The following is a 72089-nucleotide window of genomic DNA, read 5'->3' as shown; positions in this document are numbered from 1 at the left end:
AAGTATGGTAGATAAAACTTATCGAGTTTTAGAATTTGGACAAAATACAAGAGATTACATGCTTTTTTTGGATAGATTTTCTTCATCTTCCACTTGTTTACTCATGACCACTTGAAAAGCACCGCTCATTTTGTTCATGAAATAGGAGCATAAAGTGAGTCCATTTTTCGGTATCTAATACCTTATAAAATGCTTATTTTCAAGTGTCATGATGAGACCTGAGATTGAGGCTTTCTTTCCTCTTGCCTCATCTTCCAGATACTCGCTACATTCTCTTTTATAGTGGCCTTGCTTACTACAATAGAAGCAGCGCATCTTAGCCTTGTTTTTGAACTCCTTCTCCTTGAGCCTTAGAGCAAACTTAGCCAGCTTCAAAGAATAGGTTTTCTTGAGCTCTTGGACAACTTCCTTGTAGGATAGTTTGTTCCGATTGTTGGTAAGTTGCATCTTAATTGCAACGTACCCCGAGTGGAGTGAGCTTAAAAGCATATAAGTTGCTTGCTCATCCTCCACTAGTCTACCAATCAGTTCCAAATTGTTGAATAACCTTGTCATCTTTTGCACATGGGCTAGAAGTGGCATCCCGGGTCTAAGTCTTGCACTATACACCCTAGCCCATACTTCTTGCCTCTCTTTGCTGAGACACCCATCTTGTAGTGGCTTGATCCTCATGTTAGACAATGACCTAGTCACTTGTTCCACAAGTCCATCATAGTTTCCCTTATCGCTCTTTGTTACCCTCAGATTAACCACATATTCTAGATCCTTGAGAAGTACATCCGGAAGGTAGTTGAAGAATTTCTTCTTCTAGTGTTCCGGAATGGAGTTTGCTATCAGTCGAGAGACTCTCTTGCAATCATTACTCCACTCCTCATGAGCCTCATCGCTCATAACCCCTTTTGAGTAGAAACTCGGGATGGGTGTATCCAAGATATGCTCCAGGTAGCAATTGCGGAGGGTCTAATGGAGTTCCTCTTCCCATTCCTTGAAGTTTACCAAATTCAAGCTAAATGGTAACTTCTCGGGAAGTTCTGGGAATATTAGATTGTTGTCGATACTTGAAAACATGATTATTCTATTGAAAGAATTTTAAATGAAAAACCATTCAATATACTTAAATAAGATTGAATTTCATTCATTCATATTTCATTGCTTATTTAACGTCTTATTTACACATAAAATTGTCCCCATTTTGTGAAAATAAAGCTATTCCAAGATACAAGGGATCAAAAAGTATTTTAGGCATGCTTTGGCTTGTCCTAACACTTGTTATCCCAAGGTAAGCATTACCTTGCTAATAGCTCCAAGCCATTCTTGGTTAGGTAATCGTCGCATCCGATGCATCTTGACGATATATCTCTTTTGCCACGACATGTGAGGACTCCTCACTCATACCGATGAGTTCAACCAAAATCATCTTGCACACCCAGTGTGCCTCACCAACCTCAAAGTAGTAATGGTGCCTCGCTTTGGCGTAGCCCACCATTACACTCATTTGGTTGCAAGTGTTGTTTCTGAAAGGCAAGTTTTAACTCAATAATATTAGGGACATAGGATTTCTATGCTGTTTGATTTAAGTGAGCTTAACTAATCATCACAACATATTGAAAACCTACACATGCATCTAACATATCATTCATATATAAGCACAAGCATAAATATATAAAGCATAAGTATAAGATGCATGTTGGCAACTAGCATGACCCCTTGAATTCTTCAAGTCTTCAAAAGTTCTTCTCTTGTATCTTCATGGCTTTGTCTTCCAAGAACCTTCATCTTCAAGACTTAACCAAATTATGCAACTACTAGTATCAATGACTAGGATTAACCTAAATATTAAGGTCAAAAAATACTCAACGGTACGTAGACCATATTTAGATTTACAAAAATACATCACGACACGTATTCCGTATTTTCTATCCTAATCGGGTCCCACTAGTTGCCATTTCATAAAACCTATGAGAGAATATACATTCCATTAATCCATTCACTATATGTGAATGGCCCATGCATTTTACAACAAAAAACAAGTAATAATGCATTAAACACACGCGTGCACTAGTAACTAATCTAGGTGGTTAATCCAATTAACACGCCTAATTAAAACTAGTCAAAATTGTTTAACCGATTATGTAATTGACGTAATTAATAAGTGAAGCTCCCACTAAATTCCGCAACCAACTTAATTAATCCAATTAATTAAGCCGGTAGAACCTAAAATTGTCAAAATAAATTTTGCCTATGCTGCTCAAAACCGAGGCCTAGCCTCCAAAGTTTTAATTAAAGTAAACAAAATTAATTAGAATAATAAAACGACAAAATTGCAAAATATCATTGCCAAAGTACATGTTCTAAATACGGGGTGGTGTGCATGGCCGTGACTCATGCCAAACGTCACACCCATAGCTTAGAATACAGCATACGCTTTGACTCTTCTACGGGGCGTGCAAGAACGTGAGCCACGGGGCCACAGAAGCTTGCTAGCCATGCGCACCATACCGCAAGCACCACGGCATAGCCCCCGCACATGACGGCTGCACCAAGCCCACGTACATGATTCTCGTGCATCACTGCCGCACTAAGGCCGCACCATAGCTCGGCTGTGTGCTGCGCTACGCACGCACACACACACGCACGCAGCATTGCCGCAGCGTGCTGCTGCTTGGCTGGTGTTGCTGTTGTGTTGCTGTTGTGGCTCTGCGCACCAGCCACGCTCATGGATGCACGCAACATCGTGGAAGCCCCCTTGGCGGCCACATGCGGGCTTCTATGCAGTCTGGCTGGTCAAGGGTGGTTTTGCCTTGATTTGCGTGCCATAGCCTCGGGATTTTGATCCCAAATTTCGCGTGACATTATAATTAATTCTAAATTAATTTTATAACTAATTCAATGAGAAAAAATGAAAATTTAAACAAGTCTAACTTAAATAAAATTATCAAAGTGCATCCATTCAAAATAATTTCCAAGAACCATTCTTTAATTAAATTTGTTTAGCTTGGTGCAACAACATAAATAAGGCAATTTTTCACTAATAATTTAGTCAATTTAAATTAATCTTGAGATTTGGACAAAGTAAGAGGGAGTTGGAAAAATATGAACATTAATATTCAAATGAAAAAATCCATTTACTAACACTTGTGAATTCTTGAAAAATTATATCTTCCAATATGAAGATAAACAAATTTCTATCACAAAGTTTGAAACTTTATGTTTCCAATCAACCAAAAATGATTAAAACAACAAAGTTCAACATAAAATTCATGGAATTTAGTAGCTTTTAAAGTTTCAATCACTTAACATAATTAAAGATTGAATCTTTAGCACTTTAGAAGCCTCAAAAACAAAAATTTCACACTTAATGCAATTAATTTGCAATTATGTGAAAAAAGAAAACCAAGCTTTCAAACACAAATTACCACCAAGTAATCATGACTAAAGAGATTTAAAATTGCATATAAAATATGTATTGACCAATTACATAACAACCATAATATGCAATTAATTTTAAAGGTTAGAAAGACTTAAAAATTTTCGTAAAAATGAAAAAACCCTCGAAAAATGCATTTTTGGTCGTTTTTTGGCTAAAAACCGAGTTTTGAAAGGGTAAAACCATTTCTAGAACGACTTTTCCACCCAAAATTCACTATTTTTGGGTCAAAATCTTGGTTTGGGAGCTGAAGTCAGCTCTAATACAAAGTTAAAATGGATAAAATGAGCTACTAATCTAATTAGCCACTTATAACCAGAAAAATTAAGCCTTAAAAATACCTTGAAAATATGATAATAAAAAATAAACGAGCGGGGATCCGATACCGCTGTTAGGGTTTGATGAGTCCCACTCACCGTGGAAAAAAACCTGAGCCAAGGATCACGCTCACAATAAATAATATCACTAATGCATAAAATAAACACAAAAGGGCAAAATAGGAAATAAACCTTTGTCGCGTTCTTCGCCCGAAAAATTGGGCTCTTACTTGAAAGGTTAGCCCCGAAAACACGAGAGCCTCCGACGGAGATCCACCCGCAAAAATAACTACCGACTTTTAGGTGCGTTACCTCGAGGTTAGCGAGGTCCGACCAAAACCCGAGTATTATATGAGTTTAAGAGTTTTTGCAAATGCAATGCTCTATTGAACTCCTACTCAAGCACTCTTCCCAAAAACCCAAGGTGGATATTTATAGGGAAGAGTGAGAGTGGGAATTTTTATCTCATCAATGTGGGATCATGAAATTCCACAATTTATTTTAAAGTTAAAATAAAATAAATAATCAAACTAATAATAAATCTACAAGTGTCATTAATACTTGTAAAGGGAAGTGAGGACCACTTGGAGAGTAGGGGACCATACTTCCTCCCCACTCCATACTATCCTTGTGCCACATGTCCCTCACCCCACATGCCTCCCATATGCTTGGCTCTAGCTACCCACGCCTAAGCCTAGTCACGGCCCAGCCCCGCACTTGGAGTTGCGGGCTGCTGCTGCTGCTAGCAAGCCACGCACTCCAAGTGCGGGCTGCTGCTAGCATGTCGCGCACACCATGTGCGGGCTGCTAGCAACTGCTGCTAGCCATGGTGCGCTAGCACGTACCAGCCAGCCAGCCTTGGCTCGGCATGGTGTGCATGCTAGCCACCTAAGCTAGCACATTATGCCCATAGCACTCAGATGCTCGGGGAATTCCGATGATAGGGGAATTTTGGGAATATTGTTGATTTATTATTATTTGCGCGTCTCGTCATTTAATATTTTTTACTCGACTTCCTACGCTCGATTTCGACGCTCTAAGCTTGAATTTCCGACGTCTAAATATTTAATACTCAGGCGACTCATTAATGTCATCCGAATTAATTCATCGAGTCGATTTGTTAATTGCTTGGGTGTGACCCAAAGGGTTCAGTCAAGATTAAGCTGTAATATTAATTATATATTAATATTACTGATTGGAAGCGGCCTCCACCTAGGCATTCTAATCACTTGACCTTACTAAATATACTAGTTTTCTAATGAGTGGCATTTATGCCACGATTAAGGTTCATTTTGATGGTCATTTTCCCACATTTGCGGCTTGTTTGCATCCTTTTCTTTGCACTTAGTTCCATTTCCCTTTATGCATCTTCTTTCCTAGATTTTGCCCATTTTCTTACTCTTTACTTTGATTTTTATTCTTATTCTTTGTAGGAACCGGGGTCTTCAAGAGGAGGAAGCTAAAGTTCAAGGAAAGCTGAAGATAAGCAAGGTTAAGGAGAGGTTCGGCCGAACCCCCTGAAGGTGCGGTCGAACAAGGGTGTGGCCGAACCTGCTCCACTGTCCGGCCGAACGCAGAGGCAGAGTCAAGTTGCATTTTAGCGATTTTGTAGGAGTGGTCAAACTTCAGAAGTTCGACCAGACTAGGATCAGGGGAGTTCGATCGAACCTACCCATGGTTCGGCCGAACCTACCCTGCAGTCCGGCCGAACCTTCCCAGTGTTCGGTCGGACCACTCCCTTACTTCAGCTAGCTGTGTACGGACTATATAAGTCCCATTTGAGAACGTTTTGATGTAATTAGATTAACTTAGTTTTAATTTTCTGCATTTTTAGCTTAATCTAGAGAGAGAAACAATATTAGTCTTCATTTGGTAGAGAGAGAAAGTGTGGATTTTTTCATTGATGAACTTGGATTTTGAAGAAGAAGCTTGTTTAATCTTTTGTAGATCTTCAACTTCAATTAATGAGCAATCTCTTACTCTTTCTATTTACTTTTGCATTTAATTTTGTTTGTTTACTTTGATTTTCCTTCTTTGTTTATTAATCATGTTGATGCTTATTGATTTGGTGATTGATATTGTTTTCAACATGATTTGTGAGTAGTCACTTAGCCAAGGGTGTGGGGATGGTGTAGTTGCTAATTGTTCATGCTTATAATATTGGGATTAAGTTAATTGTGATTAAAATCTTTGCATGCTTGATATTCTTTGATCTTCTTGCAAGTGCATATTGTTGGTTGATTAAAGGTGAATCTTTTCTAACAAGGAACGGAAGTTTACTTAGTTAAGGTTCATTACTATCGATTGTTCTTTGATTGCACCTCCCAATATATGGTTCTAGTGTAGAAACATAGAGGCTATGTTAGGAGAAACCGATTAACCCCAGAAGGCGGTTTGATTGGACCTTATTTCGATATTCATGCATGTTTAGTTCACTATTGATTTGCTTTTATGTTATTGCATGATAAAGCGGCATATACATCTACCCATTTCCCTTGGTGTTTAGTTATATTAATTTTAACTCGTTTTACCTTTAGTTTAATCTCTTAGTCATTCCTCTTCTTTGTCCCGAGATAGCTTAAAGTCTAGTGATGAATGCGGTGTTTATGTGCTTCTCCTTGTGGTTCGATCCCTCTTCTTGCCATATACTTGTATTAGGATAAGTCGAGTGTTATAAATTATATTTAATTTAGTTGTCGGTTTCTAACGACTCGATTATTCCTCTATCACTTTCTAATAATTCTGAACCCACTATCAGAATAATACACTTGTTCGAAGGACACCATTCCTTTCACAATTTACAGCCCACATTCGAGGACAAGTGAACCAACTACATCCCACATCCGGGGACAAGCGGACCATCTACAGCCCACGTTCGGGGACAAGCAAACAATTTACAACCCACTTTCGAGGACAAGCGAACGATTTACAGCTCACTTTCTGGGACAAGCGAACCATCTACATCCCACGTTCGGGGAAAAGCGAACCATCTATAGCCCACGTTTGGGAAAAGCGAACTATCATCATTTTAGCGATCATCTGCCAAGCGAAGACGATTCCACATCGCAAGGTTCTCGATACCCAGAGACTTGCAATCTTATCATCAGACTAGTTTTTCCTCAAGCATGGAAAATTGTAGATCGTAGCCACCTCTCCAGGCGAAGAAGTCAGCGATTATATCATCTATCGACTTTCCTCAAGCATGGAAAGTATCTCAACAAACATCATCTGGTGGACTTCTTCAAGCATAGAAAACTACCAAATTCATCTGTCGACTTTCCTCAAGCATGGGAAGTATTTGAATAAACATCATCCGGTGGATTTCTTCAAGCATAGAAAACTACCAAATTCATCTGTTGACTTTTCTCAAGCATGTAAAATATCTCAACATTATCCGGTATATTTCTTCAAGCATAGACAACTACCAAACTCATTTTCACCGATACACTAGTGTTAGATACCATCACAAATACGTCACCAATACACTGGTGTCAAATACGTATTCTATCTCTTTACTCTTTTATCTGTGGAACTAACATTCTTCTGCAGGTATCGGCGTATAAAGAGTGATTTAGGATCACAAAACGTCTTAAATCATTCTCCGTCCCTATCGACTATTTTAATTATCTTTTTCATAACTGATGTTTCAACAAACTCACTCAAAGTGGGGGCTTTTGTTGACACCTAAAAATGTCTCCCCAAAACTAAACCCGATGTTGATCAACCTTTCACCGCCATTGTTGGTCGAGTTCAGTATTTAACCTTTGGAGTGTTTAAATACATGTATTCCGTTCAATACATTTCATAAACCAATCCAATTCCTAGCTCATTTCCCTAAACCATAGCTTACTTTCCATTTTTCGTGTCCACATCACAAAACCGAGAAAAACTGATTTTGAAGCCCAATAATTTTGATCTAATTATTATTGGGTTGGATAGACCTTTTAATAATATTTCCAAAAATATATCATAGGCCCAATTCTAATTTATAACGAAGAAGATATAAGCAAAATACTAAACTCGACCAAAAATCGACACCCTTTCACTAAAATGGGCATATCGTAAAATCTACAAATGATTTCGACCTGATTCTAATAGAGTTGCAAACTAGACTTGATAATCTATCCAATTATATATTATATGCCTTATTCCAAGTGATTTTTAAAAATGCATAAAAAACTTGAATTACCGCGCAGCAGCTAAAATGACGCGACGCGGCAAAGGCTGACGTGGCACGGTGCATATTGTTGTGATACGAAACCGTGTCACGGTGCTTTTTTTGCTGCATTTCGAAAAAAAAGTTGATCGCTGGTAAAAAGTAAGTTGTTGGTATACTACCCTAATCAAATTAATCATTTATAATACCTAAACTTGCACCAAACTAGTTAGTGGCAAGTAAAGGGTCAAACCACTAGGGAAGCACACTAATTCAACATCAATATTTACTAATGCAAGAGTAAAAAGGGGATCGTTTTTGTTGGTTTTTTAGTAAAGAGCACTAAAACTACAAATAAGCAAGGACAATGATGATTAAAATCAAGGGAAAATAACGCTAGGGATACGGGGGTGTCAAATATGATTAGAAAGAGAGGAATAATGATGATTATCATGAAGAACATGCCAAAGAACACAAGATTCTACCTAAACAATTTATTCTCATGCAATAGTCTAGGTAAATCAATGAAAGAGGTCTATACTAATAAGGATCATTCTCATGCATCCTATTAGTTATAATCAAATCAAGAGAATAAAGAAGCATAATCCATAAAACTCCACTTTAATAACTCATTCTCATGCAATCATTAAAATAAAGATGATCTTAATCTAGTTCAAATCACTTTCATGTATTTAAACTAGAAAACATCAAATAAAGTGTAACAATAATCTAAAGCTATCAAAAATCATCTCTCTCATCAATTAAGGCATGAGTTCAATCCAACCATCATCATTCATCCAATATCAACACATATATTCCACCCTCTTCCCCTAGCTAAGAAATTAGCTATCAAAAATTAGACTATATATATGTGGCTCCCCAAACGAAAGAAACTTGGGCAACAAGACACAAAGAAATCAGAAAAGCAGCGGTGCACGCCAGCACACAAATTATGCGCGCCCACGCAGTAGCAATATGCGCCCTCTCATAATCTTGCGCGGCCGCAACTTTGAGGGTACGGGGAAACGAGGCGCCCCTGCACGGAGACCGCACAGTAAGTCGCGCAAACACTCTAGTTTGGCTCTAATTCTAGAGCTTGGCTGCGCAAGTTCTGACAAGGCTGCGCTCCCGCACAACCAAGGATGCGCGCCCGTGCAGTTGCCGTGCAGTGGTCGCGCAGAATAGCTTACTTGGCTCCTTGAAGTCCTCCCTCTTTCGGCATATGATACCTAAAAAACACAAGCATGGAAATCAAAATAAAGAGTAGGCAAAAATCTAGGAAAAAGGAAGATAAAAGAGAAGGGAATGGAGAAAACAAAACTAAGGTAAAATGCTTAGAAAAGGGCCAAACAAGTGCAAATGAGGGGAGAATCCTTAGAGAAAAAAGGATGAAAGAGTGGCAAAAATGCTGAAACGAATGGTGTCCTTCGAACAAGTGTACTATTCCGTTAGTGGGTTCAGAATTATTAGAAAGCTAATATATTATGATCAGTAATATTAAGGAAAATTTTTCAGGAACTACACGCTTAATAGGGGTATTTGTAAACAACTACCCACTAAAAAATTTTATCAAAACAACTACCCCTTAAATTTAAAAAGTTAGAGTAGCACTACCCATTTGCATTTTCCGACGAGAATATTCGGCATATGGGCCCACTTTTTCAATTTTTCTCTGAAAAGACACGATACAATGACAAATTGGACCTTAATTCATAACCCTAAGATAACAAATTTGAATTAAAAGCAACAAATTAAACCAATTTCAAATTATCCCTAATTTCTAAGAACCCTAATTTTTCTAATTGTTACACCCTAACATCAAAATTCATAATTAATGGATTAAAAGAGAAGAATTACCTATGAATTGCATATCCTACTTGTTCTCACTTCTCAATTAGGAATTTTCAGAAGAAAAATTGAAAAAGTGGGCCCCACACGCCGGACTTTCTCGCCGGAAAATGCAAATGGGTAGTGCTACTCTAACTTTTTAAATTTTAGGGGTAGTTTTTTGACAAAATTTTTAAGTGGGTAGTTGTTTCCAAATACCCCTATTAAGCGTGTAGGACTGACAATTTTTCCTAATATTAATGCATAATTAATATTACAGCTTAATCTTGACTGAACCCTTCTGGTCACACCCTTTGCAATAAATGAACCGACTCGACGAATTAATTCGGAAGAAATTAATTTGTTGCCCGAGTATTAAATATTTAGACGTCGGAAATTCGAGCTTAGAGCGTCGAAACCGAGCGTCGAAAGTCGAGTCAAAAATAATAAATGACGAGACGCTCAAATAATAATAAATCGCCAATATTTCCCAAAATACTCCTAGCATCGGAATGCCCCGAGCATCCAAGTGCTAGGGGCAAAAATGTCCTAGCATAGGTGGCTAGAAAGCGCACCAAGCCGAGCCATGCACGGTCGGCTGGTGCATGCTAGCGCACCACAGCTAGCAGCGTGCTAGTAGCCGCAAGCATCGCGTGCTAGCAGCAGCTAGCTGCCGCAAGCCGTGCATGCTAGCAGCGCACGCACGGGCTGGGCTCTCGGCGGGCTGTGGCTGGGCCATAGGGTCGTGTACTAGGGGAGCAAGTGGGAGCATATGGAAAGCAAGTGGGGTGAGGGACATGTGGCACAAGGAGAGTATTGAGTGGGGAACAAGTATGGTCCCCTATTCTCCATTTGGTCCTCACCACCCTTTACATATGATAGTGCCACTTGTAGATTTATTATTAGTTTTCTTATTTATTTTAATTTAGCTTTAAAATAAATTGTGGAATTTTATGACTCCCACATTGATGGGATAGAAATTCCCACTCTCCCTCTTGCCTATAAGTACCTATCTTGGGTTTTTGGGAAGAGTGTTTGAGTAGGAGTTCAATAGAGCATTGCATTAGCAAAAACTCTTAAACTCACATAATACTCGGGTTTTGGTCGGACCTCGCTAACCTCGAGGTAACGGACCTAAAAGTCGCTAGTAGTTTTTGCGGATGGACTTTCGTTGGAGGCTCTCGTGTTAGCGGGGCTAAGCTTTCAAGTGAGAGCCCGACTTTGAGGGCGAAACACGCGTCAAAGGTAAATTCCGATTTTATCCTTTTATGTTTATTTGTTATGATTTATGGTTTTATTAATTGCGAGTGGTTCTTTGGGTCGGGGTTGTTTCCGCGATAAGTTGGACTTACCAAACCTCAACAACGGTATCGGAGCCACGCTCGTTTATTTTTAAAATCATAATATTTGTTCAAGGTTTTTTTATGGCTTTATTTTCTGGTCTTGAAGTGCTAATTAGATTAGTAACTCGTTTTATTTATTTTAACCTCGTATTAAAGCTATCTAAAGCCTCAAACCCAGATTTCGACCCAAAAATAGTGAATTTTGGGTGGAAAATGTGTTCTGGAAATGGGTTATCCTTTTAGGAAGCGGATTTTAGCCATAAAAACGACCAGAACTGCAATTTTCGAGGTTCGTTTTTACAAAAAAAATTTAAGTCTTTTAAACCTTTAAAATTAATTGCATATTTATGGTGGTTATGTAATTGGTTCAATACATATTTTATATGCAATTTTAAACCTCTTTAGGCATGATTACTTTGTAGTAATTTGTGCTTGAAATCTTGGTTTTATTTTTCACATAATTGCAAACTAATTGCATTAAGTGTGAAATTTTTTGTCATTGAGGCTTCCAAGTATTAAAGATTAATTATGTTAAGTGATTGAAACTTTATATTACTAAATTTCATGAATTTTTGTTAAACTTTGTTGATTTAATCATTTTTTAGTTGATTGGAATCATAAAGTTTGAATCTTTGTGATAGAAAACTGTTTATCTTCATATTGGAAGATATAATTTTTCAAGGATTCACAAGTATTAAAGTTGGAATCTTTATTGAACTTATGTTCATTTTTCCAACTCCCTCTTATTTTGTCAAAAACTCAAGATTAATTTAAATTAATTAAATTAATAGTGAGTAATTGCCTTCTTATTTTGTTGCACCAAGTTAAACCAATTTAATTAAAGTATGGTTCTTGGGAATTATTTTGGTTACATGCACTTTAAAAATATTATTTAAGTTAGACTCGTTTAAATTTTTTATTTTGCTCAAATGAATTAGTTCTAAAATTGATTTAGAATTAATAATTATGTCACGCAAAATTGGGATCAAAATCCCGAGGCTATGGCATGCAAAACGAGGCAAGAACATCACTTGGCTAGCCAGGCTGCATAGCAGCCCGCATGTGGCTGCCAAGGATGGTGCCTTGTGCTTGCGCGCAAGCCTATGCATGGCTGCTGCTTGCTGCCAGCAAGAACCAAGCAACAGCACGGCGCACCGGCAGCATGGTACTGTGCGCGCTGTGCGTGCTGCCTTGCTTGGCTGGCCGTGGCTGGTGCAATCACGAGCACATTTGTGCATAGCTTGGGACTTGGTCCATACGTCGTGTAATTGGGGATATGCGTAGACGTTTCTTGCGAAGCAATGTAGTGCAATGAGTTTGTTCAACATGGCCATCAAGGGCCACGTTATTGATGTGTGAAAGTTTGTTGATGTGGGCGGTGTAACGCTTAGCGACATCGGGCCCACTCCCACATTCATTAAGCATCAAAGGGTTGTGCGAAATGTGAGCACTCCATGTCTTAGTGCTAGGCACTTAGACATTTTGGACTACGTAATTTTTCTTTAATTGTCGTTTTAATTATTTTATTAATCTAATTTATTTTTAATTATTTTAATATATTTTGGAGGCTAGGCCTCAGTTTTGAGCGGCATTGGCAAAATTTATTTTGACAATTTTTGGGTTTTATCGGCTTAATTAATTGGATTAATTAAGTTGGATGCTGAATTTTTTAGGAGCTTCAAATGTTAATTGCGCTTATTTACATAACCGATTTAAACAACTTTGACTAATTTTAATTAGGCGTGTTAATTGGATTAACCACCTAGATTAGTTACTAGTTCACGCGTGTTTATACATTGTTACTTGTTTATCGTTGTAAAAAGCATGGGCCAATCACAAATAGTGAATGGATGAATGGAATTTATATTCTCTCACAGGTTTTATGAAATGGCAACTAGTGGGGCCCGATTAGGATAGAAAATACGGACTGCGATCCGTGATGTATTTTTGTAAATCTAAATACGGTCTGCATACCGTTGAGTATTTTTGTACCCTAATATTTAGATTAGTCCTAATCGTAGATACTAGTAGTTGCATTTAATTATGGTCAAGTCTTGAAGATGGAGGTTCTTGGAAGACGTAGCCATGAAGTTGCAAATGAAGACCTTTTGAAGATTTGAAGATCTCAAGGGGTCATGCTAGTTGTGATGATTAATTAAGTTCACTTGAATTAACCAACATAGAAACCCTAGGTCCCTAAATATTGAGTAAAACTTGTCATTCCAAAACAACACTTACCGACCGAACGAGGGTAGTGATGGGCTACGCTAAAGCGAGGCATCACTACCTCTCCTAGGAGCGTAAGGCATACCGGGTATGCAAGTTGATTTTGGTTCTACTCAACGATATGAGTGATGGAGTCCTAACATGTCGTGGCAAAGTGAATAAATTGTTGAGAGAGCATTAGATGCGACGATGTCTTCAACCAAGAGTAGCTTGGAGCCATTAGCAAAGCGTTGCTTACCTTAGGAGATTGAGTGTTAAGACAAGCCAAAGCATGCTTAACCACTCTTTGTTTCTTCGGATCTTGGAATTGACTTATTCTCGCCAAATGGGAACAATTTTAATGCGTGGATAAGACGTTTATTAAGATTTAAGATTTGCATGAATACCTTTTAATTTTCAAACTTATTATGTTATTTACTTGATAAATGGTTATACTTTGCACTTATATTTGTAGAATTCCAAATCAAACTGTATTATTTTCCATGATTGGTAAAGGAAATCTTTGAGAATGGTTCTCAAAAGAAAATTAAAGCATTTCTAAAATACAATTCTCATAAATGACTTTTATAAAGTCCAAAAGGACGGTTGGACATCATGTATTCAAAATACTAGGTAGTTTTGATAAAACATGAAGTATTGAGTTGCAAACTCAAATTGTCAATATTGACAACCAACATATCTTTTCGCTTAATACATAGATGAGTAGGACTCATTGATGTAGTAGTTCAAGTGTGAATTAAAGGAAAAGATGAAACTTTGTTTTACGGGGCATTAGATGCTTAATTATGCCTAACAAAGTATAAAAGTCAAAGACTCTTAAAGAAATGGTTCTTAAAAGATTATGAGATAAAGTATGATAAAAAATATAGGAAACGAGGAATGAAGAAAAGGAATAAGGAATAAGAAAAGGAATAAGATTATGAGATAAAGTATGATAAAAAAAATATAGGACATCATGTTATTGTAGTTAAGTTAGCAATTCATTATCTTCACAAGTATCGGATACTTCTTGAGTGTTCCACTTTGAAAGTGACCTCAAACTATTGAAGATAAGCTAAGTTATTGACTTACATGCTAAGAATGAAACAAGTGGTGCTACATCAGTTGTAAGGACGTATATTTTGTTTAAAGACCTTTAAGCTAAGGCTGGAACAAATAAATGGTTATTGTGTTCGATAATCAGCAATTAATCCGTTTATACACGGAAAGACTCACATTCAAAGTAATGAGCAATAGTTGCAAATTTATTTGAATGGCATGGTTATCTAAACCATGAGTCAAGAATGCTTGATTATAAACAAACATTTTCTTAATATGATAAACTGGCAAAAGCTCAAAGTCATGGGCATGATTTGCGTTCCAAATATCTTTAGCAATGTCACGTCGATAAGAACGTACTCAAGGCTCTATTAGATAGGCTCTTGATAGTTGATCGATTCAGAATCGTTCTAAGACAAGCAAGTCTTACTTGTTGAAACCGACAAAGTAAAGAGCTATTGTTCTTGGTATAGACAATTAACTCCGAAAGCTAAAGAGGATTCATTAACTTCAACGTTTCACAAAGAATTTGAAAGAATATGGCTATATTCATCAAATGTGAACAAACTTGACCTTGAATAGTTCAAGAGTTCAGTGAAGTACAGAATCGACTTGGAAAGATATCAAAACATCTAGATTAGATCGAGAGATGTTTGCTTGAGCCAAGCGTGACCATCACAAAGTTATAAAATTGAAATTTTCTTAAATAACTCCACAAAGAACATAGTGTGACTTTACGGAGACCTCGATGCCATTTAAAAATGACTCGAACAATGATGGATCACATCCCTTCCTATAAAGTTCTTAAGATTTGCATGAAGGACTAATGTTACACTAAAGAAAATGTGGAAGATAAGAAAGGACGCCATATTCAATTATGGATAGAATTATCTTCTAAATGTCTTTTCAAGTATATGTCTAAAACTCTTAGCCACAGTGGGAGTTCACTGGCTCAGTGGGAGCTAAGTGACTCAGTGGGAGCTCGCCGGCTTAGCAAGAGCTAGGTGGTTGAGTGGAAGCTTAAAGGCTCATTAAAGGCTAAGATAGCTCAAGTGGGAGCTAACTGTTTGTTTTATAACGAACTTTTACCCAAATATAATATACATGTCTCTTTGTAAGCATTCAAGTGAGACCATGGGCATTACCTCCACAACCTAATTGATAACATAGTGTTTGTAGCTCTAAGTGGTGTCTTTCTGGAAAGTAACACGTTTCCAAAACGAAAAGTGGGAGGAAAATGAATTCGATGACAATCGAGCTTAGCAACAAACAAGAACTGAGAATCTCGGAAGACCTTAAAAGGGCTTCGTGAGAATGCTTGATCAAGAATACTTAAAAGAAATTTACGAGTGCCTTAAAAGAGAATTCATTACTCACAAAACATCAGAAATGTTGGAGTAAGATCAACATAATAAAAGGGCTTTGGAAGCGCCTTGAAACTCAGTGGTTGATGTAATTGCCCCGTATAGGTATAGAATTCACCAAAGGCTTGGATTGAATAATATAAATTTCTATTAAGTTAGAAATAAACCTAAGAATTACAAGCATACTATTTACCATTAGATAGTAAAGGAATAATGTCATGTAAGATATCTACGACAAGTCTAAATTCCGAATAATGGTTAGAGGCCATAAAAATCCGAGATAGACTCCATGTTTGATAATCATGTTTGAAACTTGATTAATTTGCATAAAGGGTGAAAGACCCATCGATTGCAAATAAGTTTTCAAGTAGAAAACTAACAAATATGGAAATGTATATGCATACATAGCTAGATTGAATGAAAAGGATACAATTAAATTCACGGAGTTGGTTTTAATAAAAACCTATTCACCAATCGGAATGCTTAAATCTTTTCATGATTGATCTAGCAAAATTGCACATATGAAATATGGAAAAATAGATACCAAACCGCCTTCCCAAAATAGGATTTTGGAAGTGACTATGGAATAGTCTAAGGGTTTTGAAAATCTAAATAATGCTAGATTTGAAAGCAAGCTCAAGGAATCCGTTATGGGATTTAAGGAAGTATTGCATATAGGAATTGGAACGCGTTTTCTCATGAATTTAATAAGAGGATTGACTCATGGAGAAACATAGAAATTCTTATGAATAAGAAGTTTAGTGGGAGCAAAAGTAAATTATATAAAGGTCCAATAAGAAGTCTATGAACTCTATTGTGAAATAACTATCAAATGCTAAATGCTTAGATTTGAAAGTATTTTGACGATGGACAAAACAAAAGACGATACTTAGTACGTATTGGGTATTAAGTTCTATTGTATCGACTTAATAAAATGTTTGAACGTGTAAAGGAGTTTACCGTGTTAAACATGAATTGAAGGACTTTGAAAGACCTTCGACCCGTATGTATAAAACTAAGTAAATGTTTGAACTAAGTATAAGCTAGGATAAATATTAAGTCAAACATGAAAGACTCTAATAGAGACTTTCAACCATATCATATAGCAAACAATTTAGCAAAGACTCAGTGAAACTGAATAAGCTAAAAAGACAAATTGATGGAATAAGATTGAGAATTACTCTGCAATTTAATCCATCATGTACGTTGTGATATGGAATCGACGCACGACTTACTTGCTTAGAGCATCTGAAGTATGTTCGTAATACCAATCAACCTGAATCTATGTAATAGATTGTTAGATTATGGCCAAGAACATCCAAAGTACTTGGATAAGTAACAGGATGAGTTCTTGACTTGTGAAAACAAATACAATTTGAGAACTGATGTTGCAAGCACAAGCCTTAACAAGGATTAGATCCTTAACAAGGAAGATTTTATAAGCACGAGCTTAAAATGAGTCGTGGCTTGAGAATGGTAACATGGACGTGCATCCATGTGTAATGTGCAGGAATTTAAGGAAAATTTCCATGATCACAAGTGATTAGGGTATCCCAAATCATTGTGATCCGTTTGGAGTGAAACCCAAGCAAAGCATCATCAGGAAGTCTACTAAAATATATGTTGAGAACATTATTGCCTTAATGGCGACAATAAAGAAGATGTTCTATGGAAAGTTCGTTGCTGAACGTTAATGATTGTAGGTTGTCAAGTTGAAGGTCTCAATCATGAAAATGAGTGGGAGCCATCACTTGGACAATAAATCATAAATCACATATAATCCATGACACTCTCAAATTTTATCATCTTATTATGAAAGTGATCAGTAATGAAGATGCTAATATTAGCAAAGTAGTTATAACTAAACCTATACAATATGTGAACGACAACATTCACAATTGCATGAAAGAAATCAAGCATATTAGATATGGGTGTAATTTCTTAGATGTTTTATAAAGAGTGATACTCTTAAAACATTCGGAAAAACCATTTATCATAAGAAAAACCATTCAAGTTTTGGAGTAATATAAATTTCGTGCAATATTTTATCACTCCGTTTGCTATTTAATTATGGTTTAGGATTAAATAATGAGTCCATTCGATTCTTGGAATATTCAAAATAGGGTATCAAGACCAGTCTTGGTAAGGAAACACCTATTAAGTGAACGTTGAATATTATAATCAAAAATTATCCCTAATCGAGGTCATTTAAACGATGGACGATTAATGACCAATTGAGATTAGTGTGTAGTCTGATTTATAGCACCGTTTCATGTGCTACGAGAACATGATTGTCATAAATCATTTGCACAGGTATTGGTTTAGAACCATACTGGATCGACCTATGAGAATACTTTAAGAAATTAAAACGTCATAATTATACTTCTCATTATGGCTATCGGAACCTATTTCCTCGACCATGAGTATTGTGAGTTCTAGACGTAATAAGGATGACATAATAATCTTACCTTATAGTTCATGAAGAGACATTAAGCGACATAGGAAAAAGGTTGCACACTAAATGCGCACTTGTCCGGAAGGACAAGTGGGAGATTGAAAGGAATGGTGTCCTTCGAACAAGTGTACTATTCTGTTAGTGGGTTCAGGATTATTAGAAAGCTAATATATTCAGTAAGGGCAAGTGATCAGTAATATTAATGCATAATTAATATTACAGCTTAATCTTGACTGAAACCTTAGGGTCACACCCTTTGCAGTAAACGAACCGACTCGATGAATTAATTCAGAAGAAATTAAATCGTCGCCCGAGTATTAAATATTTAGACTTCAGAAATGCGAGCTGAGAGCGTCGGAAGTCGAGTCAAAAATAATAAATGACGAGACGCACAAATAATAATAAATCGGCAATATTTCCCAAAATACCCCTAGCATCCGAGTGCTGGGGAAAAAATGTCCTAGCATAGGTGGCTAGCAAGGGCACCAAGCCGAGCCATGCACGGCCGGCTGGTGCGTGCTAGCACACCACAGCTAGCGGCGTGATAGCAGCCGCAAACATCGCATGCTAGCAGCCGCAAGCATCGCATGCTAGCAGCAGCTAGCAGACGCAAGCATGCGTGCTAGCAGCAGCTAGCTGCCGCAAGTCGTGCGTGCTAGCAGCGCATGCACGGGCTGGGCTCTTGGCGGGCTGTGGCTGGGCCATAGGGTCGTGTACTAGGGGAGCAAGTGGGGTGAGGGACATGTGGCACAAGGAGAGTATTGAGTGGGGAGCAAGTATGGTCCCCTACTCTCTATGTGGTCCTCACCACCCTTTACATATGATAGTGCCAATTATAGATTTATTATTAGTTTGCTTATTTATTTTCTTTTAGCTTTAAAATAAATTGTGGAATTTCATCACTCCCACGTTTATGGGATAGAAATTCCCACTCTCCCTCTTGCCTATAAATACCCATCTTGGGTTTTTGGGAAGAGTGCTTGAGTAGGAGTTCAATAGAGCATTGCATTAGCAAAAACTCTTAAACTCACATAATACTCGGGTTTTGGTCGGACCTCGCTAACCTCGAGGTAACGGACCTAAAAGTCGCTAGTAGTTTTTACGGGTGGACTTTCGTTGGAGGCTCTCGTGTTAGCGGGGCTAAGCTTTCAAGTAAGCCCGACTTTTAGGGCGAAGCACGCGTCAAAGGTAAATTACGATTTTATCCTTTTATGTTTATTTGTTATGCTTTATGGTTTTATTAATTGTGAGTGGTTCTTTGGGTCGGGGTTGTTTCCGCGGTAAGTTGGACTTACCAAACCCCAACAAATGCCACTCATCAAAATCCCCCACACTTGCCTCTTGCTTGTCCTCAAGTAAGGAAAACTAGAACAAAGAGACAAACATAACATGACAAGTTTTTAGAAAAACCAATCAAGCCTCAAGGTAGGAAATGCTCCATTTGGACTCAAACGAAGATAAATGCACCAAATAATACTTGCCATTCTCAATTCAAAGAGGGAAAACACGTTCTAAGATGCTCAAGGTTGAAAGAGACAAACCTAAGCTAAGCATAGAGAACTAATGATTTCATTCTCTGTCCTAGCCCCAACCAAGACGGTCCGCGTTCTCTCCACTAGCTTCAATTCATCCCTTAGTTAGCTCCTCATGATTCCTCGAGGGAACCGGAAAAAGAAATTTTATGTGGAATCATAAGGTCATCCCGACATCTCCACTATGCATACTCTGTCCATAGAGTTGAAATTTATCATTATCTTCTCATCAAAAATGTGTTGTAGCATATTTTACCTAGATTTGTTGATGAAGTTTTTTCCCTTTAATTTCAATATTAATTTAGTATTTGAATCTTTGGAAATTTATATTCTGAAAAATGATGTTTGTTCTTTTTAACTTATTTTGTACTTATCTGAAATTATTTTAGCTTATTTTGGGAGGAAAAAAATAATTTATTTTTTTTCAATTTATCTAAACTTATACATTAATTATTCAATCAGTGTTAAAAATAAGTTGAAGATAATAGGGCCTTTATTATTGATTGACTTAGGTTTGTATGATGGGACAATTGAACACCAGACCTCATTTAATTATGACGGTTGCTCCAAATTATATTGGGCTTTAATTAGGAGTTAATATTCTAACCCAAAACGGGTAATATGATATCTGAAGGCCATTTAGCCCAAATGCAAATTAATGAGTAATAAGATGTATTGTGGGCCTTATAGCCCTCTATTTCAAAAGTATTTTGCCTTTCCTGCCTCTAACTTTGGACAAAGCACAATAATTAACTTAAATATGTTATATGTTTATGAAAATGATGGAATGAATGATTAAGAATTTAAGATTATTAATTTTCATATTATCACTAAGATTAACCATATACTATTGTTAAATTTGTACTTTGGTTAAACCTTATTCGCCATTCACTATCATTATTCTTACAAGAATAATCATTGAAATTTGTAATTAATTTTATTTTTAGGGCATTCATTTGATTTTCGAAATTAATTTTGGTCCGACTAAAATTTGTAATTAATTTTCTTTTTAGGGCATTCATTTGATTTTCGAAATTATTTTTGGTCCGACTAATTTATATTTAAACCCGGTTACACTTTAATTCACTAAGTAGCGTATTAAATTATTTATACCTATAAACAATACCTTAAAACGCTATGACAAACATGCCGTTGGAAACGTATCATTCAATTTTAACGTTAGTGAGTGCAAACCTTATTTCATTCGTGTCATAACTTATATTTGGCAAATGCTTTTAAAATTGAGGTATCAAAGGTTGTGTTTATGCATACTTTAATTAATTCTTGTCATAACTTATATTTGGCAATTGGTTTTAAAATTGAGTGATCAATGGTTGTGTGTATGCATGCCTTACAACATTAACATTACTCATTTATTCTTGTCATCCTTTTATATTTTTTATTTTACAATGTCTGCTATTTTTATTATTATTATTATTATTATTATTATTATTATTATTATTATTATTATTATTATTATTATTATTATCATCATCGCAAGCTACCCAATGCCAAAATATGACTGTATTAATAAATTTTATTTTATATATTAAAATTATAAAAAATTTGTCAGGAAAAACCTTTTAAAGGGACCTTTTTGTCCAAAAAAACCTTTTAAAATTTTTTTGGCCAAAGAAAATCTTTTAAAATTTTTTTTTTTGTTCAAGACAGCCAAAACCCATTTTCCGACGTTGACTCACCATTCTCCGGCGTTGACCATGTGTTTTACAACATGTGCCACGCACATGACCCCTATTTTCCTAATTACACCCCACTTTGCCTAATTTCACACTCTTTTCCCTCCAATTAAATACTCTCTCTCCTACTCTCTCTCTCTCTCTCCTACTCTCTGTATTCTATTTCATCTCCTTCTTTCCTCTGTGTTCTTAAATTCTCACGCCATTGTTGGAGTGCAGCAAAATCGAAGCAGTAGCAGGCTCTATCACCAATTTTTGACAACGGTAAGTGATTAATTTGTGTAACTCTGACTTTTTTGAGTCTTGATTGAGAATTAGGGTTTTTTTCCCCTTTTTAATTTTTCTCAATTATGCAGCGACTATGGGTCGAGGAGGTGTTATGAGGTGTGGTTGTGGTTTTCCTGTTACGAAGAGGACTATATGGACCCATTGATGATTTCGCAGCCATGGCAGAGAAGTTTAATGGCCTCGAAGTATTTATAGAGAGTAGGAGAGAGAGAGAGAGAGAAGGAGATAGAGTGTTTAATCGGAGGGAAAAGGGTGTGAAATTAGGCAAAGTGGGGTGTAATTAGGAAAATAGGGGTCATGTGCGTTGCACATATGTAAAACACGTGGTCAACGCCGGAAAATGGTGAGTCAACGTCGGAAAGTGGGTTTTGGCTGTCTTGAACAAAAAAAAAATTTAAAAGGTTTTCTTTGGCCAAAAAAATTTTAAAAGGTTTTTTTGGACAAAAAGGTCCCTTTAAAAGGTTTTTCTTCACAAATTTTCCTAAAATTATTTATTGCCCCATTTTTTAAAAAATCTAATTGAATGAATTTCATGAAAAAGTCACTTTAGCAGTTATACAGTTGACGAATGTAAGCATAATGGAACTATGGAAGTCCTACATGAGACATATATTGTACATGGCACGTATTATGCCTTGCACTATTTTTAAAGTACGCTGGCCTATTGGGTTCCAGAGTTAGCTCCAACTAAATTCATATTTGATTCGAGTTTTAAAAACTATATTATGGTAGGTGGGTTTCCAAATAAGAGTTTTTACATGCGATCAAACTGAACCTCGAGACATCCTTTAAGTAGGAATGTAGCATCAATTAAATTCTTACCACTTGATTCAAGTCCACAACTCGCCAACTCTTCTTGTTGCTTTTGTAGTCCTCTTTGGTGCAAATCCTAACAGAAAGACACATATTACCACATAAAAGGGGGATATTAATAACTTACGTACTACAAAACAACAAAACTATGTTCTCTTTTTCATAAACATACAACAAAACTATATTATTCCCTTCTTAAATGAAACAATATATTACTACTAAAATAGAACTAAAATATCATAATTATGAAAGAGTTAAGATTTAAATTTTCTTTACCATTTTTTTAAGTTGTAAAAAACTGTAAGGAATTCTCATGACTGTTAGTGGAATATCTCAATCAAAAGTTTAAGATGATGGTTGACGCTTAAGAATAATATATATTATATACTCTTTCAAATGCAATTACTTTGTAGTGTTTCAATAATTAGATCGTATTTTTGTGGAGTAATAATTTTACCCAATATTATTAAGTACTCATCAAACATATCAGGATAGCCTTACCTAAGAGAGGGAGAATTTGAATGATTTTGATGAGTGAGAAGACTAATTAAACATGCTTGGATCGCCTTACCAGATAGAGGGATATTTAAATTAAAGATGATATGATTGTTCAAACTAAGGTGTTTTATTTATATATATATGTGTGTGTATATATATATATATATATATATTGATTGTTTTATAATGATTAGTTTTGATTGGTATGATTAATTTGAATTGTATTTTTTGCTAATCTATGATATATTATAAATAAAACACCTTAGTTTGGTCTTGAAACTCTTGTGCGGATCTTTTTTCCTTAAAGACAACATTAAAAAAATATCTATTAACCTATACTAAAAGAAAATCCTCCTATGACACTTGTCATTACCTTGTGAATCTTTTTTCCACCTTTTTCGCTTTTCTTTGTTTATTTTTCAAAATCTTTTTTGGTAAATATGGAATTTTATTACCAAAGAGAAAAAATTACAACTGACAAAAGCCAAGTTATAACAAACAACAAACAGCACAAGACCTGAAAACAGGCCAAACCACCCCAAAACAGTTCTGGATTATGTCCTAGCCACCTTCTAGGAAGGGTTCTAGGAGGAACCAGGAACAACTACTGGACTTAAGCTTCCAGCCACCTTCTAGGAAGGGTTCTGGAAGCCAGGACCAGACAGACACCTAAAGCAAAGAGCAGCAGGACAGACAATCCTGTAAGTACACCAGCAGAATAGGCAACCCTGTAAACTGCTAGCAAAATAGAACCAATATAACAAAGACATCAAATCTAGATATACAAACATTTCCTATCAGATTCAAGACACCTACAAGCAACAGAAATAATAATATCTCTAAAAGCTATATCAGCCGGCTTTCAATCTCTAATGAACCTCAGATTATTCCTTTGAATCCAGATGCAGTGAATAGTCTATGCAAAACACATAAGCATCAGTCTTCCTTTAGTTTTAACTCTTCTACTTTGCTACAGCACCCATTGCACTTAAGAAATAAACCTCTGCCTAACTCTAGCATAACCAAGAAGCTGTAAAATTCTATTCCAAATACTATCATAATATGAACATTCAAAATTCAAATGAAAAACATTCTGTGCAGCATTAGAACAGAAAAAACACAAGGGATAACAAGGGATATTCCAAGTTATAAGCCTATTTTTGGTAACTAGCTTATTCCATAGAGCCAACCAAGTGATAAATAAGCTTTTAGGTGAACCCCTACTATTATAGACTATTCTCTTCCAAGCTACTTTCTCAGCTTGAGGTATGATTTGAGTATAGAGATTTCTAATACTCATTTTACCATTAACTGTAATTCCAGACCATCCTCAAACACTGTTAACCAAACCTCTGTTGTTCATAATCTTCTTCAAAACCCAAGATCATTTCTTAGGTATAAGAGCAGACCAAAAATCTCTATTCTTGAAATAGTAAATGTGAACCCATTTAACCAACAAGTTATCAGACTTATGAGCAATGTCCAATAGAACTTTAGTAACTGCAGCCTTATTCCAATCATCAAGAGAGGTCAAATTCCAGCCACCACAAGTCTTAGGTAGACACAAATACTTCCAAGAGACCAGGGCTTTCTTACTAGGATTACCTTTACCAGTCCAGAGGAAGAACCTAAATCTTGAATCCATTTCTCTCAAAATCTTCTTACGCAAAATAAAAATTTGAGACCAGTAAGCCTAGATACCAAAAAGCACACTTTTGACCATATGAAGCATGCCTGCACAAGAAAGATGCCTAGCAGCCCAACCCTCAATCCTAGCAGTTACTCTCTCTATGAATGGCTTACATAGAGAAATAGTAAGCTTTTTAGAAGACAGGGGCACACCCAAGTATCTAAAAGGAAAAAACCCTTTAGCAACTCCCAGCATAGACTGAAGATCATCTTGAACTTGTTCACTTATCCCTCCAAAATATACATCACTCTTATCCAAATTGGCAGCTAAACCAAAAGCACAAGAGAACTTCTGAAAATCTTGAAAAACCAGCTAGATAGAGACAAGATCATCTCTGGAGAAAAGTAGTAAATCATCAGCAAACATCATATGAGTAATACCTAACTTTGAACATCTTGGATGAAAATTGAAGTCAAGATTCTCAATCATCTCCTTTAAACACCTTGAAAGGTATTCCATACAAATAGAAAAGAGAAAAGGGGACATAGGATCCCCCTATCTCAAACCCTTTTTTGCAGCCAAAGGGGTAGAGGGAAATCCATTGACCAAGACAAAATAAGAAACAGTAGAGACACACCCCATAGCCCGGTTTAGTGTTTTGATCATAACTTCTTTGTTTTATGCAAAATTGGGCTTATAATATACCGTCTGAAAGCTCTTTCAAAGGGATATCCATTTGTATAGGTCATGCATGGAGATATGATGGTTGGTTTATATGTTTTTCTCGATTTTCAACAATGTAAGATCCATTGGATCGAATCATTGCATTTTCCGCATTTGGGTGCGTTATTAATTAAGTCTAAACATGTATGAGCACGTTTTAGGCCTAATTAGTAATCGAACACGGATCTAAGATAACTTCTCAAATATGAGTTTTAACTAACTTCATAATGCATTTCGTAGTCCATAAAAAATTAAACTTTGATCTAGCATGATGAACGGGTTTTTGTAACATCATCGCACTTCCTTTCGGGACAAGAGGCCAAAAGTAGGTGTCTATAGTTCTCGCTTTATTTTCTCTCTCCTTTTTTCTCCTTATCATTCTTCTCTTTTTCTTCTTCTTCTATTTCCCCTATTTTTCCCATGCCACTATCTCCCCCTTCTTCCTCCCTCACGCTGGCTAACACAACTAGCGCCACCACCACCACCACCGGTGCACCACTGACTGATGCAGCAGCGCCAGCAGCCTAGTCGGCGGCCGACTTTCTCTTCTTTGCGGTTTGTGTAGCATATATATATACATATATACATATATATGTATCATATATATGTATATACATATATGTATATGTATATATATATATATAGAACTAAGTGAATAATAGGAACTGAGAACTAATTAGGGTCGTTGGATCTACCTCAGATGCACGCTTGGAGAGCGACTCACATTAAATCAAACCTTAGATCTAGCTCACTTTCTCTCCTTTTTCTCTCCTCCAACCCTTTTCTCTTTCCTCCCTTGCAACGACTGCATCTGAATTCTCCATTGAAGCGACTTTCAAATCTACTCCATTGAAGCAACTTTTGAGCTTTCTCGACTATAATGAAGCAAGTTTTGAGGTAAGATGTTTGTTTTTCTCTTTTTTTTTTGTTTTTTTTGTTTTTTTTTTTTTTTTTTTTTGTTTTGAATCACGAATTTCAATTTCAATGGTTAATCGTTATTTTTTTTTTTTGGGCAATTTAGGGTTCTTTGTAGTGAAATTCGAACTCCTATTTATAGTTATTGAGCTTATGAATGGTTATAGCGACGATTTTGTTGCTAGAATTCCTAAGCACTTAGATCTGAAAGCACTAACATTCATTTTTATGTGAATTTTGGCGAGTTTGCAAACAAATCTATGTGAATTGAGTGAATTCTTACGATAAGTAGTTTTTAGTGATTGAATATATATGATTTTTTTTAATGTTTTTAGCTTATGATTTTCAAGAAATTTAGAGCTCGATTCTTGGTCATTTGAAAGATACAAGGATAAAGAGAAGCTTATGATGCTTAATTGTCCAATATTCTCCACGTTTCATTGCACATGTGTTTGAAATCTTTGAATACATTTAATTAATCTTGAATAAGTAAACGAAATTACTGTTAAAGTAAATTAGATATCCTTAAAAGTAGACTAATTGCTCAATATTCAAAGGACCTCAAAGGACAGTATGTTAAGGACCGCATGCTGTGCATTACCTATATTCTATAATGTGTATATGATTAGCAACCAAGTTCTTGTACTGATCATTGTTGTTACATTTACTTATGTAGTATTGGCTTGGGGGCTTGGGTTATGATGTAAGCATCGCTTAAGAGATTTCAAGTAGTTGTAGGATTTCACTAACTAGGTTGATAGGAACTAGGTTCAGGGTTAGAATTTGTGTATTTTGATGCAGTGTATTTTCAAAGGTACGGGGTTGATTGGCTTGGGTGTTAGAATGAAAAGATTGAATGCATAGGTGGCTGTTACGGTGAAAAAAAGTAAGCAATATACTGTTAGAAACTCATCGGCATAGACTACAATCATAACATAGAGATTTTACTTTAGAAGATTAAATTGTATGGGAAACCAACATTTAGGAAAAGAGGTTGTAAAATCCCTTCAACCTGAGGTGGTTAACAATCGTGTTCTTCAAGAAACAGAGCTTTACTAATAGCATATGGGGGCTGAAGTAATAAGATCTAGCTTTAAAAAAAGAGTAATAAGATCATAGCATGATACACCTTAATCTTGGACTGATAAATTCCATTCTAAATGTTCAGATTAGCAATAATTAAAATCAAAAGATGAAAAGATCCTTTTACATTTATAATATTAATATTGCAGTTAATCCATAAATTCTGCAACCTGTAGATTCTTGGATTGGGCCATATCAGACTTGTGCAAGATACTATTTTTTATGAGGTCAACACAAGATCCTATAATGCTAGCTGCAGGTTTCACCAGGTATGTGTATGACTATAAAGCATATGCTGCCAGAGTCTCTACCAAGGTGAAGAGAAGTGATGCAAAATCTGCTTCTGCCTAGGTAGGTAAAACCTCATATTAATCTGATTAAAATACATGCAATCCTTAATCAGAGTCACTCACTGACAAGCTTATCCCTAATCTCTTCATGGATAGCATATTGGTTATCCTTCACTATACCGTCTTTAATATCTGTGTTAGTGTATACTACTATTGTTTAGTATGAGTAACATTTTTATTGTGAATTTGAATCATAGTTTTTCCTTAAACCTATTTTGCAGACTATTAGCAATTGTCAAATTTCATAGAATGGTCGTAATTCTAAGTAGTCTCTAAAATAAAATAAAAAGAATCTAAAGTAAATAAAAGACTTTGAAGTAAACCTATTAGCTCAAGTAGTAGAGCACTATGTTGATGCATAGAAGTGTAGGTTCGAATCCTACATAGGTTATATATCTCTAAAAGTATATATAAAACTCATTCTCATTAGCATATTCCAGCATTGTATTGAGAAATGATTAGCATTTTAGTTGATTGTTAGCTGATTTATTAGAAATAAGTTGTTGAGATGAGAGTTAATTTTGTTAGAGAAGCAAGAATAAAAAGTAAATATAAAAACGACTCTTAAGTGAATAAAAAAGACTTTAAAGTAAACCTATTAGCTCAAGTAGTAGAGCATAGTGGTGTAGGTTCGATTCCTACATATATTATCTCAAAAGTAGAAAAACTAAAAAAATATATTAATATATATCAAAAGTAAATCATAATTACTCTAAAGTCAATAAAAAATGCTAAAACGTAAATCTAAGTCTCATTGAATTTATTCAAATCATCATTGTATATGAATAATAAATTATCTTGAAATTATAAATGACTCAGGATTTTTTATAGCAAAAACACTACGAGTTACTGACTTTCATATGTTTATAAGATGAGTTAAGTCATAAGAAACAAATACACATATAACCTACGTGAGATTTAAACCCACATCTTTTGTGCAGTTGCACAATGCTCTACCTATTGAGCTAGTAGGCTATTTTAGAATAAGAATAGTTAGTTAGCACTATTGATCCATTTTATACAAAGTAATCACAAAAGTAAATAAAATATACTCAAAAATAAATAAGAAAAAGCTTAATCAAAGAAATACATCTTCTCCCAACCTATTTCGTGCATACCCAAACTATGAGCAACAAGGAGCCCGAACCATGCTACTAGCTGCTGCGAATTTCAGCCTCCAAACTTACTCTTGACTCTTCATTTGATGAAAGATGTTTGATTCATCCTAATTATTATGCTACATTGTTACTAATTGTGAAGATGAAGTGAAGTAGAATAAAAATAATATGGGTGGGGATAAATAAATCAAATGTCTCTAAAAGTAATTAAAAAAGATCATAAAGTTAATAAAACAAGCTATAAAGTAAACCTATTAGCTCAAATGGTAGAGCACTATGCAGATGCAAAGAGATGTAGGTTCGATTCCTACATAGGTTATCTCTAAAAGTAAATATAAAATACTCTAAAGTTATTCAAAATACCTCAAAAGTAAATCAAAATCTTTCAAAAGTAAGTAGAAAAACTTGAAATGTAAATGAATATATCTCTAAAGTAAATCAAAATAACTCCAAAAAGAAATCAAAATTAGAGCATAATATGTCAAAACTAAATCATAATGACTCTAAAGTAAATAAATAATGTTAATAAGTAAATAAAAATATCATTGAAGTAAATCAAATTAGGTCTAAAGTACACGAATAATAAATTATCTTGGAATGATAAATTACTAAGGAAACTTTGTTATACCACAAAAACTCCGAGTCTTTGACTTTCATATCCTTACAAGATGAGTCAAATTATGAGAAACATATATATTGAGTTCGACGTACTATGAAAGTAAAGTGCCTACGTGGGATTTAAACCCACATCTTTGTGCATTTGCACAATGCTCTATCAGTTGAGCTAGTAGACTAATTCCAATATAATAAACATTTGAAGTATAAGAAAATTACTCAAAAGTAAACCAAAGTATATAAAAAGTAAATAGTAAAAAAAAATTGAAAATGAGTCATGCAAAGTAAGGCAACATAAGGACTTGATCTAGTATATACAACATTAGTAGTAAAGAAAACTTTTTCAAAAGTAAATCAAAATATCTTAAAAGTAAATAAACTAATCTATATAAAATATATGAACAATCAAAGCATGATTATATTAATAAGCTACCACAACAACCTTGAATTTTGATTGCTCAATAACATTAACAGACTTAAACCTTATATATTAATCATGTAGCATATTTAAAAGTATACTTTGAGTAGATTTTATGGCAGTAGGACTCCAATTTGGTTGTATAGCCTTGACTAAGGTGGTCACCCCTCTAACATGAAGGCATGACATTAATGTGCCCAACAATAAAAGCATAAATGGCACCTGTAGACACCTAAATGTGTCTCCCCAAAACCAAACCCAGTGATGAATACATTTCACGTCATTTGATTATCGAACAAAGCGAAAGTGTGCAAAGTCTAGTGATGAGGATGTTTTTATTAAAATATCTCTTCTTTCTGTTTTTGAAAATATTTCTTTTCTTACTTTATTTATGAAAAACGTGCATTCCAGTTTAGTTTGGTCCATGACAAGGGTCCAATAATGGTGTAGTTGGATGGGGCTTGAAAAGACTTTTCCAACGATATATATATATATACTACCTCCGTTAATAGTTATGTGCAACTTTTTCCATTTTTGTCCACTCGGGGTTATGTGCAACTTTCTATTTTCTTTCTATTTTTAGTAAAAAAAAAAGGGGCAAAATTACAATTTTACCCTTAATTTTAATTGTTTTATTTTTTAATCAATACCATTATAATATCCTAAACTAAATTAACCTAAACTAATCAGATTCACCTAATCTAATTGTTCCCTCCTTTTATCTTCCAATTCCACTCCTCTCTCTTCATTCACACAACTTCCCAACTACCCAAATTAATTGTGATGTTTCGTTCTCCCTATATCTTCTGGAGAGTTCATAAGATGAACCCTAGTTCATCTTTTGGGTTTTTCTCTCTCCTCTATTCTTCCGATTTTCTCTATTTTTCACTCCAGATCTACTCTCCTCTTCTCGTTTCTTTCTCAATCAAAGTCCCTCCTTAAAAATGTTGAACTTAGATCCTCTTAAGGATGCTTATATGGCTACGGATGACAAGGGAGAGGAGAATTTGATCCTCAATTTCATGCACTGCTTCGAGGTTGGATCTTCTTTTCCTCGTGAATTTTACGAGTCTACTGAGACGGGTGCGTACTGCTCTCTTTACACTTACAGAGCCCTTGGTCAAGTCCTCAAAAGCCTCGATGAGGAAGAAAAAGCGAAGAAAGAGGAGGGTGTTGGTGAGTCCCGTCGTAAATCGCTTGATTTCTCAGAGATGGCTGTAGATCTGGCTGCTGAGCAAGGTGAGGGCAGTGCTGTTGTGCCCACTAAGCCTAGATCTAAGAGGGAAAGGCCACCCCCTCGAGTTAAGGCCACGCGTGTTGCCCTGAGAAGGATGCGTGGCCTCCCTGACTATGAGTTCATTGTGCTGTCTTCTGATGAGGAGCCTGATGAGGAACCTCCAGCCAAGAAACCAGAAGTGCCTTCTTGTTCTGTTCCTGTTGTGACGTGCTATGTGAGGCGGATGAACCCTACGGTTCAACTCTCTGAGTAGCTGCACTCGTAACGCTTCCTAACCCTAACTTATTTAATTTTTGTTATTGAGTCCCATTTTTAAGTTGATTGTGTATGCTTCTGACATGATTTGTTTATGGTGGTTTTGTTATGCACATATACTCCGAATTTTATTATGTTGTGGTGGCTTTGTTGTGCTGTGATGTTGTATGTGGTGTTTGTGATTTTGTCCTTTAATATTTGGAAATTTTGATGGACATGGTGTTGCTTTTCCTGTCCTGTTATTGTTGGATTTTTTTGATGGATATGTTTTTGGTGCTTATGGCCTGTTTATGTTGGATATTATGATGGATATGGGTTTGTTGGTTCTGGCCTTTTTATGTTGGATATTATGATGGATATGGGTTTGGTGCTTCTGTCCTTTTTATGTTGGATATTATGTTGGATATGGTTTAGTGCTTCTATCCTATTACTGTTGGATATTATGTTGGCTATTGATGCATTTTAAGAGTTGGATAATGATGCATTTTATGAGTTGGATATTATGTTGGATATTATGTTGGATATGGTTGTTGTTGTAATCATGGCATATGGCATATGGGAATTTGGTTGTTGAATGATGATCCTTTATGATGGTTTCTTGATTTGGGTGTTTGGGTTGTTGTGTGAAAAATGTTCTCAATGATCATTGTGTAGAGAACAATTTCCAATGGAGTTCCCTGCACATGCCCCTTTCTGTTATTGTTTAACAGTCCCCATTGGCTCTAGACTATTTGTGTTGTGTGTTGAATCCAAATGATGAAGGGACTCCTATGAAATACTATTTGAACAATGGTATAGCTCCACCAATCACTATATTGTGATTGATGTTGAGGTAACCATGTTTGAAAGGTTGTGTATACAAAAAAATTGATCTCCTGATGGATTCATGTGATTAAGTACTTCCACTTACTTGATAAAATGGCTACAAAAAGCCTCTTACAAATGCACTAAAGCTAAACCACCACTACCTTTCATGTGTGTTTCAATACTCTACCATACAAAATACACCTAACCACCTATTCATTGGTACACAAAAATAACTAAACAAAAGTGAAATTTAACATATCATTGTTCACTACTAAGTGGTTATGTGTGGCAGTGTGTAGTTGTTTGCTGTGTGTCTTTGTAATTAGTCTACATCTACCTCCATGTCTTCTGTTTCTGCTTCATGATTTCCCTGGGGTGCTGGCCTGAACATTGTGTTCAGGTATTCCACAGCTTCCACCACTATACTCCTTTCTACTTCAATCTGATTTGGGAGAATGCCTAAATTCTCAAGCTTTTTCTTGTTCATATGTGGGATTTTATACTTGTTCCCTCCTTCTGCCTTTAGAATCTTGATCATGCATCTTTGTAATGTCACCCAAATGTACTTGTTTACTTCTGGTTTGAAATTGTTATAAGACTCAATGACCTTTTCAACAAGTTCATCTACATTCTTTGGAAAAGATTGATATTGCAAAGATTGAATAGATCTAAATAGACCTAAGTTTAACACATTCAAATCTGGTGATTGTGCTGGTTGGAATACAAACTCAATGTTAAATCCATTTGCTTGTGTTGCTTGAATGAACTCTTCATCTCTTGGTATTTGATGTGGCCTTGCATTATCCCATTGAATCACCACATTTTTGGGCAAACTTGCTGGCCATTTTGACACTATTGCTGGTACGACTTTGTGAAGTAGCATGTCCTTATTGCATCTCTGTTGACATTTTGAAGTGCTTTTGTGACCAATGTGCCAGCTGGTCTGTTTTTGCTTGACTTTTTTGCCCTTTCTTGATGTGTGAATGGGAATATCCCATATTTCCCATCATGTAGGAGTTCCCCATGTGTCCCATACAGAGGCTTTCCTATAATGGCCATGAACATAGCTTTTAATTTGAACCTCCTTGATTGTTGAGCCATATAGAGATCTTCCTCACTTGGTAGCAGATAAAATCTTCTTTTGTCTGGGTTTAAATAAAACCATTTCTCATCAATGTGGATGGAATACTTCATGTCATCAAATGTGGGGTTCTCATTCCCTTGGATTGGGTTTATGTGAGACAAAACCCACTTCATTCTTGCCACCTTGTGATCTAATGTTAGTGCTGGCTTGCTGCTTGCTGTGTGTGTTATGATTCTCCCCTTTTTCTTCAAATAATGAAGAGTAACATGTGAAATTTTGAGTGCTGCAGCATATGATCTTTCTGTTTGCCGTAAGTGAAGTGGGACTGATTGTAGGAATTCATCAGAAAATTCCATTGGCTTTGGACCTGTCCTTCCTATCTTTTTGGACCTGACATCAATCAAATTCCCTTCTGCCATCTGCCTTTTTATTTCATTGAACAGTCTTGTGATTGTTGATTTAAGAACCTTGAACTTGATTGATAATTCTACCTTGTAGCCTCTTGGTAGGTTACCATCTTGCATTTTCAATAGCATTGCATCCACAATCTCTCTCTTTTGATGCATATTTAGCTGTTTTCTGTTTGGTTGGTGAGTCCCTTCTTCAAACAATGATGCTTGTGTTTCATCTTGCTGAGTTTGATTATTGTTGTTAATGGTTGTGTCTTCTATTTCCGCCTCTTCTTGCATATTGTCATTGTCTGAGTTGTATGCTTCAAAATCTGCATCTTGCAGCTGCTCTTCATAATCGTAGTACATGTCTGCAATTTCTTCCTCTGAAATTAAGAGTTCAATGTCGAAAAAAGGGTCTTCATCTATTGCTGCCATGTCTTTTGTTTCCTGTTTTCACTTGTAGATTGCTGTAGATGGTGAAGGGGGGTGGGCTGATGAAGGTTTTTGATGAGATGATGCTGCCCTCAAGTTGAAGCCTTGATGATTTGATGACTAACTTCAGCTTAGCACTAATTTTAGATTAGGAGTAATTTTTTGGGTTGTTTATGGGCTAAACGTATGTAATTAGTGCTAACTTTTGGTGATTTTCATCTAGCTTTTGAACAAACTTTGGTATGTAATTATTGAGAAGCATTCAATGCTTCATGAATGATGGAGGCTTCTATTTATAAGCCTCATAAATGTTGTAATGAAATCAGAAAACTTGGATTTTAAGTTTTTGTTTTTTAAAAAGTTAGAGGGAATTTTAAATTTCCCAAAATCAAAATTTTTATGAAAATTTGGGGGGGAAAACATACTCCCTCCAAAAAAATCAGATTTTCCCTCTTTATTTGCAAGTGAGGGGGACCACCTTTCTCTCTCTACTCACTTTAATTAACTCTCTTAAATCCCTCTAATCTTTGTCATCCAAATTTTGCCTTGGTAACCGTAATCATGTGCAAAGTTGCACATAACTATTAACAGAGGGAGTACAAGCCCAATTCCGATGAATAATGAGGAAGTTATGGCCAAATTACTAAACTGGGCTCGGTTTAATACTTATATGCGGCCCAATGATTTAGAGGAGGGCCTAATATGGATTTATCATTCCTAATGCAATTAGAATTGATTTTAGTCTTCTAGATTCTTCTAGAAGGTTCTTTTCATTCCTAATTCAATTAGCATTGATAAATTGACTTTGGTTGACTTTTTAGAGTTTTAATCAGAATAAAAGAGTGTTTTTAAGGAAAATACGATTTTGCCCCTCTGTACGGCTAAATTTTATCTGAATTAAGAAAACGCGTGAAAATAATAATTAGCGCCTGACTACATACATTAGCGTCTGGCGCTAATGCTTGGCGCCTGGCACTAGCCTTAGCGCCTGACGCTAATCTGTTTTATCCTCGTCGAAACTCTGATTTATTTTTCTATCCGTTTGGCTAATTTTCTCTATAAATAGCCTCCTAAAATCTCTGTTTTTCATCATCAACTATCACCAATTCTCATCAATCCTTCGCATCAAAAATCACCAACTCTCATCTAGCCAAGTTTGAAGTTGCCTTCGCCCTAGACGTGAAAGGTTTTAATTTCTGAGGGTTTGGTCCTAAATCTCTATTTCAATTATTTAATTTAACTGTTTATTTTATATTTTCCTTGAATTTACTAACGTGTATATTTTGTTATTAGAAAGAGATACGAGGCATCCAAATAAGTGCTTTAATTGATTTTATTAATATTATGATATATCAATCATGTTTAAGTTGTTATTATGATTCCTAGTGTCATGTTAGGGCGTTTTGATCTTCCTAATATCATGTTTAGGGTAACAACTAAAATTTCTAATATCAAATATGCTTATTGTGATTCCTGCGCTGCTTCCTATTTTCTTTCTTAATATCATGTGAGTATCATGTTAGGCATATATATTTGATTTTTAATGTTTAGTGACATGCTAGGGTTTGTTATTAATCTTGTTAGTATCATGCCTAGGATCTTGCTATTATTATGCTTTATTTTTAACATGAACATGATTATGAATATTATTATTATTATTTTGATGATGATTAATTGATTATTATTATGTTGCTTGATATTTATTGTTATTGCTTGATCACACCTTTTATGCATGTTTAAAGAGAATTTGGTACTTGTAATCATGCTTAATAAGATAATTAATAATCTTGTTTAGGGTTAATATGATTATAATTCAAGTGATCGCCAATAATAGTTTTGTTTGTGCATTAATATTCAACCAACATAGATAAACAGGTTTAGGGTTAATCTTATTGATTGCATGTTAGTCATAAAGCGCACATGAATACGATCAGAATAAAGTAGAGGTCTATTATTAGGACAGGTTCAATCTCTTTTAGGTTGGATTTGTACCTTCATCCCCGAACTACCAGTCATGGTTCCAGACCTATTGGAGTTGACGATCTCCTGGATCGTTAAGGGGTGTAACCTTCACCCTGTGAACGGTTTACAAGTTCCTAAAACTTGTTGGCGACTCTTTTGCTCTATCTTCTTTCCCTTTGGACGCCACCATGCTTAAGTGTATGATTACAGTGGGGTTCAAGTTTGGGGTAATGCTTGAAATATTCCCTACAACACCCAAATCAAAGCTAATTGCAATAGCATATTTTGGGATTTGCCCCACAAACCAGTATACAAAGCTATATGAAGAAATAAATAAGGTAGCTCAAGAGATGTTTAAAACCTCAAGGAACACCGTACCTGAAGATTCTAAATGTCATAAGAACCATTCAATGCAATGCAAGCCTTTTTTCACTTTCTGCTTGGGGAGTGAGATCAACAACCAAAAAGCTCATGGCAGAAGATAATATTTATAAGATGTTGCACCTTGACTCCTTGAGTATAGACACTCATTTATCAACATATAAAACCAATCAAACAGGCAGACTAGAGATGACAAATGAATGCAATAAGGCTAAACATATTTACAACAGATTGACTTATTTGTGTGTAAGAATTATTTTAGAGATCAATTAAAAAAATGATGATTGAAGTCAAAGACTATGAAAAAAAACAAAAAACAATACATTGGAGTTCTAAAACAGGAGAGTCTAAGTTCAACCTGATAATACATTTAAAATTCCTACAAGAGTTATGCTTTCCACTATCAAATAAAAATAGCAAGCGAATCGTTACAAGAATTACCAAAAAGTAGCATTATCAACTCAAAAAGTAAGTAATATCAGCACAAAAGTAAATAGTATAAGCACAAAATTAAATAATATAATCGAATTGGGCTCATAAAATTGAGTTAAATGTGCATTGTAATCCTGACATTGATCGCCTTTACAAGAACCACAATGTGAGGGTAGTGACCTTCAACAAAACCATCCGCTAAAAAATTTCCCAGCAATATTAACAATACAACAACAACAATAAATTACATCTAAAACTAAACTAAAGCTCTTGAATATAAATATCCGAAAAACAACAATAAAATCCTATATGATTGCAAAATTCCAAATGCACCGACACTTATTTCTGCCAAGATAACAAATAATCTTGCTAAACAAAAATCCAAAGATTAATTATTCTTGCATAACTTAGCAAATTTAAACCTCAATTTGGTACAAAATCAATTAAGAAACAATTACCTGAATGTTTAGACAATCGCAATTACATGAATATCAAACATGTAAAACTCAATGCTAAATCCAAAAAAAAAAAAAGTTGTCACTTTAGTGTTCCATACTATCTCATACAGTCATATGACAAAAATCATAGAGAACTAAACTAAAAAATGCAGCAACTACCCTAACTAAAACAAACAAAAATGAAAATCCTAAAAAACAGTCTAAAAACACGAACAAAGAAATTGTAGTAATTTTAGCAATTTAACTTATAATTTTAAAACAAAGAATTGAAATAACCATAATTTTAGCAATCAAAATTTTAAATACACAAACATATAATTGTATAATCCCTAATATATGAATTGAAATAACAACGACTCAAAACAAATAATCAATAAAACCCTAAATTGCAAAAAACTTGTTCAAATTCAAATTATCAAAGAAAATAATGATGATAAAAATCAAATCAACAACCTGCCCATAAATTTGCTAGAATAATGATCAAGGATAAAAAGTTACGAATTTTAGAAGAGGACTTGCAAAGAGCTTAGTTATTGCAACATTCGCAGAAGAGAATTTCAAAGAGGAGAGAGAAAATGGAATGAAGAGAGAAAAAGTGAAAATAGAAGAAACGAAAAAATTAGGGTAGTCATTCAAAACGCATAATTACAATTTTGCCCTTAATGAGGCGGGCAAGATGACAACCATTAGATTATGTACGATCAACGGTCACGATGAGTTCCTAGTTCCTATTATAGGCCTTATATATATATGTACATAGGGGAAGGCTCTCGTGAGAATTTTTCTTATATGAGAATTTTTCTTATGTGAGAACACTCTTTATGTTCTAAATTTTTACTCGTATGTTCTAAATTTTAAATATGATGTTCTAAACTTTTCCTTAGGTGTTCTAAATTAAATCAAATGTTCTAATTTAGTATTCACATGTTCTAAACCATAAATTAGTTAAGTTTGATGTCAAAAATCTTAAATAACTTGTTCCAAAATTTTAATTTATATGTTCTAAATTTTAAAACGTGTGTTTTAAGATTTTTAATTATATGTTCCAGATTTTAAAGCGTATGTTCTATTTTTTTTACACGTATGTTCTAAATTCTTTACTCACACTTTCTATATTCTATATCAGTTTGTTCTAAATTTTATTCACATGTTCATAATCTTAAATCAGATGTTCTAAATTTACTCATATGTTTAAAATTTCATAAAGCAAATTTTATAAATTTTTAATCACTTGTTCTAATTCTTAAATCAGATGTTCTAAACATATTACTCACACAAATGTTCTAAATTATTACTCATATGTTCAGAATTTTAGTTTGAGTCACATGTTCTAAATTTTAACTCGCATGTTCTAAATTTTTACTCACATGTTCTAAATTTTTACTCATATGTTCTAAATTTTAAATCAGTTCTCATATAAGTATGAATTCTCACATATGAACCTATTCTCACCGGATCCCTCCCCTATGTACACACACACACACACACATATATATGTATAACTCTTATGAATTTATTAAAGGCATGATTTTTATTATGTTTTGATATTGATTTTGGGATTTTGGATGTTGTTAAATTATTAATATAAATTTGAGATTTTTATTTAGTCATAAACCCCAAATGATAAACCCTAGAAATTGGGGATTTTGTATAATTGGTTAGGGGTTGATGCTAGGTTGTTGTTATTGACTAATTCATGGTCTAAACATATTTTTAATGTGTTCAAAGCCCTCAATTTAATGCTGCAATGTAATTATACACACTACACTTTAATTATTGAGTTAGGGTTTGATTACCCATAAAAGAGGAAAAACATTTTAATGATTAAAATAATATTTCCTTGTCTAAAATTGATGTTTAATATTAAATAAGCATGCTGGCCTGGAATTTTATTTAAGTCATGAAAACCAAGTCTTTTCGAAATGATTTGAAGTGCCCACTTAAAGAAAAGGTTTTATAGCTTTATGTCATTAAAAGGGTTTGATTAGTATGGTTTAAAGAGCATTATAGATGTTGGAAATTTGTGAGACTAGGATTAATTATAGTTATGTATATTTGATTGTAGGAAGTTTCGAGCTAAGTGATTTCTAGCGAGTGTGGCCGATTTAAGGCGATATTCAAGGTACGTATGTGCACAAGAATATTTGTGTATGAGTAGTATTATTTTAATTAGGATTGTGAAGTTTAATTGAAGTGATGATTTAGTAGCATGTTTGGTTGATTATATGCTTGGAATTGATGTGAGTTGAACATGAATTATTATGCAAGCATGTAAATATGATATTTAAAGCATGATACAAGTTGAATATATGTGAATCATAAAAGTATATTTTATATTTAAATATCAAGGAAGCATGAAATTATTAAGCAAGACTTATGTATGTTTTAAAGAGCCATAACTAGAGTTATTGAACATTATTCTCACCCATTTATTATTGATGTTGAGTCAAGGAAGTTAGTTTATTTATTTGCTCACTCAAGTAATTTGAGACTGATCGAGTCAAGAAAGTTTATTAGTGTATTCTATGGACCAAGGTAGTAATCGTGCAATTTTGTTCACAAAACTAGGCAAAAAACCTTAATTAAAATAAATACTATGTGCTCACTAATTTTGTGCACAGAATGCACTAATCCTTGCCTAGTTTTGTGCACAGAATGCACTAGTTTTGTGCATAAAATTGAATGGAAAGCGTGTTCTATTATTTTTATTAATGATAGGGTATTCATGTTAGTGTGGTGCATATTACTCAGCTTTTGTTGATTAGTACTTTTGTGTTTGTGTTTGGCTTTCCTTTGGTTGGCCCTAACATGACCCATTTATATGGTGAGTAGAGGGTTGAAATAAAGGGGAAGTGACAGGTACTTGAAGCACGAAGAGCATGATGGGAATGAGTGCTGAGAGTTATTTGTTATATGCTTTCCTAGTGTTATATATTGAATTATTAATGATGGACAACATTGTTATGTTTACTTTAATTTGGATGTCAAAAGGGTTGTGTTTAGATTAGTTCCAACTTGTGGTTTATTTATTTCTATTTTTTTGTAGGTTCTAAACTCAAGTTTTATTTTGAAAGTTAGTTTTTATTTTAGACTTTCGCTGTGTAACCTTGAAAAATAGCCCTAGTCATTATCACGGTGGCGGTAATATTTTGGATATTTCCTTAAAATAGTTTTATTTAGAGTAAAATGAGTACTTTAAAATAAGGAAATTTCCTGGGTATTACAGTTGACTCCCTGTCCCCGTTTCGACAGCCCGTCCCCTCCCGCCCTTAAATCCAACCCACTTCCCTAATCCGTCCCCGATTATTCAAACCCCCATCCCAATCCTGATTCTGACCACCCATCCTTCCTTCATCCTAAATTCGAGACCCTCCCACCCCGACCATGCTTAAAACCCATCAAAACAAGACCCAAAACCCACCCTACAACTACCGAAACAACACCTATAGCCCCTGAAACTACCTCGCGTCCCCCCAAAATAACCAACAACCACCTAAAATCCACATGGCCTATCCTCTAACACCCACAAACCACCCCCAATCTTAAGTATGGGTTTTAGGTTTTCCTAGAGGTTCGACAGTTTGTAGGGCAGGGTATTGAGGCTCACCGACAATTTTTAGGGCAGGTTCTTGAGGCTCGCCGATCTTAACTTTCACCGGTAGGATGCCAGAACGGCAATGGAAGATGATATTTTTTTCTTTTAAGTTTTAGTTCTTTTTTTAAATAAAATTAAAATCATTATTATTAATGAAATGTGTTAAATTAAAAAAAAAAAAGCTAATCACAATGAGACACGTGTCTAATGTAACCTACAAAACCGGTTATCGATTTTTTGTTCTACAAAACAGGTCATGTTATTTTGAGAAAAATCAAAGGTGGTTCCATTTTAGGAAAATGGCTGAAAGGTGGGATTATTCTTGGCAAAATTTTATATTCCCAAAAATGGAATGTTAAAGAAAAAATTCCCATTTTATGTAAAACGTTGTCTAAAAATCTTAATAAGTCAACTCTTTTTTCTTTTTCTTTTTTTTAATGTTAATAGTAATAATTAATCCATACTTTGTATATATAGTTTTAAAATATTGTGCACTTCTTATCTTGTAATTGATTAAACTTTCCTATTTATATTGATTGACAATTAAATTAACTATTGATTGAACTTTCCTTTTTATATTGATTTACAATTAAACTAGATTAGTCATGTGCGATGCATAATTTATATTCTAGTAATCAATATGAACAAATTTATTAATATGTTAAATAGGGGTAGTACATACAAAGTCCTATACTATGAAATTATTTTACTTAATATAAATTATTGGTTTACTCATATAAAACTAAAAGTAAATATTACTTTTTATCAAAAAAAAAAAAGTAAATAATACTTAGCAAATAGATATGTACATTGGAAAGTGCAACAAAATTGGAAGTATTTCATCCAATGAAGGAGTTTTGAAGAAAAATAAGTACTGATTTTATTTATTTATTTTTGTTATGTTTGATATTAATATAATTAAAAATAATTAAAGTATAAGTATTTAATATAAGTATAATAATTTCTTATAACATAAATGAGATTTTAAAAAAGTAATAATAACAATGTTCCAATAAAACAGGTCTCTCATGTACAAATGTAAGGAAAAGTAAAACCCAAAACCTAAGAGACATGCTATATAAAAACATGTCTGTTATGTACAAATGTATAAATATTACTAAAGGAATAATCGTTGATAACATCACTTTTTTCAAAGTATACACATGCCAGCTTATCCTTTATTTTTTTTCCCCGCCCAAACTTTTTTCCCTTTATTCATATTTATTTAAAAAATCTAAATACTGATTCCAGAGTAGTTTAATACAGTTTATTAAACTTTTTAGTTTTCATTGCTTTTTTAATTTTTTTTTAAAAAAAAACCTCTTAAAAACCTCAAGGAAAACAAATATCAACCTTTTACAATTTACATGTGATTATTCCGTCTAATTACAAAGTTCTCTAAGTTTTATTATAGACGTAAGTTTTCTTTTGTTTATATTATTTTATTTTTTGTCGTATGGTTTATGTTAATAATATCGTCTGTAATATAAAGATTTTACATATTTTGACTGATATGTCTTTGAAGTAATTTACACAATTATAAAAACTTATGTTATATCCGTGCATCGCACGAAAGTTATTCTAAGAAAAAGTAAAACCCATGATAAGAGACCTGTTTTATATATAACAGGTCTCTTATATTTTAAACATGAAAGAATATGCGCTCTGGTGTGGGCCTTATGGGGGCAAAGACATCCTCTAAGTGACCTATTATCTTAAATAACGGGTCTCTTTGAACAACCTTTTTTTTTTTTTTCCTTTTTTTTAGGGGAATGCTACCCTTGTGCTTTTGTGGATTCGCCACTAAGAGTATGAGAGTGACAGGTTAGGGAGAAATATAAGGAGAAACTAAGTTTTGTATTTGAAATATATTTATTCAAAAGAAGACTGTAATTTTGTTATCTTGGGTTGTAAACTTGTAATCTATATTCATTTCTCCTTCCTATAATTTTTATTAATATTTGAGTTAGCAATTCGTAAATTTTATAACTCTTACACATAATTGGGTTGGTTGGTATCAGGTTGAACATAATTGGGTTGGTTTTGTTTACATTTAAAAAAAATCAACAACCATGCAATTCGATTTTGCTGGACTAGGAATTGTGAAGCTTCTCAATTCAGATTATAAATAGACATTGCTAGTGCTTAGTATTTAGTTGAGAGCTTGGATTCTCTAAATAATGTAATAGAAAGCCTACAAAACTTGATAAAGAATCACCATTCAGAGCCTCGATCTGATTTACTGAACAGAATTGAAGTGTTTGGAGCGAGCTGCGCTGACCTGAACTGATAGAAGCTGAACTGAACTAACATTAAGCTGAAGAGAACAGTCCCTGCTTCGGGGTTGGATTTTCCAAGCCTGTACAGGCTCCATTGCAGCCAGCCAGCCAGCCTAACACGAGCACGACCGACAAGCCCATTGCCAAGTGTCAAGACATGGGCGTAAGGCGATCAGTCACTTGATAGTTAATATCCAACCATAAAAAAGAACCATCACAAGTTGATCATATATACTGTATTACATACCATTAAATAAAAATACACAACTTTGCAGGCCTGCCAAAACACAGGGCCAGATTTACAACTACGTAATTACACAATTAAAAGAAACCTATACAATTACCAACTGGTATTATTACAAACAAAGAAAACCATAATTAATTTAATTAGAAATTAAGATCAAATTAACCACCGTTTCCTGGATGCTTTGGCTCATGATTTGGATTAGCTCCAGTTCCTGGATAATCATTTATTTCAATTTCCATCCTTCCTTCTACTCTTTCACTCCCCTTCACCTAATTATAATCATTACCCAAATCAATTTTTGCCTGATTTTCATTAATTTCATACACTAATCTTCAATTAAACAAATCATTATTTAATCTATGAAAAATTAAAGAGTTGATCTTATTACCTGAGATGCCACAATTACACGAGGTGATGATGATAAATCTAGCCCATTTTGATTGAGGACCAAGCTTCCTAACAAGAAATTTGATCAATTGATCCAAATTATTATAAACTAAAGTTTTAAAAAAATATAAAAAGTTTGTAAATGTAGTTTTAAATATCAACCAAATTGAAATTGACATGAAAATAACAAGTTAAGAAACTTACTTGATGCAAGCGTGGACAAAATTAAGGAAAAGAAAAGTATAATAACAAGATTAAGTATTTTTGTGTTGCCCATTTTTTCTGATATTTGGCAAGATAAAATATAGAGAAATGATGAAGGTTTTAAACACAACTCTTGTCTACCACCTACCTAACTTTCAATGGCACAGTATATATAGCGGTTAACCGCCACATAAATTATCATCAATATTTATACTGTGTATTATTTTTAAAATAAATAAATTGTATGATTCCATCTAAATGGGTATGACTAATTGACTATATCGTTTGCATCTTTTTTTTTTTTTTTTTTTTTTATTATAATTTTTATTATTAATATTAGGTGATTACTGATTAGTAAACGTTATTAATCATTTACATCTTTCTTCTTTCTTTTTTTTTTTTCTTTTCTAATATATAGTAAACGTTACGATTTTCTTTAAGTTTGGACCGTATTTGATACGTGTCTGTATATTACATTTCTTTCGTTTCTAAAAGATACAACTAATTCAACCAAAAGGTTAAACTAATAGTTGAGGTAATATACCAAATGGTTGTTGGTGTAGTGGTGATTGGGACTATACTTGGTAGGGAGGACTCATGTTCGATCCCCCGCGACAACAATCGGGAAGGGACTGAAACCTAACCACCCAGAACTGATCCCCGAATCCGGATTAGCCCAAAGGGTGAACCGGGTGGAAAACCAAAAAAAATAGTTGAGGGAATATGTTTTATATTTTATCACACCCTTTTACACAAGAGACCGTTGGGCTTGAAGTGTGGATGCAACATGAGCACTCCCCATACCCTGCGCATAGTATTCCACTTTAAAAGTGGGGGTGGATGAGATTTGAACCCATAACCTTTGTATCACGTTAGCTCCGACACCATGTTAGAAAATCATCTCAACCAAAAACTTAAGTTAATGGCTTTCTATGACTTGAATTGATTTCAGGGTTTTTAATTTCTATAAAATAATACAAATATTAAATACTTTCCCATGACCCGAATTGATTTCATGGTTTTTAATCCTAGTTGTAAAATAAGAATTGGTGATCCAACAATTATAATTGTAGGGATGGCAAAAATGACAATACCTATCCAGTTATCTCCTATGCTCGATTCCGGTGTTCGAGAACAATTTACACTCTACATCTAAGAACCATTTATATACATCCGGGTGCACTTAAAGCTAGGTATTTTTTTGTTCATTTGATCGATATAATTCTGCTCATTCTAAATTTTAAAATGAGCAAAAAAAAAAAAAAAAAAAAAAAAAAACAAAAAACAAAATAAGGAAATCAAACGAACATTTGGGTGCATTGCACCTTACACCCGGGGGTATATAACAATTACTACCCTACGTACTCCTAACAAGTTAATGCAATTTCCGATGTCCCAACTCTACCCAAAAGTAAAAACATAATGTAGGAGATAAACCTTACTTCGATTCACCATTTTAACATATTAACACGCGTATAAATGTACAATTATGATTATACAAGAAATAAATATTAAAATAATAAGAGAGAAAAATAATTCGAATTAATAATAGTAGTGTTAAAAATTACTTTAACACAAATTTTTAACTAGATTAAATGTTTTTTTTAATCTCTTTCATATTAATGATAAAGCACAATTGATGTTATTTTAATTTGATCACATGAATACTCTGAATGCATGATTGAACTTTTAAAAACAACTTGAACATTTATTTTTAGTATAGATATGTTATAACAGTTATAGTAGTTGTAAATCTCTCTAAAGAAGTAAAAAGTTGCAACATTGATAAAACGGAGAAAGTACTCCACACTATATCTCTAGAAATTTGCTAGTAGACTCGTTATATTTCTAAATAAAGTGAATAAATTACGTATGGTTTAGGAAAATATACTACTGTATTTAGAAAGATAATGGACTTGTGATAAGGACACTAAACACTAAAAAGGTCAACTAGAAGTATCAATTTTCTATGAGTGAGTTTTCACTTGCCTAACTTAATCCAACCTGTCTTGCACATGGAAGATGCATCATCACTATTATCATGGTATCTTTAGACTTCCGAATTCAGATATCATGACAAAAAACATTTAGTCTACTAATGTAACACCCAATGTCAAAATAAAGTAGTTGACTATGGTTACCTAAGGTCTCAATTCATTAGTTTAGCAATAGTGTGGACATGTAGCTAGATCCTTAAAATATGGAATAAATGGTTTGGCCTTGTAAATCAACGTGGTGTTTCTCCATTAGGCTTTTGTCCATTGTGGATAATTCTCCACTTATATGACATCAATTATAATACGGGTGCAAAACAAAGATATATATAGTTGCTCATTAAAAAGTATTATATAGGGTTTTCAAAACTATATAAACAAATATATAAATACACTGTTATATAGGGTCATTTTTTAATGGAGGGATGTTATATAGGACTATTTAGAAATTGATATATGTAAGAATGCAAACACAAACAACAAAAAAAAAAAAAAAAAAAAAAAAAAAAAAAAAAAAAAAGAAAAAGAAAAAGAAAAATTGACCTCTAAGGTATAGGAAAGTTGCACTCAGCACTTTGAACTTTACGTAGTAGCCAAAACACCACCTAGTATGCTACTTGGAGCAACACGCACCTTTAATGAAAGATTTCGGCAATATTGGTCACTAGAAAATTGCAAAAATTATTATTATTTTTATTAATTTTTGGCCCCTATTACAATATTTTTATACTCCTACACTTAAAATGTCACGTGCCCTCCCTTTTCCTTCTTCTTTTCTCCTTTCCTCATTCTTCTTTTCTCATTCGCATCTCCTTCTTCTTTCATTAGAACCAGAGTTTCCAAGTTCTTCCCCAAATTGAAAACCCTAGATTATTTTTTTAAATTGGAATTCTTCCCAATTGAAGTACGAGCTCAACATCAACGACCTCATTTAGGAGGAAATCTTATTCTGGTACGAATGTGAGGGTGTATTGTGAACATTGACTACCTGCTGTAATTCGTACTGCGTGGAAGTACAATGAAAATCAAGGAAAGCATTTATTTCTATGGCTTTGCAAAGTGGAAGGTAATTAAAATTTAAAACTTAATAATAATTTTGTAAGAATGTTGTTACTAAAATAGATGTAAAAATGCAGGTTGATGATTGAAAATTTTTCGATGGATTGACACGGAAGAATATGAACCAAGTGCCATTGAATTAATTAATGGTTTAGCTGCAGATAATGAGAGGATGGAATCTGAATTGAGGAATCTGACGAATTCCACATGATTTCAACACCAATCAATTGATGATGGGGAAAAATTAAGAGCGATTAAAGCTGAGAACAAAAGATTGAAGGATCTGTCTCGAAGAGAACATACATATTTTGGGGCATTCTTAATTTGCTTGATATGCTTTATGTTGTTTATTGCAAGGGTGTAGGTTGGCTAAATGCTTTGGTAGTTGAATTGATTATGGTGGTTAGAATGAACTAGGTCAGATGGTATAAAAGTATGTAGTATAAAAGTATGTAGTATTTTAGTATGTGTACTTTTTTATGTTATTTGGAAAACCAAGATGTACTCAATTATTATCATGAAATGAAAGGAAAACAATATTGCCTACAATATTTGGTGCATTGTGTTTGCTGTTATTATTGAATTGGTGGGTAGTTGAATTGAATATAATAAGGGCCACAAATGACTAAAGCAACAACATTTGTATTTTTGATATTCATTGCTTTAAATTACATGGTGAACAACTAAAACCTAGTTCAAAGATGCTTTTACAAGATGCTTTTACAAGGACCAAAAGCATCTCTTTTAGATCTGAAATTTGACTAGTTTAATACCACAAAAATTGACAACCCTAAAAATATTTCTACCTCAAAAGAGCTACAAATGCTACTTCTAAGCTTTTATGGTTGCCTAGCTGCTGTAGAAGCTTAAGTTCCCACTTCTCCACAATCTGATATGATAGAGTTGGTTCTTTTACTTGGTCTTCCCCTCTCTCTCTTTGGGGTTCTAATGGTGACTTCTGAGTGGCAGGATTCCTTCTTGACCTATATTTGGTATAGGTCTAGCTGACCCTGTGTCAGGGTTTGTAGGTGTGTTACTAAAACCAGTTTGTCTTGCTCTTTTGGTAGGAGCTTTAGCAATTGCAGATGCAGAGGCAAAGGTATTTGTTCTTCCTTTTTTAGTTTTCAGTAACAACAACAAAAGGTAGTTAGATGTATATAAGATTGTTGGAAATTACAATAAGTAGTTATGGCTATACCTTTTGCACTAGGATAGCTAGTTCTGGTGGTTTAATTGGGCATCTTCTCCTGTTATGATGTTTTGACCTGCATATAGTACAATTCATTTGCAAACCATGCTTGCTCAGCCTCCCTGGTTTGTCTTGTCTTTCACGTGAGGCTTTTTTCTTGCCTTTTATGGTCTTCTTGCACCTATTTTAATCTCAGGTGGGTGCAATGGGAAAACCACGTGTTCCTAATGACTCTCTCCCTTTAGTGGCTTAATGGAACCACTGTATGCTTTTAAATACCCATCCTTGGTTAGCCTCTTATCTACATAATTCTCACAGAGAACTCTCAACCAGTTACATGCTAAAATTGCATGACAACATGGGAAACCATGTAAGTCCCATCTGCTGCAACTGCAGGTCTTGTTATCCAGATTGACAACTAACACTTCCATGTCGGAAAAATTAAGTCCTTAGATCTCTCCATGACAATATTCTTCATAAACAACCTCTCCATCAAAGCCCTTCTTATGTCCTCCATCATATGTATTATAATCTTAGATCGGGCCTCTAATATCCACCCATTGAAAGTCTCTACTAGGTTATTTACAACTAAATTGCATTTAGTTGTTGTTCTGAATCCAAATATGATCTGCAGAAAACTTGGGGATTTTTTTTTTGAAGTCTTTAACAGCAGCAGCCGAGATTGTATTCATTTCATCTAGAGCCTTGTCATGGTCTTCCTTAGTGTAAGCATACACTGCCTTCTAGAACAATGATTTCAATTAATCCCCACCATGTTTCTTATTCCATGGTGAATATATGTGCCTTGCATATAGTCTGTGTTCCACAACTGGAGACCACAATTTCACTGCTACTACAATTGACTGTAAGGTTTTCATGTACAAAAAAATCTAATTAGTATTGGCAATAGTAAACAACATACAAGAATAACATTGTACAACTCTTGCGTTTACCTTATGTTGATCTGAAATAATAGTGTAGTCCTCTCCACCAAATATATGCATGTCATGTTTCAATGTTTCTAAGAACCAAGACCATGAATCATTATTTTCTGCCTCCACCACACACGCACCATGCAACTGGAAACATCTGGTTATTCCCTTCTTGAACTATTGCTATTAGAAACTGCCTACCCCCCCTCCCCCCTACAAAGAAAGTTTTAAGAAAACAACCATCTAAGCAAAGAACCTTCCTGCAGCTTAACATATACCCTTTCCTAAGTGCTGAAAAACTGATACATAGTCTTTTAAATACATGTTCACCATCTTTTTCTCTCAAATTTCTGCAACTCATATCTCATATCAACATCACTCCTTTTCAACTTAGCCAAGTATGCTGCCAGCTGAGAATAATTGTCATACAAGTTACCATGAAGTATCCTGTGAGCAATAGATTTCAGTCTGTAGCAATTCCACTTTGAAAGTCTCACACCAAACTTCTCCATCACAGCCTTTTCTAATTCTTTCCTTGACCATTTAGGATTGTCTCTAAATTTTTACAAATATTCTTGGGCAAACCACCCAGCCTTAGCTTGTTAATTCTCATAATCATCCCTGTTGCATGTGTGATTTGGATTGCATAATTTCACAAGCAATGACTTGTGCTGACCATCCCAAGAAGCATACAACTTTCACTCGCAACCACTTTTGCACCTGGCTTTCATTTTCTTATTTTTCTCTACCTTGTACCATCTGATACTGTAACTAGTAAGGACTGCAAATCTGTTCACCATCTCTTTGAAAACTTCAGAAGATTGGAATTACATTCCCACCTACCACACAAGTTTCTTAAAATCGGTGCTCTTATCTACTACTTTGACTATAGTACTCCTAAGTTCCTCCTTTTTACCATCACTTCCTTCAACATCTAATTTAGGGATAATATCATCTTCATCTTCATACTTACTCTCCCATCCAATTGACAAGGGTATGTTGGAAAAAAGATCCACTCTAGGAGTCATGCCTGCACTACTGTCACTTGTATTTTTGTTACCCCTCTTTAAGCTTATCACTTATTGGACATGTTCCTCATCAGTAGAGCTGCTCTGTTCCATTTGGTGATCATCATCATCATCACTATCATCATTGTCATCAAAAGATTCAGCTGAACTTAACTTTACTTCAGCATCACTAACAACCTAATCACATTTATCCCACTCTAAGTCATCCTCATTACATTCAGTCATTTCAAAATCTTGTTCAGCATCAAACTTATAACCCACATGATTAGTGTAATACCAGTCATCTACATGTATATGTTCACAAGACATAGAGTGATCACCATCATCATGTGGACTACCCCTATCTGTATTCTCACCAGTACTAAAACCTCCCAAGCCATCACAACCCTCATGTAGACTACCCCTATCTGCAATTTTACCACCACCAAAACCTCCTAAGCCATCTACATTCTCCCCAACTTCATCCAATCCATCATTATCAGTCTGAACCTCATCATCTCTAATTAGAAATTCAAGCTAGACTTGATTCTGTCAAGCCTTTTATGAAAAAAGTTACTTATGTCATTATTTGCTTTGCTATTCCCACTCTTTTCTTTCTCTTACATGGTGGCTTAGCAGGTTGTAAACAAGATTTAGAAGGTTTTACATTTTGTTGCTTTCTTAGAGAAATGCTAATTGGTCTTATTGGTGAAAGTTTTTTTCTTCCAATTTTTCTTTTCTGAACACGTAATTTAGAGGTGGGTTTTTCAGGGATGGATTGTGTTTTTGTTTCTTTCTAAACAACTTATTTCGAGGAGGGGTTTTCAATTCCTGACTGTGTGTTTAACGAAAGGGATAAATTCTGGCTCATCCACCCCGTGAATCACATACAATTCATCCATCCCATTCTCTAAACCAACTTTATTTCACAAAATCTAATACTTCACAGTCTTTCCATACTCTAACCAAACCCCTTTTCAAATCTAAACCAGGCAAACTATAATACATACTGCAGGTTTTACTGTACTTCACACCTTCCTCGTTCAGCATAGCTAAGAATTCAAAGTAAATCAGATAATTAGGGTTAACGTTATATCAATAAAACACTTCCCTCCAATATACTGTCAATCTGGAGTTAAGCACCCTCCATGATTCAACTTAATAGTAAATTAAGGATTATCCATGACTTAATTTTTGCAAACAAGAAAGGAATCAACACGCATCAACATACATTTAAATAAATAAACATGCACCCCAATTTAACAAATTAAATAAGGCACAACCCACAAAATCCTCTTTTTCGACAGACAATTCACAAATTTGGTCAAATATAGAAAAATAAAAACACATCGCAGCACAAAAAATTCAATTTTAAAGCAGGGACACTTACAGTTTTATGCAGCGATACTTCCTCCATTGTTTGTCATCCTTCGATTCTTGTATGGGCTGTTCAACATTCAAGTTCAGAAAATGAATGAGAGATAAAGGAGATGTGAATGAGAAAACAAGAATGAGGAAAGAAGGAGAAAAGAAGAAGGAGAAGGGAGGGCACGTGACATTTTAAGTGTAGAAGTATAAAAAAATTGTAATAGGTAATAAAAAATTAATTTTGCAATTCTCCGATGAATTGTATTGTCGGAATCTTTCATTAAATGTGCTCGTTGCTCCAATCACCATACTAGGTGTTGTTTTGGCTACTACATAAAGTTCAGAGTGCTAAGTGTAACATTGCTATACTTTAGAGTATTGAGGTCAATTTTGCCAAAAAACAATGATTTAATTCAACTATACATAGCCTGCACTATATGATATATGGTGTATTGTGCATGTATTTAGATTCATTTTAGTTAGTTTTATTTTGAGTTTAGATTAGTTTATTATAGTTTATTTGGCTTGATCAGGTTTATTAGTTGTAATCATTTGATGTTGTTATGGGTAGCTTAATTTGTTGTTTTTCATGTATTTTAAGATAAAAGAGGCTAATGTGGAGTTTTTACGTATTCATGTATCTAAACTGAGGCTCACGAAGCTCAACGATCAAAGTTAAGGCATTTGGAGCAGTTTTCTAGCCAAGCATGTCCATGTCAAGCAAGGCATGGATGCAGTAAAAGAAGAGAAGAAGCAAATCAAAGGAAGGGAGAAAAATCCCCAAGCAAAATTGTGCCCGTTGTAGACACATCCGTGCCTAAGTAGTGTGGCACATCCATGCCTAAGAAGTGTGGCCATGCCATATGTAGGCATGGACGTACTAATGCAAGTGGTGCTAGAAGCGAGGTGTGCACTGCATGTCCATGCCTTATTTGTTAAAAAACTTGAAAAAGATTTTGTGTGGCTCGGTTTTTGAAAGAGATACGTTTGTGCATGAGCGAGTAATTATAAAGTTTTTCTTCTACAAAGAAGTCACCTTACATACCCAAACTCTAACCTATGACGTTCTACATTATATGTTCACCGTGTATCCTTTAAGATCTCTAATCCTTACCTTATAAAAAGTCGGAAAAATCTCTTATGAATAGTGTGAAAACAATAATATCTCAAACATATTAGTTTACATACATGCCCTCAATTGATATCAAATTAATCACCGTTTTATTATTTCCTCTTTTCGATTTTTCTCTTAAACGCTCTTCCTGCCTTTAATTAAAAAATGCTCCTCCTGCCTCCAATAAAAAAAATGTTCCTTCTTCCTCCTCTAACTCTCTCCTCTAGTGAAGTGACTTATGAGTTCTCCATTGAAGCACTACTTAGAGAGCTTTCTCTCCTCCATTGAAATAGTTTCTATGGTGAGGCAAATTTGTTTATTCATTTTTTAATTTATATTATTGAATATCAAGTTCACAATAAAGGGTTGTTAAGTTTATTGTCTTCATTTTTTTCCATCAATTTGAGTAGCGAAGAACACTGATATTGTAGTGAATATTTCAAGTATCCCACACTTGAGCCCTACTGTGATCACATACTTAAGCATGGTGGCGTCCAAAAGAAAGGAAAATAGAGTAAAAGAGTCACCAACAAGTTTTAGAAACTTGTAAACCGTTCATAGGGTGAAGGTTACACCTCTTCACGATCCATGAGATCGCTAACTCTATAGTGGTCTGGAACCATGACTGGATATTTGGGGAGAAGGTACAGATCCAACCTAAAAGAGATTGAACCTGCCCTAAAAATAGGCCTCTACTTTATTCTTCTAATATTCATATGCGCTTTCTGACTAACATAAAATCAATAGGTTAGTCCTAAACATGTTTAATATATGTTGGTTGAATATTAATGCACAAACTAACCTATTATTGGCGATCACTTGAATTATAATCATATTATCCTAAACAAGATTATTAATTATCTTATTAAGCGTGATTACAAATACAAATTCCTTTTAAATCCTACAAGGGAGGGCGTGATCAAGAAATAATAATATCTAATATCAAGCAACAAAATAATAACAATCATCATCATCATAATAATATTCTCAATCTCATCAAAGCATAATAATATTAGCAACATCCTAGGCATGATACTAACAAGATTAATAACAAATCCTAGCATGTCACTAAACAATAAAGATCAAAGCTTTAGCCCTAAAGTGATACTAACATGATATTAGATAGATTAGGAAGCAACCTAAACATGATACTAGCAACATAGATGATATAAGAAATATTAATTAATACCCTAAACATGATACTAGAAATTAAAATAATCTAAGCATGATATCTATATCAAAAGAATAATTAAGAAGTAATCTAATTACTTACTTCGATGCCTCGTATCTCTTTCTAATAACAAAATACACGAGTTAGTAACATCAAGGAAAATATTAACACTACAAGAAAACAAACTAATTGCAACGGAAATTTTTCGTCGGAAGCACCCTGTTTTCTGTCGGAAAACCCATTTCCGACGGAAATTCTTTCGTAACCGGTTGTCGGAAAAACACCCTTTTTCGACGAAATTTCCGTCGGAAACTGGTTTTTTCGACGGAATTTCTAACGGAATTTAGTCCGTTGGAAGTATTTTCAAGCCCGGCAAAGTCCGTCGGAAAATTACGACGGACTTGAATTTTGTCATAAATTTCCGACGGACTTGAATTCCGTCGTAAATTTTCGACGGACTTGAAGTCCGTCGTAAATTTCCGTTGAAAAATGCTGTAAAAAAAACAAAAAAAAAAGCACACCACTACCCCGTACCATCATAAGCCGTCACCCTACACCACCTACACCCACCTAACACAACCAGCCAAACCCTCACCAAGTCACCAGACCCACACCCAACCCACCAACCGTATCACCAGCCACACTAGGCCGTTGCACCACCCACACTAGAACCCCTACCCACCAACCACCTAACCAGATCCACCACCCCACTATCCAGCTACAACCACCACCACCACAGCCACCTAACAAGATCTACCACCCCACCACCCACCTAAAATCACCACTGCCACCACCGAAAATCATCACAACCCAAAAATTAACAAAAAAATAAAGAAAAAAAAATTAAAATCCGAACGCAAACCCCCAAACGCGATCTCCGTCCAACAACCACCACCCACTACCACCATAAACTCTAAAAAAATTCCGATAAATCAACAAAATAAAATCAAAATTGAAAAAAAAAGAAATACATAACTTAATTAGACCACACAAAACCTTAAAATTGGGTTTAAGAGGTCAAATTCGACCATGAAAACTTTAGATATAGAGTTTTCATGGTCGAATTTGACCTAAAAACCTTTAATTTCAGCATGAGAAGAGAGCGAAAGGGCGAAATAAGACAACCCCTAACCTTTTTTTGTTGTTGGTGTCGGTGATTACATGTTGATGTCGTTGTTAATGTTTTCGTGGTGGTGGTAAAAGTGGGTCTAGGGAATAATTCAAGCGTTAAAACCCCTTAGCTTGAACCCCACTGTGATCATACACTAAAGTACGGCGGCGTCCAAAAGGGAAGAAGATAGAGCAAAAGAGTCGCCAACAAGGTTTAGGAACTTGTAAACCGTTCACGAGGTGAAGGTTACACCCCTTAACGATCTAGGGGATCGTCAACTCCATAAGGTCTAGAACCAAATAAGGGTTCGGGGATGAAGGTACAAATCCAACCTAAAAGAGATTGAACCTGCCCTAATAATAGGCCTCTACTTTATTCAGATCGTATTCATGTTTGCTTTTTAATTAACATGCAATCAATAGGATTAACCCTAAACCTGTTTAATCTATGTTGGTTGAATATTAATGCACAAATAAACTATTATTGGCGATCACTTGAATTATAATCATGATTAACCCTAAACAAAATTATTAATTATCTTATTAAGCGTGATTACAAGCACCAATTCCCTTTAAGCATGCATAAAGGCGTGATCAAGCAATAACAATAAATATCAAGCAACATAATAATAATTATAAATAATAAAATTATAATCATCATCAAGATAATAATAACCATAAAAATAATAATCATAATAATAATCATCATAAATAAAATAATAATAATAATATTCATAATCATCATCAACAATTATAATCAATATAATCATAATCATGTTCATGTTAATATTAAAGCATAATAAAAATAGCAAGATCCTAGGCATGATACTAACAATATTAATAACAAACCCTAGCATGTCACTAAGCAATAAAAATCAAATCTTTAACCCTAACATGATACTAGCAATCATAAGTATTAGGAAGAACATTGGAAGCATCGTAACAATCATATTTAATATTAAATTTACCCTAGACATGTACTAGGAATATCATAATAACAATATAAACATGATTTCTACATCATAATATCAATAAAAATCATTAAAGTACTTACTTTGATGCCTCGTACCTCTTTCTAATAACAAAATACACACGTTAGTAACTTCAAGGAAAATTATAAAACAAACAATTAAATTAAATAATTGAAAGAGAGATTCGGGACCAAACCCTCATAAATTAAACCATTTACGTCTAGGGCGAAGGTAACTTCGAATATGGCTAGGTGTTTCTAAATCTTGTGAATGCGGAATTTTGTATGTACAAGCAAGTTTTGAGAGAGAGAGGTGATGAACGATTAAAAGAGAATTCTTGATGAGAGTTAGCGAATGATTGATTAAAGAGAATGAAAGAGAATTGAAAACTAGTTGTAGGTGAATGAAAACAGAGTTTTTACGTCGTTATTTATAGAGAAAATCAGCCAAAAAGATAAAATTAACAAAACAGAGTATTGGCGCAACTGAAACAGAGCTGTCGCCAACCCTAGCTAACTGGCGCCAGGCGCCAACATTAGCGCCAGGCGCCAACATTAGCGCCTGGCGCCAATGGCTGGCGCCAGGCGCCAGGCCTAGCTCCAGGCGCCAATTCCTGGAGTCAGGCGCCAGGCCTGTTTTAGACGCGCTTTCTCAAATCAGATAAGTTTTGCTGTTCAGGAGGATAAAATCGTATCTTTTCATCGAAAATGCTTTTTGATTTTAATTAAAACTCTGAAAAGTCAACAAAAGTCAATTTATCAATGCTAATTGAATTAGGAATGAAAAGAACCTTCTAGAAGAATCTAGGACACTAAAACCATTCTTAATTGCATTAAGAATGATAAATCATATTAGGCCCTCCCCTAGATCATTGGGCCGTATATAAGGCTCAAACCGGGCCCAGTTTAGTAAATTGGCCATAACTTCCTCAATATTCATTGGAATTGGGCTTATAATATATCGTTGGAAAGCTCTTGTCAAGCCCCATCCAACTACACTAATATTGGACCCATATCATGGACCAACCAAACTGGATTGGCTGTTTTCTTATAATAAGTTTTCAAAAACAGAGAGAAGAGAAAAGAAAATTAAAACTATCCGCAACACTAGACTTTCCACACTTTCGCTTCATTCGTTTATGATTCGACGCGAAAGGTACTCATCACTGGGTTTGGTTTTGGGGAGACACAAATGGGTGTCTATAGAAGCCCCCACTTTGACTGAGTTTGGAGAAACGCGAGTTTCGAAAACAAAAGTCAAAGTATCGATAGGGACGGAGAATGATTCAGAACGTTCTGCGATCCTTAATCACTCTTGCAACGCCGATACCTGCAAAACTAGCGTTAGTTAAACAGATAAAAGAGTTAAGAAACGCGTATCTTGCACCGTCGAGCACACGTCTCTGAAAGTAACCGATTGTTTTGCTGCTTTACTGTTTTGATGACCTCCTGCAAGCTCGAGAATGCCATCCCGCTTGAAAACCGCTACGCCTGTAACTGCTTCCAAATTAGAAGATTGCTTCGCCTGAAACGATCCTCCTCCGCTATGATAGTATTCCACGTCCAAGGGAATACCATCGAAGATTGCTTCTCTTGAAACAATCCTCATCCGCATTAATAATATTCCACGTCCAAGGGAATACTATCGAAGATTATTTCTCTTGAAACAATCTCCTTCCGCATTATGACCATTTTCCACGTCTAAGGGAATACGGTCGAAGACAACTTCGCCTGAAATTACCTTCAGTTGTTTGTGACAACTCTCCACAAGCTAGGGAATACCGTCGAAGATATCCTCGCTTGAAGCCATCCTCATTTGATGCGATAATTTTCCAAAGGAAATTACCGAAGATCTCCGCCTGTCGATCTTTAAAAGCTCGCCTGAACTTTGCTCCTGCTATGCCTGTATGTCGGCGCTTTTGTTGCTTTGAACCTGTACGTCGGTGCCTTTTGCTGATAAACCAGTATGTCGGTGCCTTTTGAACCAGTATGTCGGTGCCTTTTGTGAATGAACCAGTATGTCAGTGCCTTTTGTCCGTGAAGCAATGCTTAGGCGCTTTAAGCTAAGTGAGACGATCTTTCATCAGGTCGATCACTTTATGCAATCAAGCCGATTACTAAAAATCATGTCAAATTGCTTAGAGGGGCTAACTGGCGTTCCAAGGAACCCAAAATATGTTGCAAAGAAATAGAACGAACCCTAGTGAGAAGCTGAGTGTTCTGGTGCTGTGAGGTTGTTTGAGCATGTCAGAGGGAACTAGTCCCCCTTGGTGTTCTTGCACGATCCCTGGGCGATGCTATGCAGAGGAGCTACTGCCGTTGTTAGCTCCAGTTCCTGTACCGATTTTTCAGCTCTTATCTTTAAGTAGCCCCCAAGTAATGCTTCACTGACTTGGTTTTGCTTTGTCTGGACGATGCCGTTGAGTTCGTGCCACGGGTCAATTGAGGAGATGATTCCTCCAGCCGCGCTTTGTAAAGTGGTCGATTTCTCGCCATCAGACTTGAGTAAGCTTATTTATTTGCAAATTTTGTCCACATGTTTACTGACTTATTTCTTTGTCAGCTCTTGTGCGAGGTGATTTGTACCTGTGCTTTTTATTATTTGACTTTGTATAGAAATTTGCCTTTTAGTTAAACTCATTTCTGTTAGACATATTTTGTATATACATACTATTATGAGTTTATTTATGTTTGCTATTATTATGTGCATGTTTATGTGTGCAAGAAAAGTGTGACAAACAATTTTGCGCAAAAATTCCGTCATTTTTATTATTGATGGAGGGTATCCGACTCTCTCCCCTTAAAGAAAAAATGAAAAGAGGAAAAAATAAAATGTTGGGTTTATAAAACCTTGGAAATTAAGCTGAAAATAAAAAAAAAGAACAATATAATTAATATAATAGTTATATTAATTAAAAGAAAAAAAAAGATGTTTTAAAAAAAGATAAAAAGCCGTAAAGTCATTAGTAGACGCGGATTAAGGTAAAAACGCGATTTAAGAAAGTGCGTCTGACATGGCAAATTGGCGCCAGCTAGCGCCACACAATTGGGTGTAGCGCCAGGCGTTACACTTGGCGTGTGGCGCCAAGCCTTGGCGTTTGGCGCCAATTGCGGAGTCTGGCGCCAACTGACGCTGTTTCCGTATTTCATCCTGATTAAAACTGCTCGTAAATCGTGCATAAATAGCCCCCTGCCTCAGCCGAATCTTTCATAATTCCAGCGAATAAAATAATTCTTGACCTTAGAAAAATAAAATCATGCCTCTAGTCACCAAAACTTTCACTCAATACACCCATGAATGGTGTCGATCTCTTAATGCTAGAGACAGAAAAGAATTAGATTTGTTTCACTTGGGGGGAATTTATGGCATAAAAGGGGTAGATCTTGACTTAGATTTCATTCATACCGCTCTAGAATATTGAAATGTTGATACTCATTGCTTTAGAATAGGGTATGATGAGATTAGCCCTTTGCCAGAAGAATTTGGTGCTATTTTAGGCTTCCCTGCAATAGACCTCATAGTAATCCCTAGAGTAGATGCATATTATTACAAGGATTTTGAGCGCTTCTTTAATTTAAAAGAAAGGGATTTATCAAAAATAGTAGATGGTAACATAGTTAATTTAAAAGAGTTTGCACGCCATTATATTGATAAACCTCTTTCTGAATCTTTTCATATATATAGAAGAAGGGCTTTCTTATTTTGCATGCTTAATCAATTTTTTCTTAGTAGTGGTAAAAATAATGAAGGCCAATCAATTATAACCACCGTACTAGAACAAATTGAATCAGGGAGAAATCCAATGCCATTGATAGTTGGAGAGACTATGATTAGTCTTGATGAATTGAAAAGGAATACAAAAGCACCTTTTCACGGCTCTCCAATTTTATTACAGGTAGAAAAATAACATTTTTAATTACAGAAATCAAAAAATATATTTTTGTATTGTAATAATAATTTATTTGCATTGCAATTTTTTTTACAGATATGGCTAATGGAAAGGCTAGAATTAATTAGCCCTCCGGACAATATTGAGAAGTACACTCCCAATTGCTTCGTGAGGAGGAAGAAACGCTTCCCTAAAATTGTGCACCATGGGTGGAGAAAGGTCTTTGAATCTCGCAATTTTGCTATCAAGTGGGTCGTCCCATGGTGGAAAATAGAAAGGATGGTTGGTGTAAACAAGCAACCTTTCTGCCGTCTTCCAAGTTTGTCTCGTATTACTTATTATTATCCCTGCAGGGTAAAAAGACAATACGGCTTGCTTCAGAATAATCCTTCCGGGGATCTTCGTCCTCCCTATGAGTACCCTGTCTCTCAGGAAGTAGACAGATTTGATGCTTATTGGAGTGCTAGACCTTCATGGGAAGTGATTACTCAAAAGGTTCCTCCTTCTTTGTCCAATGATGTGAAGAAGTGGTTGCTGAAGAAACCTTCAAAGGATTCGAAGAAAGATTAGGGTAAAACTGATGTGAAGAGTCGTCTAGGTGACAGGGTGATTCCTGCCAAGGAACGCTTAGGTGAAAGAGTTGAATTCAAAACACCTGCAATGCCTAGGAAGAAAAGTACTACAAAAGATAAAGGAAAAAGGAAAGCTGACACCACAGATAAAAAAGCTTGGGTAGAAAAGAAGCAAGGAGCACTACGTGAAAAAATGAAAATGGCACCGGTTCAAACCCGGCCTAAGGCACCGGTTTGAACCGGTGCCAATGTAGGGGGTGCGAATTAACCTCCTTTTTGGCACCGGTTCAAAACCGGTGCCATAAACACGTTTTGGCACCGGTTAACCGGTGCCAAAAATGTCCAATTTTTTTTTTTGTTTTTTTTTGTTTTTTTTTCACTTAACAATTAAATCAACTAAAAAAAAATAACATCACAATATAAATCGAATTGGTTTCAATATAAACCAAAATTTACAATATATAATCAAATACAAAATTACAATATAGATTAATTACAACTAAAATATAAATAAATAAAAAAATTACATTATAAATCATAAAAAAATTACAATATACTCGTAAATCAAAAAGAAAATTACAATATGAACATATCAATATTCTTGCATCTGTACCTGCACCAAGTAAAACAGAAAAAAAATGGTAAAAATAACCTTAAGAAAAAATAAAAAACCCAGAAATTCAATCCAAACAATTCAAACCCAGAAAAAAAAAGCATTAATTCAAACAAAGGAAAAAAAAAACAGAAATTAAAATCGAAATTAAAAAAAATCAAAATCGAAAAAAAAAAACAAAAATTGAAATCGAAAAAAAACCAAATCGAAAACAAAATACCAGAAAACCCAAAAAACCAAAATCAAAAACAAAAATCCCAGAAATCGAAAACAAAAACTAAAATAAAAATAAAAATCAAAATAAAAATTGAAACCCAAAAAACCAAAATCAAAAACAAAATCCCAGAAATTGAAAAAAAAAAAACTCAAAATTGAAACCCAGAAAACCAAAATCGAAAAAAAAAAACTAAAATCGAAAATAAAAACCAAAATCGAAAAAGAAAACCAAATCCGAAAATAAAAACCAAAATCAAAAAAATTTGAATCGAAAAAAAAACAATTAAAATAAAAAAAAATCCCAGAAATCGAAAAAAAAACCAAAAGCGAAAATAAAAACCAAAATCGAAAAAAAAAAATTCGGAAAAAAAAACCAAAATTGAAAAATTTGAATCGAGAAAAAAACAATTAAAATAAAAAAACAAAAAAAAATCCCAGAAATCGGAAAAAAAAAACCAAAATCGAAAAAAAAACCAAATCCGAAAAAAAAAACCAAAATCGAAAAAAAAACAATTAAAAAAAAAAAACCAGAACTTGAAAACAAAAACCCAGAAATTGTTGTTGATGTTTATGCCGGTGGGAATGGAGGCGGTGCTCGAACTTTGTGGTGGTGGTGGCGGATGTTGTTGTGGCGGCTGTGGTTGTGGTGGCGGCTTTGGTTGCTGCGGATCTAAGGGGAGTGGAGATCGAAGGGAGATGAAAGAAGAACTAAGAGAGAGAGAGAGAGGAGATCGAAAATGGTGATATGAAAGAAGAACGTAGATAGAGAGAGGATAGAGAAGGGAGAGGAGAGAGAAGGAGAGGAGAGGAAATGGGGAATGGAGGCGGAGACAGGAAAGCTATTAGGGTATAAAAATGACCCGGTTTTTTTTTTTATAATGTTGGATGGTTCAGTGGCACCGGTTCAAACCGGTGCCCTTTGTATTTTTGGCACCGGTTTGAGCTGAACCGGTGCCATTACTCTTGGTCTAAAATTCCGCCCATTTTTAGGGCTGTTTTTGGCACCGGTTTGGTCTGAACCGGTGCCATTTAGGGGTTGCCTTTTTGTATTTTTCTACTAGTGGAGTCCTAGCTGAAGGGGAGACCATCTATTCTAAGATTGAATGTAGGTCCTCTAAAGGATTCCTACAAGCTAAGGTTATGGATGAGGAGGAGGAAGCAAACAAAAATTGGAAAAGGGCTAGGAAAGAGAAGAAAGATTAGGAGCATTGCTTAATTTCAATTTATTAGACTTAGTTTATATTTTTCATTTAAAGTTAATTTATTTCAGCTTTATTAAAATTCAATCAATAATGTTATTTTATTTTATTAATGAAATTTCAGCTTTTATTTACTTTAAATTTATTTTATTAAAGCAATGAAAACCGAAAAAAATTAATTTTCTAGAAATTCTTCGAGTACAGAAGTCGAAAATTTTCCAAAAAACACCGAAATTTGCCCATAATTTATCTGCAAATTGGCGCCGCTTATTTGCAATTGGCGCTTGCCAGGGAAATTTGGCGCCAGGCGCCCGTTCCATTGGCTGGTGCTGATGGTTGTTGGCTGGCGCCAGAGCTTACTCTGCGACGCCGATATTTTGCGGATCTTTGTTGAATTTTTAATTAATTCTGGGATGCAAGAATGTCGAAAAATAAGGTGGCCGCACCCGTAAAGGGTTGCCTACATATCCTTTCTTAAGGAATCAGGCCAAATGTAGCTCTCTTGAGTATCCTAATCAAGTAATTATGGGTAGTATTTCTTAAGTTGATCAAGATTTGTCATGTTTGAGAATTCATTGCCATCCATATTAGTTAGTTTTGCTGCACCTCCTGACAGGATTGTTTTGACAATGTAGGCTCCAGACCAATTAGGTCTAAATTTTCCCCTTGGATCTAAAACATTTTTCCTTAGTGCTTTTAACACCAAGTCTCCTACTTTGATGTTTCTTGTCTTGACCTTCTTATTAAAATGCCTAGCCATGCGAGTCTGATAACACTGAGTGTGATGTAGAGCTTCTAGTCGTTTCTCATCGAGTAGAATTAATTCCTCATATTTTGCCCTAGTCCATTCAACTTCATCGAGTTTAATCTCTAACGCTATGCGCAGAGATGGAATCTCTAGTTCGACGGGTTGTACGACATCCATTCCATATACCAAGGAAAATGGCGTATTTCCTGTTGATGTGCGAATTGACGTGTGGTAACCCCACAATGCGAAGTGAAGTTTGTCAGGCCAATCCTTATAATTTTCCGTCATTTTCTCGATGATAGTCTTTAGGTTTTTATTAGCTGCCTCCATTGCTCCATTTGCTTGAGGCCTATAAGGGGAAGAATGATGATGTTGAATGTCGTATTTTTGTAGCAATTCTTCACATTCGGCTTGAAAGTGAGTTCCATTGTCACTTATCATTTCATGTAGGACTCTGTATCGACAAATAATATTTCTTTCGATAAAGAGTGCTACATGTTTTGCAGTGAGTTTAACGTATGATTGCGCTTCGACCCACTTTGTGAAGTAATCAATCGCTACTAAGATGTATTTGTGGCCTCCTGTTCCTGGGGGAGTGATTTTGCCGATGATGTCAATTCCCCATGTAGAGAATGGCAATGGCGATGTGTAGGTGTAGAGCAAAGATGGAGGGACATGTTGTAAATTGGCATAAATTTGGCACTTAGAGCATCTTTTTACGTATTGATGGCAATCCCTATTCATTGTAGTCCAATAATATCCTTCTCGCATTATTTTTTGGACTAGCATTTTGCCGTTTATATGAGTGCCACAGATTCCTTCGTGGACTATTCTCATTGCTCTTTGTGCATCCTTCTTACCTACACATAAGAGCGCTCGACCCTTAGGTACCCTTTTAGGTAGCTCGTTGTCTATGAGTACATATTGGGAAGCCAAAAACCTTAATGCTCGTTTTGCTCTTTTGTCAGCATGGGGAGGGTATTCTCCTTTGGTGACATAATTGAGTATATCCGTGTACCATGGTTCTTCTTCCTCTTCATCTTCGCCTTGGACTACTTCGTCGTCTTCTATAGCCTGGATGTATGCCGGTTTGTGCCTTTTTTCTATGGTTAGAGGCATTTGCTCGATTTCCGTGGGAATCCTAACCATGGAGGCTAGTCTTGCTAAGGCATCAGCGAATTGATTTTCTTCCCTTGGTAGATATGTGTATTCTACCTTCTCTAATTGATCGGTAAGAGTTTCAAGATAGGTTTGGTAAGGGGCTAGACTTTCGCTCCTTACTTTCCATCTTTAAGATATTTGATTGATGATCAAAGAAGAGTCTCCAAATATCCTTAACTTTTTTACTCCCAATGCCAAGGCTGTTTCAAGGCCTACCACGCATGCTTCATATTCAGCAGCATTGTTGGTAACGTCGAAATCAAGCTTTATGGAGATTGGAACATGCTCTTCTTTAGGTGATACTAGTAATACTCCAACGCCACATCCCTTTTGGTTTGAGGCTCCATCGAAGTATAAGGTCCAAGTATCGTCTTCAGTAACCATTAGGTCTTCGTCTTGAAATTCCTTGTCTTGTATTGGCGTCGAGTCTTCTATTGGGAAGTCTGCTAGAAAGTCTGACACCACGGATCCTTTGATAGCTTTTTGTGGCATGAACCTTACATCAAACTGGGCTAGATTGACTATCCATGTCGATATGCGTCCATTGAGTGTAGATTTCTCAAATAGATACTTGAGTGGATCTAGTCGGGAGACTACGAAGACGGTATGCACTAGCATGTAATGTCTTAACTTGGTTGTGGCCCACACCAAGGCGAGGCACAACTTCTCGAGTGGCGTATAGCGTGCTTCGTATTCGAGCATCTTCTTGCTTAGATAGTAGATTGCATTCTCTTTGACTTCTACTTCTTGTGCTAGCATAGCTCCCATTGTCTCTTTGGTAACCGTCAAATATAACCTAAGAGGTATCCCGGGAAGTGCTGGTGCTAATACGGGAGGATTTGCGAGATAGGCTTTGATCTTTTCAAAGGCTTTTTGGCACTCGTCATCCCATATTACTGGTATATTCTTCTTGAGCTTTTTGAAGATTGGTTCACATATTGTCGTTAACTTTGATATGAACCTACTTATTTATTGCAACCGACCAATAAATCCTCGAATCTGTTTCTCAGTCTTGGGCGGTGGCATTGACATGATTGCTTTGATCTTGGTTGGGTCTACCTCTATTCCTCTAGAGCTTATGACGTAACCCAAAAGCTTGCCTGAGGTGACTCCAAAAGCGCACTTAGATGGATTCAACCTCATATTGTATTTTCTTAGCCTTTCGAAAAATTTCCTTAAGGCTACTTGATGGTCTGGACGGTCTTTTGATTTTACAATCATGTCGTCGACAAATACCTCGACTTCTTTATGCATCATTTCATGGAGTAAGGCAGTTGCTGCTCGTTGGTAAGTAGCACCCGCGTTTTTCAACCCGAATGGCATTACCGTGTAGCAATAAGTGCCCCATGGTGTTATAAAAGTTGTTTTCTCCGTGTCTTCTTCTGCCATGAGAATCTGGTTGTAACCTGCGTACCCATCCATGAACGAGAGGAGCGCGTGATTTGCCGTATTATCTACCAGAATATCGATGTGTGGCAAAGGGAAGTCGTTCTTTGGACTTGCCTTATTTAGATCTCGATAGTCGACACACATTCTTACCCTTCCGTCTTTCTTCGGGACTGGGACGACGTTGGCGACCCATTCGGGGTATTTGGATACCTTGATGAAACCTGCAGTTTTTTGTTTTTGAACTTCTTCTTTTATTTTAAGAGCTACGTTGGGTTTCATTCGACGTAACTTTTGTTTTACGGGTTTCATTCCTGGAATTAGTGGTATAGTGTGTTGAGCTATTTCTCTATTAATGCCTGGCATATCTTTGTATGACCAAGAAAATACATCGATAAATTCTTTAAGTAAGTTAATTAAATCGGTTCTTTCTTGTTTATTCAGTGTTAATCCGATTTTGACTTCTCTTTTATGGGCTGAATCATTTGAGATATTAACCGTTTCAGTTTCTTCAATTACCGGTGTTTTCTTTTCGAGTGTTTCCATTGATTTAATAATTTCTTTGTCTTTTTTTATTGTTAGTTAAGCAATGCTCGTCATCTTGAGTTAGAGAAGAACACGAGAAATAAGGAGAAGGAGAAATATTATTATACTCTAAGATCGTTACATCAAAGAGTGATATGTCCTCAGGGACTTGATCACTAACTATTATAGGAGAAGAAATAGGAGGGGAAGGTGCTACTACTAAAGACTTAGAGGACTCTAGGGGGAAAGACTCCGACTCAGACTCTGACCCAGACGACTCTTTAAACATTGGTCCTTGCCCTGTTGTGATTGATATCTTCCTTCCGCTTGGAGTAGTCACTTTGATAGTCTTGCGCCACCCTTGTAGCGATCCTTCAGCTGGAGTGATTAGCTTCGAGGGATCGAAGCTTTCGCTTTGTAGGATTGTTTGAATGAGCGAGGAGTTATCCTCTTTATAAGTTGGCTCATTCTTTTCTCGCCCAAACAGTAATCCCATGACGTTAAAGTCAAAGCATGGGGGTGCTTTCTCCTTGTGGACAGGAGTTGGGATTTCATCAGTGAAGTAGCAATCCAAGAAAATCTCAAATCCCGGTTGTCTTATGCCGTTTACAACAAATGGCTCGGGAAATTCATGGCATGGATAGTCCTCTCCTTCTTTTATAAATTGACCATTAAGTGTAAGAGGGTACTGATCCATTGGGATTGCTTTCTTTTGAATGCAAGCGTCCCTACGTGCCTTTGACTTTTCCTGGGCTCGCTTAAGATCTTTCCGAGTCGGTTTGAAACCAAGTCCGAAAGTGTCTAACTTAGGGAGGCCAGGTGACTCCAGCGATTTTGCCATTCCTTTCTTCTTTCCTAGGGTCATCCCAGGAAAATGTCCTTGTTTCTTCAGCATGACGTTTACAATAATGTTGGAATGGGGGTCATGGCAAAGAGGGGTCCTTTCATCCTCCTGGATTAAGGAGACTTCTTCGTTAAAGCCCCATAAGTCTTCATCATCCTCATCGTGCTCCACATTAATGATTGGATTCTCTATAACCTTGATCCTCATAGGCGAAGCATCGACGGTAATAGGAATTCCCCCAACTATAGCTTTTACTTGTTGGTGGAGAGATGAAGGGACGACCTTTAGGTCATGGAGCTAAGGGCGTCCCAACAGCAAATTGAACGAAGCTTTAATGTCTACTACTTGGAAAGTAGTAGCATGTTCTATTGCTCCCGCCGTTACATTCAGGGTAATTTTGCCGAGAGCTTGACGACGAGTGTTGTCATAGGCCCTTATTCCTTGTGTAGACGGAGTTAAGTCATCGTCCCTTATGCCTAGCATCCTCGCAGTTCTAAGTGGACAGACGTTGATGGCCGATCCATTGTCTACAAGAGTCATAGGAACGTTCATCCTCTTGCAAACTACTGTGAGGTTTAATACCTTTTAGTGTTTGTCACCTTCTGTGGGTAAATCCTTGTCAGAAAAGGTGATCAAATTAATTGGACTAGGAAGATCACTTGTGAGGAAGTTGGCTAATCCCTCAGGGGTAGTGTCAGAATCTATCCCAATTTTATCCAAGACATTCATTACAGCCAACCTATGTTCTCGAGATGTTGCCAAAAGTTTCCATACGTTCATCTCGACTTTTGTCTTCTTAAACTGTTTAACAATATCATTGTCTTCAATGATAGGTATGGGAACTTGTTGTGTGGTTGGCATAGGTTGTGTTGAAATGGGAGGTTGCATTCTCCCGGATCTCGTGAGGACATCTATCGATGAGTCTTCTTCAACCCAAAAGTCATCCATGGCGTACGACACAGAAGGTGGAGATCCTATTATGTCTTTTAGATAGACATCTTCTTCATCACTGTCCCAAACTCCATTAATAGTTGCATCGTCTTCTTGTGGAACTTGGACTAGTTTCTTTTCATAAATCATTTTCTGAACCAAATCCTTGAATTTGAAACAGTTTTCTATAGTGTGACCCCCTGATTGATGATACTGAAAGTAATATCTATCCGTCCTTTTCAATGATTCGAATGGTCTCGGTTCGAGAGGTTTGATCTCGCCACTCTCGGAGAGAATTTCGAACATTTGTGCATATGGGATCCCAATTGGAGTGTAGATCCTATTACTCTTCTTGGGTTTTGCAGTGACTTGTAAAGAAAAACGCTTTGCCTCATAAGTCGTTCTCATGGGTGTGAATTCTCTCTTGGGTTCATCTTTCAGAAGTGGAACCTCGTCATGTTTCTTTTGGGGTTCCTTTATAGCTTTGAGAGCTTCACGTAGTAAATGCGATACCTCCATCATAGACAGTGTGAGCAATTGTATATCTTCCTTACTTGCCGGTTCTGGAAGGTTATCCTTGACATCGAAGAAGGTTTCCTCCTCCTTTTCTGTGGCATAGATTTCTTCGACAGGTCTAATGAGAGACGAAGGGTCAACCTCGTATTCCTCATCCGAGATAGCCAGGGTATGAGCGAGAGGTGCATTATCAATGCTTGGCTTCTTACTGGCAGGGGGCAACGACATCTTGTTGTTGTCGATTAAGTCTTGGATAGCTTCCTTAAGCTTCCAACAGTTTTCGGTGAGATGACCCCTACCTTGGTGATACTTGCAGTGTGCATTGGGGTTCCAATTAGCCGACCTCTTTTCAACTGGTGGGTCCCCAAACGGTCCAATAGGAGTTATAAGAGCTTTTGCATTTAATCGATCAAATGCGGTGTCATAACTCATGCTAATAGGAGTAAAGTTCCTCCTAAATGGTTTCTTTTGTCCTTGATTGTTCATAGCAAGGACTTCTCCTAAATTAAAAGTGCTAACATTGTTTGAGTGGGTGGTTTCGGAAGAAGAAGGATTGTCGTTCTTCTTTCCTTTCCAGCCACTGTTGGGGTTATTGTTGTTAGCTTTTAACTTAGCCAGGTCGTCTTCAATATTGATCCCAATGTCATAGACGGCCTTGAAGGTATGGAGATTATTTTGATACTTGAGATGCTTGGAATATTTTTCTTGAAGGTTCTTGATGAACAACCTCACAGACTCTTTTTCACTTGGCACCTTAATCATATTAGCTGAGGTTTCTCTCCATTTGTTAAAGAAAGAGGTGAAGCCTTCGTTCTCTTTATGTTTGAGGATTTCAAGTTCCCTATGGTCAGTCTCAACCTGAATGTTGCACTTGTACCTATCAACGACAGCGTTTGCTATAGACTCCCAGGTAGAGTTCTTTTCTTTCTCAAGAGAAAAGAACCATTGTTGGCAAACGGTCTCGAGAGATAGTGAGAACAGAGAGGGGAAAACTTTCTTATTGATACCCTTAATACTCATTATTGTTTCGAATGCTCTTAAGTGAAAATAAGGGTTATCAGTTGCTATGAATTTTGGGATGTCGTTGGCATTGAACTTCTGCGGAAGAAGATCTATGTCCACCGAGACCCCTTGTGATGTAAGCCCTTGAAACTTGTAGTCGCTAGATAGCTTGCTTAGACTCTCTTGCATGAGGTCCATCTGTTGTTGCTTCACGGGATCATCGATCTTGAGTGCTAGGAGCTTAAGTGTCTCAGTCACGGTAACCAGTTGGTTCCTAAGCTCATTGACTTCTTCTTGTGTTGCCATTATGGTCTTATCTTTCCTCTTACGAGCTATGGGTTTGTCGAAAAGTTGGACTTGTACGAAGAGGTTGTCTTTGATTAACCGTCCTTCCTTTCTTGACCACGCGCTGTAATTTAAACCATTTTGCGTTTTAATTACTTGACTCGAATCAACTTGACTTTACAGTTTATTTTTAAAGAGGAAAAAATAAAAAATAAAAATAAAAAATGGGTGCATATATTTAGCAAAAATAATGTACATATTTTTAGGGAACTAAGTATATATATATTTTTTTTAAATTGGAGGATTAATATCCGACTTACCCCCCTAAAAAAAATGACGGAAAAAACGCGCACACAAGACCCTCTTAGACATGGTTAAAGTATGTGTATTGGTGTGTGCGTTGAGTGTAAGTGACATGTTTGGACTCTTGTGTAAGACCATGGGACTTAGTGCCTAAACTCGATTAATGACTCAACCAAGTACTATTGACAGCAAAACTTAACCGAAATAATTAGCAAACTGATTAATTAGATACTAGGTGATGTCTCGACCAATAATCCGAACTGTCGGCCACATGACAGGACTGGCGTCACACTGTAAAGCTTGGCGCCAGACGACAGAGCTGTCGCCAGGCGCCACACTCCACAGTGTGGCGCTACAGCTCAGACTTTGGCGCCAATATTGGAGCTTCAGTCTGGGACTGTTTTCGGTGTTATTAGTCAACTGGGGTATGCCTAAAGTCGTACTAGGTCAATTCCGATTAAAATATTAGACTTTATTGACTCTAATTAATTAATTAATTAATTAATTAATTAATTAATTAATTAGGCAAAGTTCTTTAAGTCATTAATTTATTTAATCTCAACACAAGTCAAACAAACGGTTAAGAGGAACATAGAATATATGCACGACAAATAATGCACAATTAGTCAAGTAGGCACAATATGATGCAATGAGTTTGCAACCTAACCATGGCTCTAGTTATCTTAAGTTCAGGATATGGTTTAGTCAATAGAGGGTCCATGGTTAATTGTCCAGATGCACCGCGCGGAAGCCTAACTGTGAAGGGTTGGCGTGAGTGGATGGGACACCGCGAGTTTTAGAAAAAACTCGCTTCCATGGTTTGGTGAATTCAACATCTCGGATATACCCTTTGTTGCACAGAGCGTTTAATCAGGTAGATGGAGCATGAATTCCCAGAAGGTTATGTCCATATGTAGAACACATATGGGTTTCAGAAAAGTGAGAAAAAATTCAATCTGGAAGTAGGATCGAGCAAACAATACGAAAAACAGGTCGAAATTAGAACGCATATTTCTGGCTCGGTATTGGGGGAAGTTGGCGCCAGCAATCAGAGACTGGCGCCAGTTTTTAACTGTAGTGCCTGGCGCCAATGCTGGCGTCTGGCGCTACGGCTAAAAGTCTGGCGCCAAGCTCTGGCTTCTGGCTCTACTTCCCACATGCCTCAGCAGCTGTCTGTGCTCGATAAAATTTTCCAGTTTCGCGCGGTGTTATTTCGGTCCTAGTTGTGAAAGATATTTCTCAAATTTCCTACGTGTAAAATCCTATGTTTTTAACTCATTACGGATGGTCTTTCCAATGAGATCTTTTTTATGCATATGACAATAATGTTAATCAAAATTACGCACATGAAATACTTAGAACTTTTCGAGTCTCATCCACTCATTCTAAATCATTGCCAAAACAAATTCAGGAATTAAAATAGAAATCGTCCCCAGTGGAGTCGCCAAAAACTGTAGGGAATAATTCAAGCGTTAAAACCCCTTAGCTTGAACCCCACTGTGATCATACACTAAAGTACGGTGGCGTCCAAAAGGGAAGAAGATAGAGGAAAAGAGTCGCCAACAAGTTTTAGGAACTTGTAAACCGTTCACGAGGTGAAGGTTACACCCCTTAACGATCCAAGAGATCGTCAACTCCATAAGGTCTAGAACCAAATAAGGGTTCGGGGATGAAGGTACAAATCCAACCTAAAAGAGATTGAACCTGCCCTAATAATAGGCCTCTACTTTGTTCATATCGTATTCATGTGCGCTTTTTTATTAACATGCAATCAATAGGATTAACCATAAACCTGTTTAATCTATGTTGGTTGAATATTAATGCACAAATAAACTATTATTGGCGATCACTTGAATTATAATCATGATTAACCCTAAAAAAAATTATTAATTATCTTATTAAGCGTGATTACAAGCACCAATTCCCTTTAAGCATGCATAAAGGCGTGATCAAGCAATAACAATAAATATCAAGCAACATAATAATAATCATAAATAATA

The 72089-nt window shown here is 35.6% G+C and overlaps 1 protein-coding gene and 1 long non-coding RNA gene across 2 annotated transcripts; both read right to left on the bottom strand.

The window, feature by feature from the left end:
* Positions 1-32454: 32454 nt before the first annotated feature.
* On the bottom strand, positions 32455-34043 carry LOC145570656 (uncharacterized). The gene is made up of 2 exons (XM_081629795.1): positions 33099-34043; positions 32455-33030 (listed from the first exon to the last, which is right to left on the bottom strand). Exons 1-2 carry the CDS (start codon positions 34041-34043, stop codon positions 32455-32457), a joined length of 1521 nt encoding a protein of 506 aa, XP_081485921.1.
* Positions 34044-43368: 9325 nt separating this feature from the next.
* On the bottom strand, positions 43369-44156 carry LOC145584541 (uncharacterized). The gene is made up of 3 exons (XR_014100364.1): positions 43986-44156; positions 43783-43850; positions 43369-43663 (listed from the first exon to the last, which is right to left on the bottom strand). It is a non-coding gene; the product is annotated as an uncharacterized LOC145584541 (long non-coding RNA).
* Between the last annotated feature and the right edge of the window lie 27933 nt (positions 44157-72089).

The sequence above is a fragment of the Chenopodium album genome, chromosome 2 (assembly GCF_948465745.1).
Source record: "Chenopodium album chromosome 2, dcCheAlbu1.1, whole genome shotgun sequence".
Classification (NCBI taxonomy): Eukaryota; Viridiplantae; Streptophyta; class Magnoliopsida; order Caryophyllales; family Amaranthaceae; genus Chenopodium; species Chenopodium album.
Note: the sequence above shows the minus strand (reverse complement) of the source record. Positions and strands in the feature narration are given on the sequence as shown.

What these genes read in the sequence shown, in the direction of transcription:
- LOC145570656 (XM_081629795.1), bottom strand. Translation starts at nt 34,043, where the DNA reads ATGGCAGCAATAGATGAAGACCCTTTTTTCGACATTGAACTCTTAATT. An exon ending in CATTCACACATCAAGAAAGG is followed by an intron (nt 33,031 to 33,098) that starts GCAAAAAAGTCA and finishes AAATGTCAACAG; the next exon opens with AGATGCAATAAGGACATGCT.